The sequence below is a fragment of the Mastigoproctus giganteus genome, chromosome 14 (genome assembly GCF_048544385.1).
Source record: "Mastigoproctus giganteus isolate SK-2022 chromosome 14, ASM4854438v1, whole genome shotgun sequence".
Lineage (NCBI taxonomy): Eukaryota > Metazoa > Arthropoda > Arachnida > Uropygi > Thelyphonidae > Mastigoproctus > Mastigoproctus giganteus.
This window is the reverse complement of record NC_143588.1, coordinates 115,524,920-115,597,008: the sequence shown is the minus strand read 5'-3', so window position 1 is coordinate 115,597,008 and position 72,089 is coordinate 115,524,920. Positions and strand designations below refer to the sequence as shown.

The following is a 72,089-nucleotide window of genomic DNA, read 5'->3' as shown; positions in this document are numbered from 1 at the left end:
AGTTCTGAAAATTGCTGGGACTCGGGACCAGACTCCTCTGAGGAGATCTCATAGATGTGTTTGAAGCCTTGAATGAATTGAGTAAAGTGAATGTTAGTGGTTTTCTTCCAGTTGCTGAGACTACACACATCGGTGGGCATAAATTTAAGTTGGGAAAGGATGGTTGTAGGATAGATGTGCTGAAGTTTGTCTTCAACCAGTGGGTGGTTGATCGTTGGAACTGACTTTCATTTGTTGTGAAAGAGGAGTGATTGAATAAATTTAATTTTAGGAAGGATGTAGAGCTCTTGACGATCGTTCCATTTCGTGTAAAGGTTGGGCGCAATTAATAAAGTGGACACTCGTTTTAAATGTTTCTTCTACTCTTATGTACAGTCCTGTGCGCATTAAGATATTGAAATGCGTCGTCTTCATCATACTTACACTTTCGAAGTTTAGACCCTTCTTCACAGACAGCCTTGATTAGTGTGATCTGGCTCTCCAATTGAATCTGTGATATCTTGTCCGGTGTTTGCTCCAGCATTTCCGAAAAGCATAGCAAGTCCTCTTTTACGCTTCTGTAAAAGTAAAATGTCACTTTTATTTAAAATATACTCCTAACATTATTTGATCATTAAATTTATAATGACTGGGTTAAAGAAATAGCGATTCTGCGATTTTGGATAAATTTTGCAGAAGTGAAGTTGGTTTTCTCACACATCGATATTATTTTTTTTCGATTTTATTTAATTAACTTGTATTTAACACCCTGCACATCCCTGAACTCTACCAGAAACGTTACTTCTCCCATTTTCTCTCAAACCCACCCCTCTTCTTGGGCATGAGTAGTGAAGGGCATAATCGAGAGCTCATAATCGATCATTTTGATATCATTTGAATGATTCATTCGATGATGAAAATAAATCATTTGATTTTGGAAAATCATTCCAGTGATTCATGCATTGTGAAAATAATTCGATTATGATAAATCATTGGAATGATTCAGCCCATTATTTAAAATCATTCAGAGTTATTAGATATGACAAATCATTTTGGAACTTATTCGAACGATTCACTATGGAAAACCACTCAAATGGCTTATTCGATCATGGAAATCATTCAGTTATCACAAATTATTGGAATAATGCGATCATTGAAATCTCTCTCTCTCTCTCTCTCTCTCTCTATTATGAATCATTCGATTATGCCCTTCTTTTTGCCCTTATTGGTCAAGATGACCAGCTATCTCTGTCTGTGGTTTCTTTACTCTTGTTGCCCAGTCCCCCAATTTAGTTCTATTTAAATTTTATTCGCTGTGCACATAGAAATGAAAGTTTAGTTTAGGACTAACTGCAAGGATCAGAAATATTTCCATCTAGCATTACTTAACAGCAAACAACAAATGGATCTCTTTGAACTTACCCATCGCAATAGGTGTTTAAGTGCTCATCGCTTGAAATTTCAAAAATATCCGAACTGCATTGAGGAGCTTGCTCAGCTTGGATTCCTTTTAAAATAGAGTAACATGTTTTCTTTTACATTTCCACTGTTGTAAAAAAGCTTTCATGAATAAAAATAGAACTATAATGCAATTCAATATATTAAACAAGGACAAGAAAATGTCTAAGGATATTCACATTAGAGTATTACTGTACACGAGGCGAGAAGCCTTGGCAAGTTGGAATTAAGTTTCCCACGTCATTTAAAATAAAGGTATGTTCATATGGCACTCCAGTAATGCATAAAATAGAGGAGAATCCTCATGACTAATGGAATATTCAATGGTCAAGCAGCATATTGAAGTTCTTTAGCTACTTAGTCATGTGGAGTTTAATAAACCATCAACCATGGTTAAGCAATACAGCTTAAAATAAATAAATAAATATTGACATTAGTATTGGCAAATGATGCAAGAAAGCAAGCTCTTTAAAGCAAGAAAAAAAACTTCCCATTTCATCTATCTATTCCCTCCAACAGTTTCTCCAGTTCCTCCTTGAATTTACACAAGCTATCCACTGCCACGACAACCAATGGAAGTTTGTTCCAGCAATCAACCACTCAATAGCTAAAAGAAAACTTCCGCATTCTCCAACCGTCCTTCTTCAATTTGGTGGGATTTTTCCTGAAGGGGAAAAATCCCACCAGCATCCAGCTTTCTCAATCCATTCAAAGCCTTAAACGCTTCAATCAGATCACCTCGCAGATGTCTGGTCTCCAGACGCTGCAGTTTTTAGAACTTAAGACTTTCTTGGTGAAAAGACTCTTTTTCCCCTCACCAATCTCGTTTTCCATTCTCTGTACTTGTTCAAGCAGCTCTACATCCTTCCTGAAATGAGGCCCTCTGCGTTGTATGCAGTACTCAAGATATCACCTGACCATTGCCTTATACAATGGGATAATCACCTCCTTTTCCCTACTAACAAAATTCCTGTATATCATTGACTAAACCTAAATGAGCTGTCCTGCACACTGTCTGTATTGCTGAAAGAACTTCGTATCTAACTGTACAATTACCCCAGCTGTTTTTCATTTCCCACTACACTGGGTGTAGCACAACACAGTTCGTGCCTTACTGGAGGTTACTGCTAACCATACACAGTAGTTTTCATTTAGCAATATTAAACTTCAATTGCCATTTCTCGTCCATCTGCCTAACGTTTCTATATTCTGTTCCAGAAGTACAACTGCAGCCTTGTCTAGATGATCCTGATTCATTCTGCAACCATCTTTTCTCAATTTGAATTATTCCTCTATATGTGAAGTCTAAGTAAGAGAGAGGATTCCATTTGCATTAAGCTAACTCAATCTATTCCAAGCCTTAAACACTTTAGTCAGATGTGCACTGGTAAGAGTATCTTTTTTCCCACACTAATGTTGTTGCTCTTCTCTACACCTCTTCAGACGGATCCACATCCTCCCGGAAATGTGGATTCCAACATGTATCAGATCTCCTAAACGGTGCATAATCTGAAGCGTCTGGAGCCTATGCACCAGCGAGGAATTCTGATTGAGGTGTTTATGGCTTAGAATGTATTAAGTTAGCCTGAAGATATCAGGCACCTTGTATTTGTCAATATTAAATTTGAATTGCTACATCTCAGCCTACTTGTCCAATTTTTAAAGAGCTTTTCGGAGCAGTATGCCCTGATTATTGATATTACTGATACTAACCATCCTTGGTATCATCTGTAAACTTAAACCTTGATGCTGATATGCCTTCATAAATAAATATTGAATCAAGAAATATTTTCGATTTGGATGCATTTCTGCTACATCTGCAGTCCATAGGGATTCTCCTGAATCCAGGAATGTCCTCGTAATCATGATAAATATTTGCTTACCTCTTCCTCATTACAATTGATAGTTCTCAACCCGTCCAAGAGCTTTTTTTTATGTTTAGCTTCAATAATTTCTTTTTCATTTTTCCTTTGCAATCCTAGACGAAAATTTAACTTGGAGACTAGAAGAGTTACAGCAAGAGGAGGGTAAAAACCACATTAATCAGTCAGTGACAGCTTTTTGAGATGTTGCAATAACCCAGGACATACCTCAAGTATTGAAAGATCAAATTCAATGTTAAAACATTTTAAGAATATCGATGGTCTTGACACTCACCGTACACAAAGAGGACAAGGAAAATTAGAACTTTCATTTTTCTTCCTGGAGTTGATAAATATGAAGAAACTCTTCAAAGTAACCCTTCACTACAGATCTCAATCTTTTATAGAAGGAGTTCTAAACTTCTTACAATGCTAGCGTCAAAAGAAAGCAGATAAATGTGCTTCAGATCTTTCAGTTATCTCTCTATCTGGTAGTGTCACATATTGCCAGCTGTTCTTAAACATGAAAATCTCATAGCTTCAGTATCTTATCAGTATTTCCAGAGTTACATATATGTGTGCTGGTGTGTTATCTTGATTCAAGATTACTCCTTTGACCAATTTCTTTCACTAGTTGAACGTTGATTGCTTGTGGAAATGTCTCAGTAGGTTAGAATAATATTTGCAATTGATAATGGCATCTCGTTCCAGGAAATAAACCAGGGTCACTGCTTCTGCATCCCAGAAGATGGCTACAGTAGGAGTGGGGTCACTTTGAACAGAATTTCACAGCGGGTGGTCTGGCGACTTCCCCCCTTCTCCTACCCCTGAAACACTTTGAACAGATTTTGTCAGCGGGTGGTCTTCCTCCCTCCCTCTCCTCACATTCGCCGCCAGGTGGCGCTGCCATAGAAACACTTTTACCCTAGCTGACCAAGGGCATTATTCGGTCCTCCCCACCCCCGCACACAGATGTTGAATCTTTGATTGTGATGACATCACCAATCACGTGAATCCTTCCCATGATAATGTTATTTTTAGGCAATAAATTAATTAGTGCTATTTTGAATTGTTTTTATTTTAAAGTATTCATGAGAAAATCAAAGGTATTATTTGAAGTATTCATGAACAAATCAATGGTATTATTTGAACATAAAGTATTCATGAAGAAATCAATAGTATTTTGCCAGTTGAAAGTGATTTTAAATATAACTTTTAATGAAGACACAGAATTATAATGAACGAAGTCTTTTATTGAACACTGTTAACAAAATTATTTACAAAGGAATCATTATTCTGATAAAATCTTGACACAGCTCTCTTTTCAAGGCCAGTCCACAATTCTCCCATTACAAAAAGTATGAAAAGTACTATAAAGGTAAGTATCTTCTGTTCCAGAGTCATACCAAATTACCCAAACATACTGTGAAAGAATGGTTATCGGGACAGCCCACATATATGAGACACAGACAGCAACGAAGAAAATTTCCTTGTAACCAGATGAAAGTTCCTGGTCTTCACCATACATTTCAATGTGATTTAGCCAACATGTCAAATCTTGTTAAAGCAAATAATGGTGTTCATTTTCTTCTCGTGTGTATTGATTGCTTTTCACGATATGATTGGGTTAGACCATTAAAATCTAAACATTTACAAGAAGTGGTTAAAGCTTTCAAATCTATTTTTAAAGAAGAAGTACCATTTAATATTAATAGTGACCAAGGAAAGTAATTTACTAATAAACAAGTGCGTGCATTATTCAAATCTAAAAATATCCACTTTTACACCACTAGAAGTGAAAAGAAAGCTTCTATGGCAGAAAGATTTATTCGAACATTAAAAGAAAACATTTATAAATGGGTTACATATTAAAAAAATGATAAATATATTCATGTGCTGCAAAAATTAGTGAAAACTTATAATGAAACTGTACACAGATCTATTGGTATGGCCCCTGCATAATGAAGAATCCGTTTATGCTAAATTATATAGACCCCCATCCAAAAGTTTCGGAACCCAAGTTTAAAATCGGTGACCACGTTGTTCTTAGTGACGATAGCCATAATTTTCGAAAAGCGTTCAAAGGGAATTGGTCTGAGGAGGTGTTTTTCATAGCTCAGGTAATCAAAAGGCATCCTGTAGTATATAAGGTTGAAGGGAGAGATGGTGAGGTGATAGAAGGGACATTTTATGAACATCAGCTACAGAGAGTCAGTTTTGATAACGAGGTATCTGAAAACGTGTATCTCATTGAAAAAGTACTTGGGAAGCGTACAGTGCGTGGCCAGAGACAGTTACTTGTGAAGTGGCTTGGATACCCTGCATCCTACAATTCTTGGGTACGAAGCAAAGATGTTTTACCTAACCCTACCAAGTAATGCAAGTATGGACATGTATCCCGATAACACCCAATCACGTTTCAAAGTTCAATTACCCCGGGAAATTAATCTGAGTGGGAAGTGGGTGGTGGCACTTTCTGAAATCCATCTACCAGGAGTGTGGAACAATATCACAAAAGGATACGATGTATTTCATGTACTTCGCGATGATTATGACTCTGAACAAATTTTACTTGTGCTTTCTTTAAAGTATAAAGATTATCAACAACTTTTAGATGAGTTGAACAGTGTTCATCCCCTTATTTCATTTACAGTACACACAAAGACTGTTGCAAAATATCAATTTTCAGTGAATGTGCATGGAAAAGGTAAAATACAACTGCCCGAGAAACTAGTAAAATTATTTGGACTTCAAAAAGCAGGTGTACGGGGGAAAGGCTGCCGTGTATTTACAGATACATCTGTAGGTGAGAGTGTATTACCTATCAAAGGTCAAATTTCTTTTGCTCCAAGTGCAAGAGATGTTGTTTTTACTCTTGTTACTGGTGGCAGTTACCAGATGTGTGTGCTTCCACACGGAAACTATAAATCAATCTCTAGTATTCTTGATGCAATGTTGAGGGTTTGCCCGAGTTTAAGTGGAAATGTTAATTCAGACGATACCCTGACTTTACATATACCAGAAAACTTTTCATTAGTGTTTCCACAAGATTCCCCAGGTTTAGGTCTTATGCTTGGCTTTCACCAGATTGGCACTAAATTGAGTGGAGTTGTCAGCGAGAAGTACCCTGCAGATATAAAACGGGGTGTCTCAGCGTATTTTGTTTACTCCAACCTGATTCAGGACCAGATTGTAGGTGATACGTGTGCTCCATTGTTACGTGTTGTTCCCTGTATTAAACAGAACACATTTATATACGAAAACCCAGACTATTACCCCCTTTTGAGACACAGATTTCACACCGTGTCCATCAGTATTTGAACAGACAGTGGACAGTTTCTAGAGTTCAGAAGTGGGAAGACTTTAGTGAAGCTGCATTTTCGCAAAGATGAGTGAATACATTGATTACTACATGGTACAAGCAGGAGGTGGTAATGCATTTGCCGGACAACCTTTGCAGCGTGGGTACGGACTTGGTAGCATTTTTCGTTCAGCATTCTCTTTTCTAACACCACTTTTGAAACCCGCTGCCCGTTTTGTCGGCAAGCATGTTTTAAGAGCAGGTCAAAACGTGATTGGTGATGTTTTGGAGAGGGTGCCCCTCAAACGATCCTTTATAAGCAGAGCATCGGAAGTCGGTCGGTCCATTTCAAACAAAGTTCTGAACCAGAAAGGAAGAGGGAAGAAGAGGAAGCGCAGAGATATTTTTTAAACATGGAGCTTATGATGTCAGAACTAGACCTATTTCAAAAACCGGCTATTAACCTATCTATCGAACGTTCATCTTATGTGACTTTTCAACCACTAGGCAGTGTGGATAGTGGAGGCCCATTCGAATTTTTTATTCCCGGTACTTCCGAAGAATATTTAGATTTTGGAAAAACATTTTTACCTCTGAAAGTTCGTGTTACACATAGTGACGGGAAAGAGATAGATGCCACATCTGTGAGTGTGGTGAACAATTTTTTTCATTCCCTTTTCAGTCAGGTCGATCTGTTTTAACAAGATAAATTAATCAATGCATCAGCAGATACTTATCCCTACAGGGCATATTTGGAAAAACTTCTGAATTACGATCGCGGTGCCAAATGTACCCAATTAACAACAGAACTGTACGTGAAAGATGACGTTGCGGATGTCAGTGAAATGTTCACCAAGACAGAATGTGGGATGCGTAAACGGCAGGATTCAATTGCAAAATCAAGGAGTGTGGAACTTCTAGGGCGCCTACATCTGGATTTGTGTCACCAGGGAAGATATATCGTTAATAACATGTCACTACGTATTCGTCTAGTGCGAAGTAACCCTGAATTCTGTTTATTGGCCGTTACCACAGACATGAAATTCAGAGTTCATATTCAGGAAGCAACCCTCTTCGTGCACAAAGTAAGATTAAATCCTAAAGTTCTGTTAGTCCACTTGATTGTGCTTGAAAAAAATCCTATTCACTACCCCATAAACAGGGTGCAAGTCAGCTATTACTCGATTCCTAAAGATATGAGTGATTCTACAAGAGACAACATCTATCTGGGCGACATTCCTTCTCGATTAGTTATAGGTCTAGTTGCAAGTGAAGCATTCAATGGTTCGTACAGTCGTAATCCATTCAATTTTACCCACTTCAATTTATGTTATCTGGTAGTTTCAGCTGATGGTATTCAGCATCCAAGTCAACCTCTGACACCTAATTATAAAGAGGGTCATTACGCCTGATCATACCTCTCTCTTTTCACATCATTGAACAAGTGGACACGTGATGTGGGTAATGATATTTCCTATAAAGAATACCTAGAAGGTAATGTGTTGTATGGATTTGACCTCTCTCCTGACCATAATGCCGTAGGCGAACACATCAATACTCATAGACGAGGAAGTATACGTATCGAACTGAAATTTTCTGCTCACCTACCCGAGAACGTTACAGTGGTGTTGTTCGCAGAGTTTGAAAACATCCTTTTGATCACCGGGGATCGCTCGGTACTTCTGGATTATGAACACTGAACAGATTTTACAGATGAATGTCTACACACGGAAATTTCCATTGGGAGTGTGTGCATGTGATGAACTACCTACACAGATGCTACCAAAACCGTGTCTCCTTGTAGTCAATACAGATCTCTGACATCTAATCGGGCAGCACTGGGTTGCCTTATTTCTACAGGAACAATGTGGCAAAAAAGGACTTTGTGAAATTTTTAACTAAACAATGTAAAAAATGGACGTATAATGCTACTGTTATCCAACACAAGTTGTCTATAGCCTGTGGTTTGCACTCTATTTATTTCCTTACGCACAGGTGTAGTGGCTTAACCATGCACCAGATTGTTAAAGTGTGTTATTCTCCCAATTTGTGGATGAATGATGTTATTGTAACTGTTGACATAACAGAACATTTGTTTCTAAATAAAAATAATTTTAAATAAAAAAAAAATATGTTTTTTACTTACATTCGAACCCAATTCAGCTTTCGTGCTCTCAACCACCTTGGGGAGAATAGAAAAAAGATGATTTTTTTCTTTTCTTCACAGGAACATCTTCAACAGGTGGGGGTGGTGGCATTTCTTCCATGCATACTGATGGTGCAAGCTGTCTTTTTAGACCTAAATAATTCTGGAAAGTGGTTAAATATTCTCTAACTTTACTTTCAACATCCAAATCTTTCCTTTGAAGAACAGATGACATTTTGTCATCCAAACTTTCAATTTCTTTCTGCTCTGGGGTGTTTAGCAGTGTGAATTTTGTATACAGCTGATTCATTTCCTTATGAGGGATGTGAGCAATGGTACTATTATGCTACCAAGTAGGGGAAACAAAGGACCACCGTGCTGGTGAATAAGTTTTCGCATTTGTATGAATAGCACCTGTTTATTTCCTAATAATCTCAAGATTTTCTTTTTCTTGGAGAGCTGTGAATGCTGTTTGCTACTTAGAGGGATATTGCCACAAAGGAGATTTTTACAAATTTCACAAAGAGATGTGATTTGTGCTGGCATAGTGTGTTTTAAGACAGCTGTGGCTTGTTTTGGAGTGGCTTCAGAAATAAACTTGATGAGGTTTTTGTGCTTTTGGAGTCTAGAAGCCATATGGTTACATAAACAACGTTGGGGCCTCTTCTGGCAAAATATTACTTCGCAGTCGGAGCACCTCAGGTGTGTCCTGTTTAAAATCTAGGAGCAAATAAGAATGCGCTCGACTTGTTGCTTCTTTATAAATGTCAACCAGTACACCCGACCATCCAGGAAAAACTTGTGTGGCAAGATGAGAAAATTGCCGAGGAGTGGGTTTTTGAAAACTATCAGATAGTGTGAGTTAAGACTGATAGTTCTAAACTGAGTACCCTGACAAAATAAATTTTGTGTTAGCAGAATCACACTTAGACTCCTGTGATGTGACCCTTTTATAAAAATTTCAGCTATTTTGGTATTGTCTTTAGCCTGATGAATTAAATCATCGATAATTAGCAAATTTTCAATGCTTGGGTCAAACTGTGGTGGTTTTAACACGTTTACAAACTCTACTTCTAGGAAACTGCTGAATTTTTGCTGGTACTCTGAATAGCAGTACATGATTCTTTTGGGTGGTGGGGTTATTAACAGGTTTCTATTACGAATGAGGGATAATACAAATGTTGTTTTCCCTGACTGGGTGCCCCCAGAGACAATAGATGTAAACGGATGTACAAACATTTTAAAACTGGTTGTTGTTAGTGGGAGGATATATATATATATAAATACATATATATATATATAAATATGTATTTATATACACACACACATATATATATATATATATGTGTGTGTGTGTGTGTGGATACCGTTGTAGATATGAAATCTTTACACACAGAAATAACCATAAGGGTAGGTTCGAGTGTCTTCTCCTACCACACGTTTTGTAAATGTGTACCTAAATTTCTTGGTTATGGAAGTTTCCAAGAGGCAACAATTCCACTTGTCGCGATGAATAGCAAAGGGGACAGGCACAGAAATATCTGTTGGTTCTCCCATAGCCGCTGCATACATGGATTCTCTGTTAATCAACTTGTTAGCATAGGAGTTCAGCGTGATTCCCTTGCATTTTGTCACCATCTTATTCTTGTGGGATCTGTAGGAATACGATTTAGGGCCTGTTGTGACAAACTCGACAATATAATCACCACTGTCAAGTTCATTAGTGAGCTCTCCTAAAGAATGCCCAATTGGCGGAGAGTATTCACCCGGTTTTTGAGTGAATATTACACTGTCGGTGTCTGAGTACAAGACACGTTCACGGAGAGAGTCTAGAGCCTCATAAAGCTTTATCCTACCATAGGTAGCAACAAACGAAGCAATAACAGCATTACCTTTCCTGTATGCCGGTTCTTTTCCGGCAACAGGAGCAGATGCCACTAACGTTTTTTTCTTCTGTAACAAGTCTGGCATCGTGAATAACCTTTGTGTTGTCCAGAAAGAGTTCAACAAGATTCTCATAAGAGGAAACAACCTGTGTATTCACACGCAGTCCTCAAACCAAGTCTCCCCCAAAGAGAATTAAGGCAAAGTTTAGGTAATGAACGCTTTGCTGGATTTTTCTTAATTTGGTCTACTTCTAAAGTGACACATCTGTTTTTAAATACTTGAATATATTCATCCCGATTCTTACCCTCAGGCCAGCCTGAAGCTTCTTGTTTCACCTTGAGGAAAGTGTCCATGTACGGCCTGAATAAATTTACGAATTTTTCAGAAAAATGCCATACTTCATAAAATTGTAGCACTTTGTAACTGTGGGATACTGCAAGGTCAAGTTCAACTGTACACCGTGTTCCTGTGAATGATCGATCTGAATGAGAGCACTGGGGTAAACATTTATTAGCACACTGACCACATAGTGGAAAAACGAGCTTACCATTGCTATTGATGGGCAAAACAGGTAACAGAAGCTGATCAGGAGCAACAACACGGGCGTGGCAAATGCCAAAGTATGCCCCTGGTGTGTAATCAAAGTTTTCAAGTATTACTTTAGGGTGCCTGCGAGGAAAAACACCATATTTGCACACCCAAGGATAAAGGGAGCAGAAATCAAGATAGTGGATTTCTTCACCCTCTTCGACCTTGTGATAAAGTTTATAACAGTCTGTTCTTCCTCCTTTTAAGGCACTCCTAGGTGTCAGACCTTCGAAATGAATGGCCTCATCAGCATGTTATTTTAGCATTATATCAGTGTTAACCAATTGGTCAAACTGACACTCCCATATGGAGACCACCTGAAAACCTTGTGACTCTAAATATGCCTCTCTGTCTAATGTTGCTTCATAGAGACCACCCATTGCAATATTTTGGTGTGACTGTTGTGTGTAGGGCTTATAACATTTTGGACACCCGTGATAATAACATCCATTAAATTCATACACCATTTGTTTATACAAACCATCCACAAAGTATGGGCCAATTTTAACCTCTCAACCTAATCTGCGTGCGTGCTGAATTGTAACATTGTACTTTTTTCCTAAATAAGTGAGCCATATTAAAGCTTTACGACTCTGTATGTTTTTTCCTTTGTAACCTGCAGGTGGCAAGATGGCCATCGTGTTACGAGGAAGAAATTTTTGAAGGAATACCCTATTGCAAACACCTGCAATGGTAATGTCCTGGTGGAAAGGGTCAACACCTGTAGTTTCTAAAAAAAGAGAACAGAACTTATCACAGGCACCTTTCAGGACCCTTAAGTCATCTTGGCAGTAGCGAAGCAGTTCAGATTTGAGATTGCAGGGCTCGTGTGTCCGCTGTTTGTACCATGTTTCAAACTCAGCTAGGGTCTCTTTCCCCATATAGTCAGGTTGAAAATACTGCTTAGCAGGTAATGGGCCTTGGTAATCACCAGTCTGTTCGGTCTGAAATATGTAGGGGAAGAAACCTTTTCTGACCTCTGGAAGTTCAAACATGGCAGGTAATTTGCGAAGTGGGAATGCCAAATAAGAAAAACTGTCGAGAAAGACAATATTCAACTGGTCATGATAAATACCAAGGAACCGTCGTACACCACACGGGGTTCATAAGCCTGACCGTAAAGATACTCAAGGATGAAATAGCCATCGAACCCCTTAAAGTTGTGAGCTAGAACCCTGACATTAGTATATTTTGGTCCGATGGTGCGAATATTCCTACCATCACGTGCACGCTTAACCGTTTCCTTTACAGCAAATAATTCATTCATAAATTGTCTCGCACAGTCTTCTCCCCAGAAGACATGTTCCTGGCTCCCAAACACAACCACACAAAGAACATCCTGCTTTAGAATAGTCTCTGTGTCAAAGTATATAACTGAGATTTTGTCCTTTGGTGGTTCTGGTTTCAGGACAAAACAGTGTTCAGGTTCGTGTTCAACCTTACAGTAGTGGACAATAATCTTGTGATCTGCAAACATGCTCTTTGTTTGATGAAAAGCTGAGTAAACATTTGCTGCAGCGACGGAACTGAGAACATATATTGTTTGTCCTATGTGTTTCCAAACACTCGCGGCCTCGAAAATATCTATTACAAGACTCACACAAGAGAGAGCGCTCTCCACTATGATAGGCTTTTGCCCTACAGCGTGTACAAACCTTGGGACATATGTGTGTGGTTAACCTCTCAGCTGTTTTAAAAGTTTTCAAACAATCTGGGCAGTAGTATACACCACCGAATAATGCTTCAGGGGATCGCACCATGAAATGACTCAAAAATCAGCTGGGGATTGATATTCAAATGTTTCTAAATTCTCATGGAAATTATTTTATAAAGGATGTTGCATTTTTTGACGCCGAAAATTTATTTAGGAATGAAATGTACTCACCATGTGGGTGGAAATTACCAAACGCAATTAAGAGACAAAATATTTGGATTTTTTAAAATTGCCATAAATTACCATTGAATTCGGGTTTCATTCAACACAAAGATTTAAGATTGTGGTTGGATATGGTCACTACAAAGAGTAGTACAATTTATGTGAAAGGGGAAGAAAAGAAACACATTTTGTCAAAATATACCAATGCATCTGTAATTAATTTGAAAAAATGGTTGTCCACTCAGTTTGAAACGGTCCCTTATTTATACGATCACAATAGTTATTATTGCACTGATATAAACGTGCAATTATTTTTTATTGGCTACAAAAGAAATTAAAATAATGTAAAAAAATAAACTATTTAAAATCGGAATTGTGTTGTCCCCCAAAGGACTATGACGTCATAAGACTTGTAATACACTGTATGGGGAAGAAAACCTTTCTCTTTGAATTCCAAGAATTATCCCAATGGATTATGACGTCATAAGGCTTGTTACGCTGTGTTTGGGGAACATGTTAAAAATATTGGTCATGAATACTTTATGTTCAAATAATACCATTGATTTGTTCGTGAATAGCACTAATTAATTTATTGCCTAAAAATAACAAGTTTAAAATATTGGTCATGAATACTTAAATTATTAATCTATGGCCAATTTCATGAACAAATCAATGATATTAAGTATTGAATACTTAATATCATTGATTTGTTCATGAATACTTTAAAAAATACAATTGGTTAAAAATATCTGTCATGAGTACTTTATGTTCAAATAATACCCCTCATTTGTTCATGAATACTTTAATTATGTTCAAATAATACCATTGATTTGTTCACGAATACTTCAAATAATATCTTTGATTTGCTCATGAATACTTTAAAAAATACCATAGGTTAAACTACTTTAATTATGTTCAAATAATACCGCCGATTTGTTCATGAATACTTTAAAGTAAAAACAATTCAAAATAGCACTAATTAATTAATTAATTTATTGCCTAAAAATAACATTATCATGGGAAGGATTCACGTGATTGGTGATGTCATCACAATCAACATCTGTGTGCGGGGGTGGGGAGGGCCGAATAATGCCCTTCGTCAGCTAGGTTAAAAGTGTTTCTATGGCAGCGCCACCTGGCGGCGTATACGGGGAGAGGGAAGGTGGAAGAGCACCCGCTGACAAAATCGGTTCAAAATGTTTCGGGGGTAGGGGAGGGGGAGGGTCGCTAGACCATCCGCTGTGAAATTCTGTTCAAAGTATTTCGATGGCAGCGCCACCTAGTGGCAGGGGAGTGGCTCGATGGACCACCCTCTGACAAAATGTGTTCAAAGTGTTTCGGGGTAGGGGAGGAGGGGGAAGTCGACAGACCACCCGCTGTGAAATTCTGTTCAAAGTGTTTCAATGGCAGCACCACCTAGTGGCAGTGGGTGGCTCAATGGACCACCCGCTGACAAAATCTGTTCAAAGTGTTTCGGGGTAGGGGAGGGGGGAAGTCGACAGACCACCTGCTGTGAAATTCTGTTCAAAGTAACCCCACTCCTACTGGCTACCGTGACTTTTCCAGCTCTCTCAAAACATTTTCGGAGGGGAAGAAGAGATGGTTCCACTGTTTCCAGCTTTTTATTTCAGGGTTAAAGTGGTATTAGCATTAGCATTAGTAGAGGCATATGATACAACTAAGCAAGCTTATGCAGCATCAGCCAAAAAAAAAAAATCACTTCCATTTCACCCCTCCATTCGTTCGAAATATTTGTCTAGCTTAGCCTTAAATTTATTTAGGCTATCAACTTCCACAACAAGGGATGGAAATCTGTTCCGCCACCCAACTACCCACTGGCCAAAGGCAAATTTTTCCACATCTTTTCTACAACATTTTTTTTTGCTGACGCTATATAAACTTGCTTTCTTGCATCAGGGGCCTATGTTAATGCTAATCTGAAGGCAGAACTATACATAAATAATTTGTACCAGACATCTCTTTTCCTGCCAACAAGAAAAATTCCCCATGGTTCTCTTCAAACCTCTACACATCATTTATCATAACTGGACATGGCTCTTTCAACTCCAAACTCTATCAGTTCAGAATAAGCAATACCGATTCTTGCCTTTGCCTCCGACTGGAAGGTTGGATTTTTTTTTTTTTTTGATTTGGTAGTTGTTGGCGCATCGGCTTCTGTGGCCATATTGCACCGCCCAAGGTTTTTGCAGTATTTTAATCCAAACCCGAGGCGAGAATCTAACCCACGACCTTGGGGTTGCCGGGCAGGTACTTTACCCACTCGGGTAGCCCGGTCGGCTGGAAGGTTGGAACCACCCGATCTACCACTGCCCTCTTTATGCTGACCTACAGAAATTCCTACAAGACTGCATACCTCACCTGGCAATGAAAAACATCTAGTAGAATCGGCGTCACACCTTGCAATCCTACACCAATTTGCTTCTGATTTATTTGCTAGAAGAAAACTTCTGTTGGCCAATCCTGTTTCAGCTTCACCTCCTACGGTGCCTCCAGCACATTCAATAATGTCAGCCTCAACAGTGAGCGGTGTCTTGCAAAGTTAAAATATTGTCACCTTGAATAGCTCTTAGAAGATCACATAGATCCAGTTTTTTTTTACTTTTATCCCCTCAGGCCTGGGCAACCCGAGGATCGCTGGCTCTCACTGGTATTGCACTGCCTCCAGTGGGTGCGGGATTTGTCCAATCTTAGACGATTCACTTTTTTTTTTTTCTATTTTATTTATTTATTTATTATCATTATATTTTTCTTCTTACTTTTATTTATAATTTTATTTTTATTTTATATTTCAGTGTGCTTATGTCTTCTTTATTACCAAGTAGTGAATTAAAACTGATTGATTTTTAATCTCCTCTCTTTTATTAACGCGTATAAATAAAAAAGGGTTTACAATTTCTTTCAGATTATTTCATACGAAGAACATGAGAGGAACTAATCAATACACTTGTGTAGGACATCAGAGCATATCTCGGAAAAAGGATCCATCTCGATACTAAAGTAATCCATAGATACATCTGCCAGTTCCTTTCCACATTCATCAGCAATGGTTTTCTGAATACAATCCATAACCTGTGTATCCTTGAATCTGTATCCGTTGCTGGAAATTAAAAAAATATATATATTATTTTAGTGGCACATTGATTCTCCCAGTAGGAAGGAGCAAAGATTATACTAAACAACAAATAATGTTCCATTAAGTATAATTAATGTTACATCATTTTTGTTCCACACATTGACTTTTTGACAAATGCCCTTGAAAGAATGAAGTACCCTTAAATACTCACAAACAAGCATCTGCTGTGACGATATCAAATAATTACACATAATTATGAGTGAAGAAGTTGCGGTGCCATTAGGAGCCTCAGGCTGAATCCCCCCCATTTCTAATGTATGGTATGATATCGGGAAAGAGTATTAACTAACGTTAACATAGTAAAACGTGAATCTTTAAATATGCGTCTAGTTTGCGAGTAAAGTTTTCTAAGTTATCACTGAACCTTCAATACAAGAGGAGAGTATAACGACTTCAGATCGACATTTCATCTGTAGGGTAAGTTTATCTTCCAAGTGTTTAGTTATGGTTATATACCAATCTCCCTTTCTTTCGGCCTGCCTATATTTAAAAGTATACAGGGTGTTTCAAAAATATTGGTACAAACGCTTAGTGGAAGTAGGTAACATGTAAAGGAATGTGAATCGCATAGGAATCCGTAACCGGAAACATCACCGTAAATCGGTACACGGCACTGTTCATCAGTTTGCGAGAGGGAAAATTTCTGGTTTACTCATTTTAGCAGTAGTCGCGGCACGAAGAGGATGCATCGATATATAAACTTTGAGCTGGCAGATGTGCACCTAGTATATGGATTAGCAGAGGGCCCACATGGTGTGCACCCTCGGCACAACATCGCTTCGCAATAAATGTATGGGTAGGTACGGTGACTGCTTAGTCGGCCCATTCCTGTTACCATCCTGCATGAACTCTGCTAAATATCGGATCTTTCTTGAACAAGTTCCACCAGGGTTACTTGATGATGTTCCAGCAAATGTGAGATGCAACGTTTGGTTTCAACATGACGGGGCACCTGTCCATTATGGAAGGTGTGTTCATGAACAGGAGTTTTGGGCATCGATGGATTGACTGTGGTGGACCCGTTGCCTGGCCCCATGCTCACCTGAATTATCGTGCCTTGATTTCTTTCTGTGGGGGCCATCAAATCATTGTGTATGAATTGCCTGTGGAGAAGGAAATGGATCTCGTGTCGATACTCGTCTGCACTGCTGCTACTGTCAAAGAAACTCCAGGTGTGTTCAACTGTGTCCATCAATCCATGCTGCGTCGGTGTCATGCATGCATCGCGTCTCATGGTGGAATCTTGGAGCATCTGTTGTAACATCATGAAATGCATCCATCTCATACTCCATTGTTAATATTATGTCAAATAAATGTTTGCCACTAATTACTGTCTTGTGTCATTTCTGCTTCTTGTGCCTCTGCTTCTACTTTCCCATGGCATTTCAGTTATGGGTTCCTATGCAATTCACATTCCTTTAGATGTTACCTACTTCCCCAAAAACGTTTGTACCAATATTTTTGAGACACCCTGTATTAAACATCATAACAATCTTAACAAACAAAACTTAAAACATGAAACTCTATATCTAAATTATATCAAAAATCTTAACGAATGAAACTTAAAAGACAAAGCTGTATTTACTTGTTCATTGACTCTATTCTTGAGTTCTCCAAACATTTTTGGCTACAATACTGTTATTTTAAAAGCGACCTAGCACTTGAAATCTTAAGAGTAAAGATAGGGAATTATCTACCTTATCTTCCTTTAATTGAAAGGGCAATTAGCGACCTTCATTGATTCAAAGTGGAATAAAGTCAAACAAATGCAAGTAAATAGGACTAATTCGATATTAGTTGTCTAGACGTCCACACTGATAAAATCTTTTGCTGTAATGTTTTTAATGATAGTTTTGTATCAGTTACATAGCATTGCCTTATCGCACAAGTGTATCTACTTTCTTTACCTATTAAACTTGTTGCGTTTATAGTTACAGCTATTGTTTCTGTCTCCTTATTTAGAACAAAACTCAACTTGAATTGTTAATTTAAGATTGAAAGATTAATTTAAGATAGACCTTTAGATTGAAAGATAAGATTGAAGAAACCCAAATACATTGTTATATCACTCTAGACCATAGAAAATCGAAAACTTGTATAGTTAATCTGACCAGGAAGGTCCACGTTCCTAGACCTTGGAATTATCTGGGTTAATGCAGGGCTTATTTTAATGAAAGATAGGACAAACCCCTCATAGACATAATAAGGTAATAAACAGAAAACAAACTTTAGAATTGACCCCACAAGGAAAGGGCACACCACCTTTTGATAGGGAGCAAATATATCGTAAAATCCATTGCGAGTTAAAATCACTGTCTCCCTGCTACAGGTTCATTTTCCTCTTTTTAATCACGCCACCTCACCACGATGATTAACAAGACGAAAATAAATAAATAAGCTTTCCAATCCAAAACCCTAAACCTGCCAGCAACTGTATCTGCAGTTTTTTTAAGTTGCATGGATTTTTCTCCTGGAAACTTCGGTGTTTTGTCCAACAAACAGAAAATCGACCACAAAACAACACAATTTATGGACAATATACACAGAGCAATATGGCCTTAGTCGCTGATGCTCCTAAAATCTAACAACCACAACCCTACTTTGAATTCTTGTCTTCTGCTACTTGATGTAGATAGAGATAATCGCAACCACAACGTTCTACATAATTAAACAAAATTCTGTACAAGCAAAACTTCTCTCAATGAAGTCCATTTGAAAAGAGTAAGTCATTTCTGTTTAACAACCTGCTATTCGATCTATTCTAAATTCTGATTTACAACCTACCATGGAAATTATCCTCCTCAGCTCAAGCACGAAAATATAAGACAGGAACTTGAGAAATTTATTTGCAACAAATGTAACAGAGCTATTAAGGTTTTTAAGTAGCTGATGGATCCTAGGGGCACCCCTGAAACATGTAGACATGTAGACATGTGTAGTATCTCCTGCACAGGGGCTCCAGGAACATAAGCTCCTTTCTGCCATGTTACTCTGTGAGGATAGAATACCCTGTGCACAGAAATGTGTAGTGTTCTGTTTGTATAAATTATGTGTTGTTTAATTGTTTCTGGCCTCTTTGCCACCAGACAACCGATCTCCTGGAAAGCGTGCCCGATTCCCGTCTACACCACGAGGAGGTGGGCCACAACTAGATATATCCTTAGCCAAGTGGAGATAGACCATTACAATCTTTGTCTGCCCTGAAGAGGGCGAAGTCCCGCACTCAATGGAGATAGCACAATACCAGTGGATACAAGAAATTCTTGGGTTGCCCAGGCCTGAGGGGATAAAAGTAATAAAACAAAACTGGATCTATGTGAACTTCTCAGAACTATTCAAGGTGACAGTATTTTATATCTGCAAGACACCACTCACAGTGGAGTTTATTGAAGGTTCTGGAGGCACCGCAGGAGGTCAAGCTGAAGCGATATTGGCCAACAGAAGTTTTCTTCTAGCAAATAAATCAGAAGCAAATCGTTGCAGGATTCCAAGGTGTGAAGCAGATTCTACTAGATGTTTTTCATTGCCTGGTGAGAAGGTGTTCATTGTAGGGATTTCCCTAGGTCAGCATAAAGAGGGCACTGATAGAGCCAGTGGTTCCATTTGGAGACAAAGTCAAGAATCTGTATTCCATATTCTGAACTGAAAGAGCCATGTCCAGTTATGATAAATGATGTGTAGAAGTTTGAAGAGAACCATAGGGAATTTTTCTTATGGTATAAATTTATATGTAGTTCTGCCTTTAGGAGTTGTATTCCAACGATCTTGCCAAATTTGTGTTAAAACAGACCAAAAGAAAGTCAAAATTTCTGGGTTTTTTCAGCTTTGGTGTCTACAAGGCCATCATTCTGTATTCCATAGAATTCCATGCAGGTCTGATGTTTTTGAAAGAAGTAAAATGTGCAAGTCCAGAGGTAATACTCCAGCTATGAACTGCAGGGCATCAATTGAGACAGTTCTGCAGGAACGGAGCATTTTAAGAATCACGGATCTTTGCAAGGAGAGTAGTTTTGATTTCAGTTTGAAGTTTTGATTTCCTGTCATACCAAACCAGAGCAGCATAGGTTGCAATAGGTATGAATACTGCCTTGTAACATAAGAGTAGAACTCTGCATCCAAGCACCCAGTCAGTTCTTGTAATCCTAACAATAACCATAGTAAATTTCTTGATATTATCTATTAGGTGGTACACGGGGAGAGTAAAAATGAGCCTATCATCAATGATCACATCGAGATGTTTTAAGTGCTTGGCATATGGTATTTGTGTGTTAACTGTTTTCAAGATAGGAAGACAATGGATATTCAATTGACCTTTAATGATCACGTACCACGATTTGGATGGGGATATTTTAAGTTTGTTCGCAGATGCCCATCTAATGAGATCTTTTAAGACCGGAGAAGCTCTTCCTTGAATACGTTGCTTGGAGTTGCCTGAGAAGGCATAAGAAGGCCATCATCATATGCTAATGGAGTAGCAAAATCAAAATGTCTGGTTAGCCACGTATTTAGTATAATGTTCCAGAAGAGCGGCGCCAGAACAGAGCTCTGAGGACATCCTCTATTGACAGCTCATGTTGCCCTCCAGGTTTTGGAAGTAACCTGTTCATATCTGTGATCAAAGTAGGCTCGTATAGCTTGGTACAACTGAGAGGAGCATGAGATGTTCCAAAAGCTTGTGAGGCACTTTCCGAGGGAGGCAAAAGTACCTTCAAAGTTTATGAAGATGGCCATTTCATATTTTGTTGTGGAATTCTGGATGTATTTTTTTAACACAGGAAATGCATATTCACAACACTTGCCCTTAACGAATCCATACAGGTGAGGTGAAAAGATGTCTTCAGCTTGGAAAAGATCATAGATTCTTGGGGCGATTAGTTGTTCGTAGAGTTTCCCAAATTTGGTAGGAGAGAAATGGGATGGAAAGCTCTTGGGTCAGATAGGGGCTTATTGGGTTTTCTTAGTAGTTTGAGTAGTACATTCTTCCAGAGATGGGGAAAAGTACCACAGCGAAGACATTTGTTGAAGAGATTTAACAGGATGTTAGGATAAGTTTCTCAGAACTTTTTAATGACAGTATTTTCCAGAAAGTCTAGTCCAGGATATTTCTGGACATTGGTTTTATTTAAAGCTGTTTGAAGCTGTTGTTGAGTAAACAGGTCAGTATCCACAGTGGAGGAGTATTGAAGATTGAGGGTTCTTGTTATGGATTGAGTGGGAGAGTCTGTTGACTGATCATCCAGAGGGAACAGTTTATCCAGAATCATTGTGTCAGTATCATGATACTGTGGGCAATTAGACCCCACGGGGTCGAATTGCCCACAGTGAAGACGAAAGACTGCCAGGTAGCGATATTTTGCTTTGAGATTTCGAGATTATACTGATAATTTATGGTTCTGTATTCATTTCCGAATCTTTGTACTTCATTGGGAGGGCAAGGCGTTATCTTTGATAAAGTTTCCTTGCCATCTGAACACGTCTTCTTTAACCCGTCTGCTGGGGATTCCACGGGAACAGATGATTTCTTTGGAACCGTTCTCTTAGTCGATCATTCAGTTGCTCGTAGTAAGCCAGTTTGGATACAGAAGGCTTCTTCTTCGGCATTAAGTTGACTAAATGAATCTAAAATTTCATCACGGAAGCCATGTTTAACTGATTCCGAGAACAGTGGCTATTTTATATGCTTTATAGCAAAGATTCTGTTGAGGAGGGAACCTCCGATTTTTTAATTTGGGGTTAGTTTAAATGAAATTGCACGGTGGTCACTACATGTTAGATCATCAATCAGAGACCAGTTTGATATTTTCTTAGTATGTTTGCAGCTGTGAGAATCAACTCAATGTTAGACTCACCATTTATTGTAGAGAAAGTACTGGTTTGTCGGATTTATTTAGGATGTGCAGGTTATGGGCCAGTATGAAGTTCTCCATTTGTCGTCCTCTGTGGTCAGTGCAGGTACTAAGCCATAATGGAGACATGGCATTGGAGTCTGTAGCTATAATGATTACTGATGGGCATAGTTTTTCAATGACAGAATCTAGATAGTTCAGGGAGATTTGGATATCTTCAGATAGAGGACAGTAGAGTGATACCAAATACATAGAATGTATGAGAAAGTGAAGAGATTTGTACACATGTAGCATTTGGTCTACAAAGGGAAGAAATAGTTGTTATATCAAGTGAGGAATTAAATGCCACTATTGCAGATTCTGGACGTTCTGCGTCAGCATTTACGATCCGGGCAGAGATTGGGAAACCCATTAATTTTGAGTTGTGTACATGTAGACTTCTGGAAAAATAGGGTTTTTGTAAGTTGAGCAAATCATAGGAATTCTCAATGATAGCAACTCGTACTTCATCTATGACATTCCGGGAGCGATGAGCATTCAGTTGCAATATGGTAACATCCTCATGGTTAGAGAAACTTGCATTAAGGGCAGAGGTCTGGTCGATGTTACTCATTAATGGTTCTTGTTATAGCCTGTTTCAGTGCTCTAATGTATTCTGGACATTCTAGTGAAACAGCCGTTAATTCTGTAATCTTGGACAACCCTAGAACCAGAATGGAAAAGTGCAAAAATCAAAAATATCAGCACAGTTTGAAGAATCGCCATCTTCCACACACTGAGTAGAAAGGCTTGAGTTCGAGTCCCATCGATTACGTGAGGAATTTTTATAGAATCAAAACTTTATAGAATAATATTATTTTAGGAATAGTAATTGGTACAGGGAACGTTCGAAGAACACTTAATTGTAATTGGTCCAAGGAACGTTGAGCAGCTGTGGAATAGAGTTGCATGTGGTGAAGCCTCTGGGCCTGCGTACCAAACATCATATCAGAACCCTTGCAACTTCATCAGCATAATCTCGAACATACGCCCCTATTACCATGAACAGCAATTCGCAGAAATTTATGTGGTTATATGGGGGCATTGACTCATCTGATTGCATTATTATTAAGGAAAGTTTAATTTTAGCATTTAATGTTGACGTCCGATCACCTCTTCTGAAGTCCGATGAAGAATCATCAGTTAGAGTTCTGGACACATAGTATTTAGTATAGAGGAGCTGATCATTGGATTCAATTATGGTCAACTTATTCTCCTAAAAAGGAAGCCCTGACCTCGCCTGTATCTGCTTAAATGACTCTACAATAATCGACCAATCTCTTAAAAGAATGACAAAACCTTGAGCAACACAACACCTCTAACACGACTGCGTGCGAACGAGTGGGACGTTCAATGGACCTTGTAGAGAGAAGTCACGTGGAATTATGTTTTTAAAAATGATGTGTCGTTTAATCGATAAAGTAAAGGAGAAAGACAAACATTGCTCTCGATACTTACCAGCATATCGCTTCGAGAATGTCATCATAATAATGAATTTCTGGTTCACAGGCCTTTAGTGAATCCGATATTGAATTTGAACACTCCTTTAATCGTATATAATCTGAAAACGAAGAAGAACAGGTTGTATTCATTTCATTTTAATGGTGTCACAAGATAAATTGCCTCCTTCAGTTTCTCCAAAATAAATAATAAGCCTGAAGAAAATGATTCCAATTATTCAGAACCACAATGGAAATCAAAGAACAGTTTACAGCATGATTTATTTATTTTATATGATATATTACTATAAAATATACACTGAGTGGCCACTTTATTAAGAATTCCGATCGAATAGCGAGCGGTTCCTCCTTTATTTCTATGATCTACATGGCTTCTTCATGGAATGAAATCAAAGTAATGTTAAATCGCCAACTACAGATATGCTGATATTCGGAAATGCGTGTTCCCGAGTTATTAACTGGAATGTCTTATCTCCCGCTGGTGATTTCCTTCATCACAAGGTACTGAAAGAATCTGATGATTTTCCATTCCGACCATGTACTCAAATCAGGAGCAAGCGGATATACACTTTATGTACGGTTTGGCGGACGACAATGCTCTGGAGGCTCGTCGTTTGTACCACGAAATGTTCCCAGAATGAAGATGTCCAGACAGGAAAATGTTTGAAGGTATTCATTGCCGCCTTTGTGAACATGGGACCTTTACACCTCGTCTGGCCAACAGAGGATGACCAAGATCTACGACTCCTGAGGTAGAGGAGTGGACCAACTGCCTGGCCTGCACACTCAGTTGATTTAAACCCACTAGATTTCTTCTTCTTGTGGGACCATTTAAAGTCAATGGTGCATTCGACTCTCTGGTAGCTGATGTGGAAATTCTTCGTAATCGAATTGTGGCAGGTTGTGAGACAATACAAAACATGCTGATATGGCCTCGTCTTCGCAAGTCCAGGAGACGTCGATGTCAGCCATGTAATCCGGCAGAAGGTGGACATTTTGAACAATTACTACAAGGTAATGTGAACTATTAAGTGTCATAAACAGACCTTCAAAACTCGGAAACCAAGCATTTCCAGAACTATGTTGATATAAAATATATTTATCGTCTATATATGAGGAACTCATTCCTGAAGTTGTGTCGCGTATTTTTGAGACACCCTGTATATAAGTAGAAAGGAGACAAAAAAGGGGGGGACACACAGGAGGACAGAGAGTGTGAACGGAGAAAGACACAGAGAGAGACACGGAGTAAACCAGAAGGAGACAAAGAGACAAAGAGAGTCTTAACCTGAGAGAAGCACTTCTTTTTCTTGAGGCTATCTCGTCAAAAATGTCTTCAGAATCTTTTGCTGCTGGATCCTATTCCTAGACGTTGGATCCTGTTCCAATTGCTGAATATTGCAAAGTTTATTCTGGTAAGTTACACCCTATATTTACAACAGGATAGTTAATAGAATTGAAGTGTCGGACGTTAATACACAACTCTTTATTTAATAGAATCGAATAAGAAACAACCCTCCTCATAGGAACACTCACTAAGGTAGCGTCTATCTTACAACACCTACAAATTAGAGTTTAAGATTCGCAAGATCCATTTGTATTAATGGAATACCGTAAATTATGACTGTTAAACGTGTTTAGCACACTTATATACATTTTGAATAATATTAAGAGTCAAATATTTTAATCTCCATTTGATGAATGATGTCCAGACGAACCCCTGTGGAACACTGATATCATTGGATGTTATAGTGTCATAGGAACTGGATGAAAAAAAAAATAACTTGATATCATTTGCTTGGATTTTAGGAAAGCTTTTGACACTATTTCACATAAAAGACTGCTGTGCAAACTAGAGCAATAGGACATTAGGGTCAAGATGCCTGCTGTTCTTGGACCAATGTCAAAGAACAAGGAATGCAGGAATTTGGTAGAGAGAATAAGGTGATTGTCCTTAGGTGATTGATTGAGAATAAGGGGATATTATATAAGGCAGTGGTGAACCCATATCTAGTGGTTCTGCATACAGGTCTGGGGACTCATTTTAGGAAGGATGTAGAGCTCCTGAAAAGGGTACAGGGAAGCCCAAAAGGAAATTCTTTGATAGAGAATAAAAGGGTGCTTTTACCAAGAAACGTTTTAGTTCCTCAAATTTGAAGCATCTGCAAACTAAGCAACTGCGAGGAGATTTAATTCGAGCAAGGTTAATGCTAATGGCATTCTTTCTCCTGATCAGGGGACAAAAATTCAACTTGAGGAAGTATGGTTCAGTTTTTTTTTTTTTTTTAAGTAAACCCCAAACATGAGAGGTATTAGAACCTATAGTACTTAGTACTGTGGTTGGGTTGGAGGTTGAGAAGACGAAAGAAGATATTTGTTGACATTGGACTTAAACTTCTGTAGACTGTAATTTTCAGGAAATACGTATGAAGGAAGGCTGTTCCAGAAAACGGCAGTTGAATGAATAAACGAGGAAGATGAAAAGTTGGTTCTGTGGGTTTGAACTTGGACAGTAAATGGATGTTGGCTGGTGGCGGCACGTGTTCGGAGTGTTTTAATGAGAGAGCAGGAATTATAGAAGCCAATTCAGAAGAACAGTGCCCATGGAAGTATCTGTAGAAGAGGCATGCAGCAGAAACAGTGCGTCTATGAGACAGCGAGTGGAGAGACTCTGTTAGAGATGAATCATTGATTACCCTAACTGCCCTCTTCTGAATGGAATCAAGAAGCGTGAGAGAGGTTTTGGGGGCACCACCCCAGATATGGGAACAATATTCCATGGCAGGGCGAATTTGTGATTTATACAGAGTGAGCAGTTGTTTGGAAGAAACGTAACGCCGAGAGCGAAAGAGAAAACCAAGTTTTTTAGATGCAGAGGAAGCAATATTTGTAATGCGCTTGTGCCAAGAGAGATTAGAAGTCAGGGTAACCCCCAAAAGAGATTTATCATCATGCCAAGAAATTGGAGTGTCACCAAAGATAAGCATAGGAGCAGAAGAATCCTTTTTGCGAGATATAAGACAAGGCTGAGTTTCAGAAGGGTTGAAATGAACTATACAGAGTCTTTGCCCCACTGGAAAATTACCTGAAGATGGCATTTAAGGAATTGGTAGCAGATTTTCGAGAAGTTGAAGCTGATTGAGCAGGATAAGGTTTCTCAAAATGGAAAGTGGAATGCAATGTACTATCATCGGCAAAACTATGGATAGGATTTCCAGTCAATGGAACAAGGTCATTAATATAAAAGAGGAAAAGAGTGGGAGAAAGAACAGAACCTTGGGGGACACCGGCATTAGTGGAGAAGTTAGAAGACAGCGAGCCATCTACCATCACCCTCAGTGAGCGATCAGAGAGAAAACTGGATAACCAATTACTAAAAACAGTTGGCAAACCATAAGATGGAAGCTTGTTTAGAAGACCTTTTTGCCAAACACGATCGAAAGACTTTGAGATGTCAAGAGCAACTGCTTGTGTTTCACCGAAAATTTCCATTGAATTAGTCCATAAATGGGTAACATAAGCCAGAATATCACCAGTGGATCGACACTGACGGAACCATACTGGCGATCGTTGATCAGACGGAAGGTTTCTAGGTAGTTTAAGAGTTGGCGGTTAATTGATTTCTCCTTTACTTTAGAAAGAGTAGAAGTAATTGCAATGGGACGATAATTGGATGGGAGGGATTTGTCACCCTTTTTAAGGAACTGGCTGGATATGAACAAATTTCCAATCGGAAGGAAAAACACCTTTGGAATAAGAAAGTGAAAAAAGGCGGCAAAAAACAGGAGTAAATTCAGTAGCACAGGTTTTGAGAACAAGTGGAGAAATACCATCAGGACCTGGAGCTTTCTTAGCATCAAGATTCATCAAAATCCTTCTGATATCCTTTTGATGGAAGACCACAGGAGGCATTGAATGGAGCGTGTTGGGAATGGGGGGAGGTGTTTTACGAAGATCATTAATACATGAGTGGAAGAAAAATGGGATGCTAGCCGGTCATCTTTATCCTTCGCTAAAGTGGCAACAGAATAATCTTTTTTGTACAGAGTTGGAAGCAAAGAAACGCAAATTTTGCGGCCAATATCTTTGGCAAGAGACCAGAATGCTCGGCTAAAATTAGGGGAAGAAGCAAGTTTTCTACTCTTAGCCTGTTCAAACTCTAGTTTGGACTGATTATTAACTGCTTTACAATTGTTGCGAGCATTGATGTTGGTAGAAAACGAAACTGAAGAATTAGAAACAATCCAATTACGATATGCAACATTCTTCTCTTGAACAGCCTTAGCACATTTATTGGAAAACCAACGTTTAGATAAAGGACGAGATTTTAAAGTGGAGTGTTGGATTCCATTCCTGCAAGAATAATTGCACTGAAACCATTTGAGCAAACATTAACATCAATAGTTTTGAAACATTAATCCGACCAAAGAAAAGAAATGTCGCAGGTCATCCCATTTTGCATGCCAAACAATACGATGTTGGGAATAGCCATGAGATAAAGGCTCCATTGGAGAAGTGACAATCACCAAGTTGTGATCTGAGGTGCCTAAAGGACCACTCACTTCGGCCGTGCATTTAGAAGGGTTGTTTGTGAGAAAAGGTCAAGCGTGTTGGCTGTATGGTTAGGATTGTCCGATATTCTTGTAGGTAATTGCAAAAGCCTCAGCACCTCAACCATCTGGGTCAATGCAACTAGAAAACGGAAGCCAGCTGGAGTTGAGAACGTTAAATTCACCAAGGAAAATTACCTCACTGTTAGGAAAGTTGGACTGGAGAAAGTCAAGTTGCAAAGAGAGGAAGTCAAAGAGCTCCAAGTGATTAGCGGAGGTGGGGGAACGGTAGAGACAACAGATGAATTTGACACAATGTGGTAGAGAGATTTTAAGCCAGAGAAGATAGAAAAGAGAAGATTCCAAATTGCCAAGTCTCTGACAGGGAATATCAGAACAGACAAATGCGCAAGTACCACCTTTGAGGCGAAAGGAATCATACAGCGAATAATTCGGACATTGAGATGAGCAGTGGTTGAATCAACCGATAACTGAGGTTCTGTCAGATAAACTACTTGGGGGTTGGCAGATTGGAAACCGAAATGGACATCTTTAAGATTAGAATTCAGACCATGTATATTTTTAAAATGAATTAGGAAGTGAACAAGGAAGAAATGAACAAACTATTGGAGGGGATGGATTGATGAAATGGAATTTTTTGCACTGATACTCAAGCTAGTTTTCTGGCATCAATTGCCATTGATACTAATACTCATCCGCACGTATGGCGTTGATGATCATGGCACTATGAAGGTCATTTGAATCTTTTTCCTTGCTCATTCTGTTCCTGAATTGCACACGTAGATACGAGCATCTGACGATCGTTCCATTTCGTGAAAAGATTGAGGGCAATTAATAAAGTGGACACTCATTTTAAATGTTTCTTCTACTCTTATGTACGGTCCTGTGCGCATTAAGATATCGAAATGCGTCGTCTTCATCATACTTACACTTTCGAAGTTTAGACCCTTCTTCACAGACAGCCTTGATTAATCTGATTTGGCTCTCCAATTGGAGCTGTGATAACTCGTCCGCTTTTTGCTCCAGCATTTCCGAAAAGCATAGCAAGTCCTCTTTTACGTTTCTGTAAAAGTAAAATGTCACTTTTATTTAAAATATACTCCTAACATTATTTGATCATTAAATTTATGATGACTGAGTTAAAGAAACAGGGATTCTGCAATATTTTGGATAAATATTGCAGAATTTCGGTTGATTTTCTCACTCATTGATATTAATTTCTTTAGATTTGATTTAATTAACTTGTATTTAACACCTTGCCCATTCCTGATCTCTACCAGAAACTTTACTTCTCCCATTTTCTGTCACACCCACCCCTCTTCTAGGGCATGAGTAGTGAAGGGCATAATCGAGAGCTCATAATCGATCATTTTGATATAATTTGAATCACTCGATGATGAAAATAAATCATTTGATATTGGAAAATCATTCCAGTGATTCATGCATTGTGAAAATAATTCGATTATGATAAATCATTGGAATGATTCAGCCCATTTTTTAAAATCATTCAGAGTTATTAGATATGACAAATCATTCTGGAAATTATTTGAACGATTCATGGAAATCATTCAATTGTGACAAATTATTCGAGTAATTCGATCATTAAAATCTCTCTATTATGAATCATTCGATTATGCCCTTCTTTTTGCTTTTATCGGTCAAGATGACCAGCTATCTTTGTCTGTGGTTTCTTTACTCTTGTTGCCCAGTCCCCCAATTTAGTTCTATTTAAATTTTATTCGCTGTGCACATCGAAATGAAAGTTTAGTTTAGGACTAACTGCAAGGATCAGAAATATTTCCATCTGGCATTACTTAACAGCAAACAACAAATGGATCTCTTAGGACTTACCCATCGCAATAGCTGTTTAAATGCTCATCGCTTGAAATTTGAAAAAATTCCGAACCGCACTGAGGATCTTGCTGAGCTTGGATTCCTTTTAAAATAGAGTAACATATTTTCTTTTACATTCCCACAATTGTACTAAAGCTTTCATGAATAAAATAGAACTATAATTCAATTCAATATATTAAACAAGGACAAGAAAATGTCTAAGAATATTCACATTAGAGTATTACTGCGTACGACGAGGCAAGAAGCCTTGGCAAGTTGGAATTAAGTTTCCCACGTCATTTAAAATAAAGGTATGTTCATATGGCACTCCACTTCTGCAAAAAATAGAGAAGAATGCTCATGATATCAATGGTCAAGCAGCATATTGAAGTTCTTTAGCTATTTAGTCATGTGGAGTTTAATGAACCACCAACCCTGGTTAAGCAATACAGCTTAAAATAAATAAAGAAATATTAACATTAGTAGTTGATTAACATTAGCAAATGATGCAAGAAAGCAAGCTTATTTAAGCAAGAAAAACTTCCCATTTCATCTATCTATTCCCTCCAACAGTTTGTCCAGTTCCTCCTTGAATTTACGCAAGCTATCCACTTCGACGACAACAGATGGAAGTTTGTTCCAGCAATCAACCACTCAATAGCTAAAAGAAAACTTCGGCATATCTATTCTCCAACCGTCCTTCTTCAATTTGGTGGGATTTTTCCTGAATGGAAAAAATCCCACCAAATTGAATTTTTCCTGAAGGGAAAAAATCCCACCAGCATCCAGCTTTCTCAATCCATTCAAAGCCTTAAACGCTTCAATATGATCACCTCACAGATGCCTGGTCTCCAGACACGGCAGTTTTTAGAACTTTCTTGGTGAAAAAACTCTTCTGTTCCCCTCACCAATCTCGTTTTCCATTCTCTGTACTTGTTCCAGCAGCTCTACATACTTCCTAAATGAGGCCCTCAACCTTGTATGCAGTACTCAAGCTATCACCTGACCATTGCCTTATACAATGGGATAATCACCTCCATTTCCCTACTAGCAAAATTCCTATATATCTTTGACTAAACCCCATGAGCTGTCCTGGCACACTGTCTGTATTACTGAAAGAACTTTCTATCTAACTGTACAATTACTCGAGGTATTTTTCATTTCCCACTACCCTGGGTTTAGCACAGCAGTGTTCGTGCCTTACTGTGGATTCCTGCTAACCATACGCAGTAGTTTTCATTTATCATTTTTAAACTTCAATTGCCATTTCTCGTCCATCTGTCTAACGTTTCTATATCCTGTTGCAGAAGCATACTGTCATTGTCCACCCTGCTAACCGTTGCATCATCTGCAAAATTGACATTAATCTTGATAAACTTTCAATATCATTGAAAAGTACACGAAACAACAATGGGCCCAACACCAAACCTTGCACGTCTTAATTAATAACACTAGTCCACGAAGAGCAGTGTCCATTGATTACCTCCCTCTGTCTTCTCCCACTCAACTATCTCTTTATCCACAGCAACAACTTGCCCTTAATGTCTCACTGCTCCAATTTGTACAGCAGTCTTTTATTTCCAATAGTATGAAAAGCTTTCCAGAGGTACAAATATATGATATCAATATTATTTTTTATTCCTTTGTGATCACATGGTAGTATCCAATGAATCGGCGAGACAAGACAAGACCCTTAACAAACCTTGCTCTGTGTGAAGTACAACAGCAGCCTTGTCTATGTGATCCTGATCTATTCTGCAACCATCTTTTCTCAATTTTAATTATACCTCTCTAGGTGTAGTCTGAGCAAGAGAGAGGATTCCATTTCCATTAAGCTTACTCAATCTATTTCAAGACAAACTCTTTAGTCACATCTGTACTGGTAAGGGTATCTTTTTTCCCACACTAATCTTGTTGCTCTTCTCTACACCTGTTCTGAAGGATCCACATCCTCCCGCAAATGTGGATTCCAACCTGAATCAGATCTCCTAGCCAGTGCGTAGGCTCAAGCGTCTGAAGTCTACGCACCAGCGAAGAGTTCTCATTGAGGTGTTTATGGCTTAGAATGTGTTAAGTTAGCCTGAAGATTAGGTGGAAGTTTGCTGAAGACAGAGTATATGCATCACCTGGCATTTGTCAATGTTAAATTTCAATTGCAACATCTCAACCTACATGTCAAACTTTTAAAGAGCTTTTTGGAGCAGTATGCCCTGATTATTGATAATTAACTAGTATTAACGTCCTGCCCTCCTTGGTATAATCTGTAAACTTAAACCGTAATGCTGATATGCCTTCATAAATAAATATTGAATCAAGAAATATTGTCAAATTTGGATGCATTTCTGCTACTTCTCCAGTCCATAGGGCTTCTACTGAATCCAGGAATGTCTTTCTAATCATGATAAATGTTTGCTTACCTCTTTGAGTGCCTTCCTCATTATAATTGGAAAGATCTCATCCCCTCCAAGTGCTTTTTTATGTTTAGCTTCAATAACTTCTTTTTCATTTTTCCTTTGCAATCCTAGAAGAAAATTTAACTTGCAGACTAGAACAGCAACAGCAAGAAGAGTGGAAAAACCTCAGTATTAAAGCAGTCACATTAATCAGTCAGTGACAGCTTTTTGAGATGTTGCAATAACCCAGGACATACCTTAAGTATTGAAAGATCAAATTCAATGTTAAAACAGTGTTAAGAATACCGATGATCTTGAAACTCACCGTACACAAACAGGACAAGGAAAATTAGGGCTTTCATTATTCTTCCTGGAGTTGATAAATATGAAGAAACTCTTCAAAGTAACCCTTCACTACAGATCTCAATCTTTTATAGAAGGAGTTCTAAACTTCTTACAATGCCAGCGTCAAAAGAAAGCAGTTAAATGTGCTTCAGATCTTTCAGTTATCTCTCTGTCTGGTAGTCTCACCTGTTGCCAGCTGTTTTCAAACATGAAAAATCTCATAGATTCAGTATCTTATCAGTGTTTCCGGAGATAAAAATGTGTCTGCTGGTGCGTCATTTTGAGGCAAGATTACTCCTTTGACCAATTTCTTTCGCTAGTTGAACTTTGATTTATTGTGGAAATGTCTCAGTAGGTTAGAATAATATTTGGAATTGATAGTGGCATCTCGTTCCAGGAAATAAACCAGGATCACTGCTTCTGCATCCCACAAGATGCTCCCATGGCTTTCCCAGCTCACTCGAAACATTTTAGGAGGGGATGAAGGGACGGTTCCACTGTTTCCAACTTTTTATTTCATTGTTGAAGTGGCACAGCATTAGCATTAGCATAAGTGGAGGCATTTGATGCAAGAAATCAAGCTTATGTAGCATCAGCCAAAAAAAAAAAAAAACACTTCCACTTCACCCCTCCGTTCGTTCGAAATAGCTGTCCAGCTGAGCTTTAAATTTATTTAGGCTATCAACTTCCACGACAAAGGATAGAAGTCTGTTCCACCAACCAACTACCCGCTGGCTAAAGGCAAATTTCCGCACGGCTATCCTACATCTGTGTTTCCTCAATTTGAATTTAGGCCCTCTCAGGTGATTGTTTTGAGCAAGAGGAAGAATCCCATCAGCATTGAGCATGCCCAAACCATTCAAAGCCTTATACACCACAATCAGATTACCTCTCAGGCCCCTAGTCTCCAGACACTGCAATTTGCAAAACGTAAGCTTTTCTTCGTAAGAGCAACCCTTTGTTCCATTCACTAATCTTGTTGCCCTTCTCTGTTCTCGTTCCACCAGCTCTACATCCTTCTTGAAATGAGGCCTCCAGACCTGCATGCAGTACTCTCTAGGTGTGGAATGAGCATTGCCTTATACAAGGGAATAATCACCTCCTTATCCCTGCTAGAAAAATTTCCGTATATCATTGACAAGACACCATGAGCTACTCTTGCAGCCCGTCTGCACAGCTCAGATAAATTCATATCTGCCTGCACAATTGCCACCAGGTCCTTTTCATTCTCTACCACTGTCAGTGTAGTACCACAGAGTTGATACGTTGCTCTGGGGTTGCTGTTTCCCATGTGTAGTACTTTACATTTGTCACCTCTCAGCCCATCTGCTCAACCTTTCCAGATCCTGTTGCAGCAGCATAGTGTCAGTACTGTCCTTGACAACCCTGCCAACCTTCGTATCGTCTGCAAACGTGGATATTAAGCTTGATATACCATCATCAATATCATTTATAAATACAGAAAACAATAAAGGACCCAATACTGAACCCTGAGGTACACCCCTAATACCATTAGTCCACGATGGGCATTGTCCATTGGTTACCACTCCCTGTCTTCTCCCCCTTAACCACCCCTTTATCCACAGCAGCAATTTGCCTCCAATGCCACACTGCTCCAATTTGTGCAGCAGTCTTCCGTGTGCAACAGTATCAAAAGCCTTTCTAAGATCCAAGTATATAATATCAAAGTTATTCCCTGCATCCAGTTCTTTTGTGACTGCATCATAGTATCCAATCAAATTGGTCAGGCAAGACTTCCCCTTAACAAAACCATGCTGTGTCCGAGCTCTAACTGAAGTCTTGTCTAGATGATCCTGCAGTGCTTCTTTAACCAGGGCCTCCATTAATTTTCCTGGAACAGAAGTTAAACTCACAGGTCTATAATTACTTGTGTCAGCCTTTGATCCTCCTTTGTGAATTGGGGTCACATTTGCACATCTCCAGTCCATGGGTACTTCCCCTGAGTCTAAAAAAGTTCTCATAATTATGGCTTAGGGTTTGCTTACTCCCTTTGTTGCTTCCTTTAATATAACTGGATAGATCCCATCCACCCCGGATGCCTTTTCTACGTTTATCCTCAACAATTTCTTCTCTACTTTCCTCTCACTTATGACAAAATCATCGAGCTCACTGCCAGAGTTTAATACATTTTTGGCATTTCCATCCCTGAATAACTCCTCATGTGTGAATGTAGGTGCAGAATACTCGTTTAGTTTGTTAGCCACCTCAGCAGGATAATCAACAGTTGAACCATTAATATCCAGTGGACCGATCTGAATCATCCCTTTCCTTCTAGAGTATACATAAGTAAAGAACTCTTTGCTGTTTTTCTTTGCATCCTTTGCCAAGGATTTCTCATAATCTGCCTTCGCTTGCCTAATCTCCTTTGTGACTTGGTTACAGACCAACTTATATCTATCATAGGTTTCCATGTCACCCATTAATTTGTATGTATCCCATGCATTTTTCTTCTCTGCCACATGTCTCATTAGTTCATCTGACAACCATTTTGGCCTAAACCTTGAACAATATTTCTTAGTTGGTATGTAAAGCCTAGTAGCTTCCAAGATAAGTTCTTTGAATGCTTCCCATTTTGAATTTGCTGTTGGTAACATCATCAGTTGGTCCCACTGTATAGAATTTAAATACTGTCTCAGTCCATCGTAATCGCCTTTACGAAAGCAAAAACCGTTCCCTTTACCCCTAATGGTAGTTACCTATTTCAGTAAATCCCACTTCAGCACACTGTGATCACTGCCACTTAGTGGTTCATTTATCTGCAGATTCCTAATGCATGAAGAATCACTACTGATAATCAGATAAAGAGTATTACTCCTTCTAGTTGTCTCCCGAACATGCTGATGTAGAAAACAATCATCCAATAAATCCACAAAAGCCTTGCTAGTGTGCGAGTGACCAACCCACAAATTCCAGTCAATATCTGGGAAATTAAAATCCCCCATTATAAGACTGTCTGATTTACTGGCCCACTCTATTTCTCTGTACAGTTTCTTATTATACTCATCAGAGTCATTAGGCCTATAGCACACCCCTACTCTCAAATTTGATCTCCCAATGTTTATGTCACACCAAACTGACTCGACACTGCACTGTCCAGCGATGTCGACTGGCTTCAGCTCCTTGGATTTTGTGTGTTTCTTAACTAATAGCATAACCGCTCCTCCTTCCCTTCCTATCCTTTCTGTACACATTGTACTCCCCAAATTCAAGTTCTGCATTCCTTATATCTGTGTGATACCACGTCTCAGAAATCCCCACAATATCTGCCTTCGAAAAACTAAGTTTTATTAGCTTCAAAACGCTGTGATCTCATGATAAAACGTCACTCTTTGCAATGTGCATGATTGCACATTGCTTGATTCTCTCAACAGTTGCCATCTTCATTCACCTTCCACATTTTATCTCTGTAATGGAGCCGAACATAATTACAAACCCGAATTCCTGTGAACAAACCAGTAAAGTCACATTACAGATTGGCAATATTGCCTTTCACAAAAACCTTTGCGATGTATATTGGACTTAAAAAGCTTTTTGACCTGCTCCCCCATATAAGCCATCTGTGCTGTGATATATTTGTTACTTTAATCTTTATTTAAACTTATGCTCATTGGTCAAAAAATTAGAAACCTCTTTTTTCAGTTGGTAAGATAAGAGCTGGATTAAGGCCCTCCAGGACCCTATGCACTCGTTGGTAAATAATGTTTGCAGAATTTGTCAATCAGCATTTCATCAACTTCATCCCATGCTGAAACCCATAATGCGATAGACTGTAGACTGCTTGCCAGCGTCAGGTCGCATGCTTGTGTGCTCCCAGTTTAGGTACAATGATCTTGTATTAGCTTCACCAAACTGATCCATATTTGGGATCTGCGGAATCCATGAAGCTGTACGTCAATCCTTTTCATTTCATTCCACAAGTAACAGGTACAGTGCGATTTTCAATTTTAAAATTAATATTAAGCGGTCGATAATGTTACTGGAGTGCCAGAATTCTGGAACAATAGGCTTCCAAGGTCAAAAGTGCTAGTATTGACCCTGCTGTTGGGATAATCCAACAATTCCCTTAGGAATTTTCCCCGAATTCAAATTCTTACTACGTCCAAGTATAGATCTACCCTTCAAGTATCCTTAGAGCTTGTCTGGAAATTTCCATTTGGCCTAACAATGAAGAAATCTAAATCTTCTACCTGCCCACGAAAGGAATGTGGTCAATTAAGATGTCTAAGTGACAGGCCAATACGTGCCTCCGGTGTTGACCCAACTAAATGTAGCTCTAGCGTTTCTAGGAATAACCTTACAATTATTGGACCGCCTGATTCGGACAGCATACCTGAACCGTGGCCCCCGGAGCAGTAACCCACAAGGAAGACCATAAACCAAAATCTGTTGCGATGTTTGAACCCGGTAGCGAAAACAGAGATATAAATAGAAAAAATTCAGTATTGAATGCCACTTGTATTAGCCAGATAAATAATTTAAAAAAATATATCTCGGCCAATGGGAAAAAACTAGAAAACTGGGTACAACTTCTCGAGAAAATTGAGGATTTGATATTGCGCAGAGAAGGGCAGGAAACAAATGGCTTTGACATGATACTTGAAGGCATTAACAGAATAGCCGATACTCTTGAAACATACCTAAGAACCCCGAGTAGCTCAACTAAAGAAAAGGAAGGCCATACTCAAAACAGAAGTGGGTACTCAAACATCAGATCCTGTCTCTTCCGCGCCTATTGAGACTGTGCCGCAGCAACCTAAGGTGCCGATTAACAATAATAATAATAAACCTGCTCTTGAGGTCTCTAGTCCTCTTGAAGAAATGCTAAGCAATTCTGACTACAGTATACCTGCCTGGTACTTAGCGTAAACTCTACTTTCTAAGTCTCTGCCTAGTTTTTCGAATCCTAACATCTGACCGAGCCCTGTTTTTGGGAAGCGAAGGTAAACTGAAGGACACACACACAAAAACAATAATAAAAATATGAGAAGATATACAATAATAAAAGGTTCTATTAAAAATGTATTTTCAGATTGAATCTCTAAGGAAACGAACCTATAAAAACGTTTACACGCACACAAGAAAAAAGACTCTGCTGGATTAGTTAATAAATATTATGACAAGACAAGGAACTTTCTTTTTATCAAAGGATCAATAAAGGATTAAAAACTATAAGAAGACACACGCCGAAGAAAATATACAATAATACTCACTGAACTATGAGATGACATGGTGTTTGATAAGCACGTGGCGCCATCTAAGGTACGAAATAAGAACTAAATATAATTTTCTCACCAGCGCTCGTGGCACAGTATGCAAATGTGTTTAAATCCCTCCAGACTTTACGCAAATGTGTTTACACCCCCAACTTATCTACTACTGGTACATAATGTCGTCTAAAATTGCTCAGAAGAAGCCAACAAGTAAGATTCAGCTGCGGGAGAACTTTGTAAGGGTGTGGTACCACAAAATTGGGCAACCGTATATTCAGAAGTTGATTCTATTAACGTGTTAAGACCATCCCATTTTTTGGTGTAAAGAGAAAAAGATATAATTACATATTTTGGGAGATTATTCACATGGTATACCTCTCAGCCAATTAGAATCCATGTTGTCCAAATCCATCGGGTCATTGACAGCACTGATTGGTGTCATTTTGCGATAACCCTGTACATTCTTAAGAACTAAAAGGTCAGAGTGTTAAAGTATTTTAACGATATTAATGATCTTGAAACTTACCATGCACAAAGAGGACAAGAAGAATTACAGCTTTCATTTTGCAGGTTGTTGACACCAACGTAAAGCAGTTGTTCAATTACAGCTTTCAGTCTTTTATAGAAAAATTCTTAATCACGTTGCTGATACCTAGGAGATAAGCATGCACCAACTCTTCAGGCTATCTATAGTGAGTTCGCTTTCTCTCCCTCTGCTGGGTTCACGCGTTGCCAGCTGTTTAGTTCCCAGAAAAATCTGATGATAATTTTTTTAATGCTGAACTTCTAAACACTATTTTGTTTGTGACTTTGATTCTTTCTTCTCTTTTTTCTGGGCCATGGGGTGGGAAAGTAAAGCTAAACGAATTGATACGTTCCCAAACAAGTAAACATACGTTCCCAAACAAGTAAACATAAACAGTTCTGACCTAAAATTTAGCTATAAATATAAATTATTTTATAAATTAATACAGTATATACTTCCACACATTTAGCTTAAAAGAAATAAATAAAAAACGCTTTGTATCTGGATTAGTGTGATCCATATTTGGTTAAAAAATTGCTTCAAGAAAACAACAGCCCCCCCTCCCTAAAAATCACGTGTGAAATCCACGGGGAAGCGCACTTCACACTTTGTGAATCTCTGACCTAATGTGTGAGGTTATCCGATTAGAAACCGATATCAGTTACTTTACGTTGCCTACATATGCATATATAGTCTTTTCTAAAAGAACCTGGGCCTGAGCGCGGTTATCTTCACTGGAAGGACAATATTGGAGGGATATTTTGTTAACCCATTCGTTCCCGCTAAGAATTTGTCTAGTTCTTCCTTCAATTTATTTAACCCAACCACTTCCATAACAACAGAGGGAAGCCTATTCCAACGATCAACCACCCACTTGTTGAAGGCACATCTACCCTGCAGCCATTCTTCTTCGACTTGAATTTTAGCTCCCCCATGTGTGTAGTCTCAGCAAGTGGAAGAATTCCATTAACATTCAGATTACTCAATCCATCCAAGGCTTTACACACTTCAATCAAATGTCCCAAGCAGCAGCCCCTTATTTTCACTCATAGAATCATTAAAAAAATCTGTCCTCATGAGAGTTTCATAATACTAATAAGCTCATCTATGCCTTCTTGATCAAGTCCATCCGTTTCCGAATACTTTTTCTCTAAACGTTCAACATGTGTGCTTAACTTATCTGTCTGTTTACTCAAAGAGGCTGAAACTCAGAGAAAAATATCTTACCCCATCGCCATGGCTAGAGGAGAATCATGGACTTTGAAAACTTTCCGCAGTTTAATAAGCTTAGTCCAGCATTCAAGAAATGTATCTAACTGGAAATAACGACTTTGAATCTATCAGTTCGAAGAAGGACAAAGTAGAGACAGAGAATCAAAATTGCCCAACTATTTTAATATTTCACTCCTTCACCCTCGAGTCACTAAGTAGAATCTCTCCATTTGTTATCCAGCGATACCTGGAGAATGGTGCAGGTTCACCAGGAATGGTAAGGCGACTTAAATCCGAAGATCTCTTGGTAGAAACACTCAATAAGAAACATGCAGTCACATTTCTGAAACTCTCATCTTTCTGTGGATTAAGCGTACCAATTACACGAATGCGATGGTCATTAGCTCTAAAGGTGTCATTGCACAATGGAACACATGAATGTCACAGAAGAAAAAGGAGTTTTCAAGAATTAAATGATCAGGAGGCAACGCAAGCTAAGCACATTCTCATTGAGAAAGATGGCATTCTAGTACTCACAGGAAACATTATCCTTACCTAATACGCACTTCTCACTTCCAAACCTTATTCTGTATCTCTTCAGAGGAAGCAGGCTCTTTCAACACAGACAAAAAGAATCCATGAAGCATGCAAACGCATCTCAAGCTAGTAACACAATCATATCAGTTCCTCCATGAAGCGGGTCTTCAACAAATGCAAAACCTGAACTGAAAAAAGCAATTCGGCAGAACTATAGACGTCAGACAATCACAAATGGATAAAGATCACCAATTTCAGCAAGAAGAACCATTATTTGAGACACGTACGGAAATTGGTATGAATTTGTACCCTTTTATCGAAAGAAAAGAGCAAAAACTGAGAAACGCAAGTAGAATACTAGCAAACAGTCACACTCAACCTTCTTCCCCAAGAAGAATTAATGACGAACTTCATTCAATAGAATTGTAGAGGATTCCCAAGCAGTACCAATGATATTTACTATTTAATAAACAAATAGAATCCTGATGGCATCTGTTCACGAGAAATTTACCTTACTCTCTTAGTCAGTGCTCCAATAAATACTTTGAATGGAAGAGACAGAAAGAATTCATAAACTGCTCATGGTGGCCTTGTGAATTCCAACTTCCATCTAAAGCAGTTGCAATACGTGTTATGGTTTGAATAACTTTAACTTTAACTTCAATTTACCTCCGTCGAATAATTCTTTCTTTTATAGACTTTGGTGATTTTCTGAGACGCTTGCTATCCCCAATTTGCCAATTAGAATATTTTAATGGCGATCCTTTGTGGGGTTCTTTCAGAAATAGACGGACGAGGTAGATTAATTGAAAGATTTTTAGATTTCCACCTTGATAAATACAGACAGCAGCATATACACCTACCTAGTGGGTCATTCTCAGCAATTGACTTGTCCATCTTCTCTCCCTCACTATATCCAACCTTTGAATGACCAGTTTAATACAGTCCCCTGAACAGTAACCATTTCCCAATAAACTTCAAGTTACTAATAGAAAAAACACTCAAAAGATCGACCTTGCAGGAAGTGGTAGTTAACAAACCCAAACTGGTCACCCTTTAGTTCTCATGTGAAATTAGATCAGAATTTTCGCCAGACTCAACCTATCGATGTAGTAAATGACTACATAGCAAAGCAAATAATAGATGCAGAAAGGTTCTACATTCCACAAAGATCATCGTGCCGAAGACGGAAAAAGCACTGCTGGAATCAAAAAGGTAATTGAGCTAAGTAGGAGAAAAACAAAGCATGGAACCGATGGTCAAACCCATAAACAACTAAGAGCAAAAGCTCGATATAAGTTATCAGAAAAGGAAAGAAAGATTCCTGGATCAGATTCACTTCATCAGTTAATAAAGACATCGACATCAGAGCAATTTGGAAGATCAGACTGCTCAATAACAAGTTTCCACCAGCTTACTCACCAATCATCTACTGGAATGGGAATGAATTATCCTTCGCATAAGGTGTCGCGAAAATCCCTGGAGAAAGATTTGCTTATGAATCAGCAGTGGCAACATATAACTCAACCTTTAAGAGAATTAAAGAAATTAGCGTTATCCCAATTTCCATACAAATATATCTTTACCCTATAATCAGCCTTTTGGGTTACCAGAACTGAAACAGTCCATAGCCAAATCTCACGATTATGCAGCTGCTCTGGACAGAATTTATTTCCAACTCAATCTTGAATGAAGCAGATTTAGAAAGCCTACTAAACTCCTACAACCGTATATTTCTAGAAAATGTTTATTGAAGGTCTTGTGCCATTCAACAATTGTAGCCTTTTTAAAACCAGGGAAAGGCCCATCAAGTTCTTCAAGCTGTCTTGCGAAAACTCTTGAAAGAATGATTCATAACCGCTTAACTTGGCTGTTAGAAACCCAACATTTGCTAAATGCTAATCCATTTGGCTTTTGCAAGGAGATCTCTCTTGATCTTTTGATCAAAACAGAATCTCATGTTCGCTATGAATTCATTAAAATAGAACATATGGCTATGGTGAGTCTGGATATAGAAAAAGCATTTGACATTACTTGGCGCTGTGGAATCCAGCAGGGTCTTTATCATCCAGTACTTCGAGACAACCCATGCTGTCCTTGCATGAGACCCAATCTCATTATGTAGCAAGAATATAAAGACAATTGATAATCACTGGAACACTGAATGGGCAAACTGCAGTGGATAGCGTCTATCAAAACAAAAGAGAGTAGCCCATACATTTCTGTAAAAATCGAAATCCACACCCGGACTCTCAACAGTTCCTTGAGGCTGTGAAACACGTTTTACCAAGAATAACAAGATGGGCTTGCTACTTGGGTCTAAAACACTGATGGAGCTGATAGTTGGGTAGGGTATGTCTGCCAGGGGCAAAGGTTGAGGACGCTGTAGAGCAGTTATCATCTTTTAAGAGCACAAAAGGGTGATATTGTTGTACACGTTGGCACTAATGATATTAAGAGTAGGAGACCGACAGGATTGCTTAACAAGTACAGGTCACTGTTGAAAAAAAGCCGTGAATTAGGGTTGAATTTGAAAGTGTCTGCAATTCTGCCCAGACACGATAGGAGGGAGTATATGATGAGAGCCTTGTCGATCAATTCGGCCCTGGAAAGAATTGTGCAAGGCTCAAGGGGTAGAATTTTTCTCAGCCTGGTCTGTACTTGTTAACAGGAGAGATTGCTTCTACAGGGATGGGATACACTTAAATAGAAAGGGTGCAAGAATGTTTGCTGATGCTATCGAGCAGTGTTAGGTGGGTCGGAAACTGCTAGCTTGGGCGGGGATACAAGGACTAATTGATTAACAGTAGCCACTGGCAGAAGTGAAAGTGATTCTTGCACTGCTTCTATTGAAATACAATTGAGCAGCAGCCTGGAAAGCTAGGCAATGGGAATTTCCAGGATTGCTGGGAGTCATAGTGAACAAGTAAATACATGGGCTGTGTTAGGGTAACTAAGAGTAGAAACACGTGCATGTATACTTGCAAGTACACCAATGCTAGGAGTATAGTTAATAAATTCGATGAGCTTGAAGTGCTAGTCAAGACATCAAAGGTAGATATTGTTCGGATATCAGAGACATGGTGTCACACAGCTATAAGGAATGCAGAACAGGAATTTGGGGAGTACAAATGTCTACAGAAAGGATAGACAGGACAGGAATGGAGGAGGGGCTATGCTTTTAGTTAAGAAACACAAAATCCAAGGAAGTGAAGCCAGTCGACATCGCTGGACAGTGCAGTGTTGAGTCAGTTTGGTGTGACATAAGCACTGGGAGATCAAAATTGAGAGTAGGAGTGTGCTATAGGCCTAATGACTCTGATGAGTATAATAAGAAATTGTACAGGGAAATAGAGTGGGCCAGTAAATCAGAGAATCTTATAATGGGGGATTTTAATTTCCCAGATATTGACCAGAATTTGGGGGCTGGTCACTCACACACTAGCAGGGCTTTTGTGGATTTATTGTATGATTGTTTTCTACATCAGCATGTTCGGGAGGCAACTAGAGGGAGTAATATTCTTGATTTGATTATCAGTAGTGATTCTTCATGCAGTAAGAATCTGCAGATAAAGGAACCACCAGGTGGCAGTGATCACAGTATGCTGAAGTGGGATTTACTCAAAGAGGTAACTACCATTAGGGGTAAAGGGAAGGGTTATTGCTTCCATAAAGGCGACTACGATGGACTGAGACAGTATTTAAATTCTATACGGTGGGACCAACTGATGATGTTACCAACAGCAAATGCAAGATGGGAAGCATTCAAAGAACTTATCTTGGAAGCTACTAGGCTTTACATACCAACTAAGAAATATTGTTCAAGGTTTAGGCCAAAATGGATGTCAGATGAACTAATGAGGCATATGGCAGAGAAGAAAAATGCATGGGATACATACAAATTAACACGTGACACAGAAGCCTATGATAGATACCAGTTGATCTGTTTGTTTGTTTGTTTGATTGAGTTTTATTGGCGCATCAGCAACTATGGCTATAATGCGCCAAAACCTTGTCATAAAAAAGTAAAAACTTAGTTGATCTGTAACCAAGTTACAAAGGAGGTTAGGCAGGCGAAGGCAGATTACGAGAAATGTTTGGCAAACGATGCAAAGAAAAACAACAAAGAGTTCTTTACTTATGTAAACTCTAGAAGGAAGGGGATGAATCAGATTGGTCCTCTTGATATCGATCGGTCAACTGATGATGATCCTGCTCAGGTAGCTAACAAACTAAATGAATATTTTGCATCGACATTCACACATGAGAAGTTATTCAGCGAGGGGATTGCCAGAGGTGTATCCAACTCTGGCAGTAAGCTAGAGAATCTTGTAATAACTGAGAGTAAAGTGGAGGAGAAATTGTTGAAGATAAACACAAGAAAGGCACCTGGGGTGGATGGGATCTATCTGTTTTATTAAAGGAGGCAGCAAAGGAAGTAAGCCCTTAGCCATAATTATGAGAGCTTCCTTGGACACATGGGAGGAACCTACAGACTGGAGATGTGAAATGTGACCCCAATTCATAAAGGAGGATCAAAGGCTGACACAAGTAATTATAGACCTGTGAGTTTAACTTCTGTTCCAGGAAAATTAATGGAGGCACTGGTTAAAGAAGCACTGCAGGATCATCTTGACAAGACTTCACTTATAGCTGGGACACAGCATGGTTTTGTTAAGGGGAAGTCTTGTCTGACTAATTCGATTGGATACTATGATGTAGTCGCAAAGGAACTGGATGCAGGGAATAACTTTGATATTATATATTTGGATCTTAGAAAGGCTTTTGACACTGTTGCACATGGAAGTCTGCTGCACAAATTGGAGCAGTGTGGCGTTGGAGGCAAATTGCTGCTATGGATCAAGGGGTGGTTGAGGGGGAGAAGACAGAGAGTGGTAATCAATGGACACTGCTCTTTGGGGAATAATGTTACTAGTGGAGTTACGAGGGGTTCAGTGTTGTTTTCTGTATTTATATATGATATTGATGATGGTATATCAGGCTTAATGTCCAAGTTTGCAGACGATACGAAAGTTGGTAGGGTTGTTAATGACACTAATGACAGTACACTGCTGCACCACGATCTAGAAAAGTTGAGCAGATGGACTGAGAGGTGGCAAATGAAGTTTAACCTTGACAAATGCAAAATACTGCATATGGGAAGCAATAATCCCAGAGTAACTTATCAACACTGTGGTACTATACTGACAGTGGTAGATAATGAAAATAATGAAAAAGACCTGGGGGTATTTTTGTACAGGCAGATATGAAGTTTACTGGGCAGTACCGACAGTCTGCAAAGGTGTCATGGTGTCTTGTCAATGATATACAGGAATTTTTCTAGCAGGGATAAGGAGGTGATTATTCCCTTGTATAAGGCAATGGTCAGGCCACACCTAGAGTACTGTATACAGGCCTGGAGGCCTCATTTTAAGAAGGATGTAGAGCTGCTGGAACGAGACAGAGAAGGGCAACAAGGTTAGTGAACGGAACGAAGGGTTGCTCTTACGAAGAAAGGCTTAAGTTTTTCAAATTACAGTGTCTGCAGACTAGGCACCGGCGAGGTGATCTGATAGAGGTGTATAAAGCCTTGAATTGTTTGAGCATGCTTAATGCCGATGGGATTCTGCCTCTTGCTCAGAATAATCACCTGAGAGGGCATAAATTCAAATTAAGAAAGGACAGATGTAGAATAGATGTGCGAAAATTTGCCTTTAGCCAGCGGGTGGTTGATTGCTGGAACAAACTTCCATCTGTCGTTGTAGAAGTTGATAGCCCATGTATAAATATAGTGCAAGCGCATCAGAAATATATAGTCTAGACTCTTGTATAGCTTGAGGCGTATGCCCTAAACGCTTTAGAGAATTTGATAGCTGAAACAGATTGAAGGCAGAACTTGACAAATATTTGGAGCGAGTGGATGGGTGAAATAAAGGTTTTTTTTTTTTTTTTGGCTGCTGCCATATAAGCTTGCCTTTTTGCCTCATGTGCCTTTGCTAATGACAATGCTAATTTCCACTTACGGTTGGTAAACCACATGTAATCACTCTGATTAAATCTCAATTATAAGTTCATTCAACCACTGTCCATCACAGTTGTCTAAATTATTCACTGCTGATTCCTTTCGCTTCGAAGGTGATGTTTGTGCACATGTCCGCTCTGATATTCCCTGTCAGAGACTTGGCAATTTGGAATCTCCTCTCTTCGATCTTCTCTGGCTTAAAATCTCTCTATCACATTCTGTCAAATTCACCTGTTGCTTTTATAGTTCTCCCAACTGCACTAATCACTTGGAACTCTTCGACGTTCTCTCTTAGAAAGTTCACTTCCTCTTCCAACTTTCCTAATAGTAAGGTAATTTTCTTTGGTGATCTTAATATATCGACAACAGAAGCTGGCTTCCGTTTTCTGGTCACACGGAGCCAGCTAGACGAGCTGCTGAGGCTTTTCCAGTTACTAATGACCTTGCACAGTTCATTTTCCTACCAGAAAACCAGATAACCCTAACGATACAGCAAACACACTTGATCTTGTATTTATGACCAACACACTCATGTATTGATGATCTTGGTAAACCACCTCCCACCATTCCCAGTGCGCTCCATTTAATGCCTCCTGTGGTCTTACGTTTAAAGGATGTCGGAAGGTACATCAATCTTGATGCTAAGAAAGCTCCAGATCCTGATGGTGTTTCTACACTTTTTTTCGAAATCTGTTCTCTTGAACTTACTTCTCTTTTGTCTTTTTTAAATTTCTTGTTCCAAAGGTGGTTTTCCTTCCGTTTAGAAATTTGCTGATATCCAACCAGTTCCTAAAAAGGGTGACAAATCCCTTCCATCTAATTATCGTCCATTGCAATTACTTCTACTCTTTCTAAAGCAATGGAGAAGTCAATTAACGGCGAAATCGACGACGGTCAACCTTCCATCTGAACAACGATTGCCAATATGAATTCCATCAGTGTCGATCCACTGGTGATACTCCGGCTTATTTTACCCATCTACGGACAAATTCAGTTTGGTGAAATTCAAGAAGTTGCTCTTGACATTTCAAAGGCTTTCGATCATGTTTGTCATAATGGTCTTCTAAATTAGCTTCCATCTTATGGTTGACAGCTGTTTCTTGTAATTATGTACCCAATTCTCTCTTTCTCTCTCTGACTGGTTACTGAAGAAATAGTAGATGGTTCTCTGTCTTCTAACTGCTCCGCTAATGCTGGTGTTAACCGTGTTCGGTTCTTTCTCCAGCTGTTTTCCTCTTGTATATTAATGACCTTCTTCCATTGACTGGAAATCCTATCCATAGTTTTGCTGATGATAACACATTGCATTCCACCTTCCAGTTTAAGAAACCTGCTCAAACAGCTTCAACTTCTCGAATATCCACTACGAATTCCTTAAATGCTGATCGCCTGGTAATTCTCCAGTAGGATAAAGATAACTTAGTTGAATTCAATCGTTCTAAAACTCAGTCCTGTCTTATATCTCCAAAAACGATTCTTCTACTCCTATGCTTATCATCGATGATTATCCGATTCTAGGCAAGACCATATCTACATTGGGGATTACCGAGACTTGTAAGTTTTTAGTGAGGTCTAAGGGCATTTAGATTAATTAATGACTCATCTCTAACAGAGTCTGTCCACTGTCTCGCAGACGTTCTGTTTCTGCTGCATACCTCTTCTATAGATACCGCCATAGCCACTGTTCTTCTGAATTGGTTTTTATAATTCTCTCTCTATCTCTTTTCTAAAGCAGTCCGAACTTTAAACACACAGAACCAACTTTTCTTCTTCCTCCTTTGTTCATTCAACTTCAGTTTACTGGAACAACCATCCTTCTTACAAGTTCAAGTAGAATGTCAACAAATAGCTTCTTTCATCCTCTCGTATATATATAAGAAATTACTGGGTCACCATAATATTGTACGTTCTGAGGTCGATCTTCTGTTTGCTGGAAGAAAAACCCCAGTAAAATGGAGAAAACACCACGTTAACTCACCCACTTTGTGAAAAAGACCCATCAAAATTCCTCCTATCATCGACTGGATTCGAACTCAAGTCTTTTCCACCTGGTGTGGGGAGGACGGCGATTCTACCAACTGTGCTAGTATGTTGGACCGGATTTAAGTCTAATGATCGTGCTGCCCATGGCAGTCGTAGGATGTCTTCAGTTTCAAGATATTCCTCCACCACTTGGGCTCTATGCGCAGTGGCGTTGTTGTGCATGAAAAGAAAATTTGGACCAACACTCTCCCCTAAAAAGTTGCACATTATGTTCCTAGATCTGTTCCAGGTTCTTCTGCGCAGTTACAGCGCTCCAATCAAAAATGTGATGATGGGTGCGGCCTTTTTTCATTATTCCGCGTCCGTTTCTCTGATGTTGGAGAGATGGACCGCATTTCTTCGTGTCTCCAGAAGAAATAACGTCTAGAGTCTGTTGTGGGCTACAAATGAGATTCATTAGAGATGAGTACTGTAACTAATTTGGCGTGATGTTTTCAACCGCGGTCGCAGAAACCTCAAGAGACAGTTGATGACAGGACTTGTAGGGTTCCACCTTGCTGTTTGAGTTAGATAGCGGTCAGTTCTAGATGACGTATCCCTCGGGTGATCTTGGCAAGCACTTCTTATGGTTCTTATCTCCTGAAACTGCTTCCATATTGCTGAGGGCCTCACTGCGTGACACATTAAATCAACGTGCCACATCCACTTGCCCCACGTCAATTGAGGGAAGTGGAGGTGGCACATTGCCCACCATTTCAAAGAATCATCTAAATTGGGGATGTTACTGTCCCACTAAGCAAGACAAAAAAGGGAATGAAGTAATGTTGTGGCAACCCGTGTTTTTATAGGTATGAATAATTTGCATAACGTGTGGCTCTTTAAGGTGGTATCTCGATATCTATTGGATACTCGGAATCACCTGAACTTCTTTACAGAAGACCTTGGAGTAAATCACAGGTAAGAAATTGTGTTTATACAATACAATTTTCGTGGTCCCTGAACAGAAGTTGTTTGAGCTGTGATCTGAATTATGTTGAACTTTTATTGAGTTTGAGGTGATGTCTTTTTTATTACTAAGCAGTGAATTAGAACTGATTGATTTTTAACCTTCTCTCTTTTATTAACGCATATAAATCAGGGCTTACAATTTCTTTCAGATGATTTCATACGAAGAACATGAGAGAAACTAATCAATACACTTGTGTAGGACATCAGGGCATATCTCGAAAAGAGGATCCATCTCGATACTAAAGTAATCCATAGATACATCTGTCAGTTCCTTTCCACACTCATCAGCAATGGCCTTATGCATACAATCCTTATCCTGCCTCATAACGTTGCTGGAAATTAAAAAAACAAATAATGTTCCATTGAAAAATATAATTTTAACTGTATCTGAAGTTTTTTGTGATCCTTGTTTTAAATTAGTTGGACCTTACTCTCTTTGGTTAGTTAGTTGTTGGATTTTAGGCGCATCAGCGACACTTAGGCTGGCTGTTGTTGTAATAGTGGTGGTAAGAGGGTTTTAGGAGTGTCAGCGATTAGGGCCATTGGTAAAATTGCCGTCCACCCCACACCGGGTGGAAAAGACCTAAATTGGTCCAAGGAACGTTCCAGGTAATTGGTCCAAGGAACGTTCCACGAACAGCTAATCGTAATTGGTCCAGGAAATGTTGAGCAGCTGTGCAATGGAGTTGCATATGGTGAAGGCTCTGGGCTGGTGTACCAAACATCATATCAGAACCCTTGCAACTACATCAGAATGTTCATGGACATACGCCCCTCTTGCCAGTTACCAGATGGCAAGAGGGGCGTATGTCCATTCCAATAATTGAATTATTGGATTCAATTATGGTCAACTTATTCTCCTAAAAAGGAGGCCCTAACCTCGCCTGTATCTGCTCAAATTAGCTTACAATAATCGACCAATCTCTTAAAAGAATGACAAAACTTTGAGCAACACAACAACTCTAACACGACTGCTCCTGAACGATTAGGACCTTCAATGGACCTTGAAGAGAGAAGTCATAGGGAATTATTATTATGTTTTGAAAATGATATGTTGTTTAATCGATACAGTAAAGGAGAAAGACAAACATTACTCCCGATACTTACCAGCACATCTGTTCGAGCAAGTCATCATAAAAACGAAATTGTGGGTTACAGTCCAATAGTAAATGCGATGTTGACTTTAGACACTCCAGGAATCGTACATGATCTGAAAACGAGGAAGAACAGGTTGTATTTATTTCATTTTAAAGATTCTAATTATTCAGAACCACAATGGAAATCAAACAACAGTTTACAGCATGATTTATTTACTTTATATGATATATTACTAGGAAATATATACTGAGTGGCCACTTTATTATGAATACCTACTGAATAGCGAATAGTTCCACCTTTATTTAGATGATCAGCCTGGATTCTTCGTCTCATGACATCAAGTGATGTTAAATCGCCTCCTACAGATATGTTGATCCGTGTTTATTGACCTCACAGTGGTTATGAAATGGGATGGTTGCACATCTGTACTCTGAACAGTTCATCCTATTCATCCCCAGAGATCAGCGATGGGTCTTGATGCAAAAGTTTCCAGGGTTGTTAATAACATTCATCAGCGTGAGCTACTGAAACAAGATCTGGGAAAATTGGGTCGATGGGCTGAGAAATGGCAGTTGAAATTTAACATTGACAAATGCAAGTTACTGCATGTGGACAGCAGTACCTCCAGAGTAACTTTCCAACTGTGGGGACTACACTCATGGTAGTGGAGAATAAGAAAGACCTGGGTGTAATTGTGCAGACTTGAAATTGTCTGAGCAGTGCAGACATCCTTCCACGAGAGATCACGGCGTTTTGTCAATGATATACAGAAAATCTGCAAGCATGGATAAGGAAGTGATTATCTCTTTGTATAAGACAGTGGTTAGGCCGCATCTTGTGTACTGAATACACGTGTGGGTTCTCAGTTTAGGAAGGATGTAGACCTGCAGAGAAGAAACCACATTGTTGAAGTAAAAAAAAAAGGGTGCACTTACTTGTAAAGGCTTCAGTTCTGAAAATTGCTGGGACTCGGGACCAGACTCCTCTGAGGAGATCTCATAGATGTGTTTGAAGCCTTGAATGAATTGAGTAAAGTGAATGTTAGTGGTTTTCTTCCAGTTGCTGAGACTACACACATCGGTGGGCATAAATTTAAGTTGGGAAAGGATGGTTGTAGGATAGATGTGCTGAAGTTTGTCTTCAACCAGTGGGTGGTTGATCGTTGGAACTGACTTTCATTTGTTGTGAAAGAGGAGTGATTGAATAAATTTAATTTTAGGAAGGATGTAGAGCTCTTGACGATCGTTCCATTTCGTGTAAAGGTTGGGCGCAATTAATAAAGTGGACACTCGTTTTAAATGTTTCTTCTACTCTTATGTACAGTCCTGTGCGCATTAAGATATTGAAATGCGTCGTCTTCATCATACTTACACTTTCGAAGTTTAGAACTTCTTCACAGACAGCCTTGATTAGTGTGATCTGGCTCTCCAATTGAAGCTGTGATATCTTGTCCGGTGTTTGCTCCAGCATTTCCGAAAAGCATAGCAATTCCTCTTTTACGCTTCTGTAAAAGTAAAATGTCACTTTTATTTAAAATATACTCCTAACATTATTTGATCATTAAATTTATAATGACTGGGTTAAAGAAATAGCGATTCTGCGATTTTGGATAAATTTTGCAGAAGTGAAGTTGGTTTTCTCACACATCGATATTATTTTTTTTCGATTTTATTTAATTAACTTGTATTTAACACCCTGCACATCCCTGAACTCTACCAGAAACTTTACTTCTCCCATTTTCTCTCAAACCCACCCCTCTTCTTGGGCATGAGTAGTGAAGGGCATAATCGAGAGCTCATAATCGATCATTTTGATATCATTTGAATGATTCATTCGATGATGAAAATAAATCATTTGATTTTGGAAAATCATTCCAGTGATTCATGCATTGTGAAAATAATTCGATTATGATAAATCATTGGAATGATTCAGCCCATTATTTAAAATCATTCAGAGTTATTAGATATGACAAATCATTTTGGAACTTATTCGAACGATTCACTATGGAAAACCACTCAAATGGCTTATTCGATCATGGAAATCATTCAGTTATCACAAATTATTGGAATAATGCGATCATTGAAATCTCTCTCTCTCTCTCTCTCTATTATGAATCATTCGATTATGCCCTTCTTTTTGCCCTTATTGGTCAAGATGACCAGCTATCTCTGTCTGTGGTTTCTTTACTCTTGTTGCCCAGTCCCCCAATTTAGTTCTATTTAAATTTTATTCGCTGTGCACATAGAAATGAAAGTTTAGTTTAGGACTAACTGCAAGGATCAGAAATATTTCCATCTGGCATTACTTAACAGCAAACAACAAATGGATCTCTTTGAACTTACCCATCGCAATAGGTGTTTAAGTGCTCATCGCTCGAAATTTCAAAAATATCCGAACTGCATTGAGGAGCTTGCTCAGCTTGGATTCCTTTTAAAATAGAGTAACATGTTTTCTTTTACATTTCCTCCGTTGTAAAAAAGCTTTAATGAATATAAATAGAACTATAATGCAATTCAATATATTAAACAAGGACAAGAAAATGTCTAAGGATATTCACATTAGAGTATTACTGTACACGAGGCGAGAAGCCTTGGCAAGTTGGAATTAAGTTTCCCACGTCATTTAAAATAAAGGTATGTTCATATGGCACTCCAGTAATGCATAAAATAGAGGAGAATCCTCATGACTAATGGAATTATTCAATGGTCAAGCAGCATATTGAAGTTCTTTAGCTACTTAGTCATGTGGAGTTTAATAAACCATCAACCATGGTTAAGCAATACAGCTTAAAATAAATAAATAAATATTGACATTAGTATTGGCAAATGATGCAAGAAAGCAAGCTCTTTAAAGCAAGAAAAAAAACTTCCCATTTCATCTATCTATTCCCTCCAACAGTTTCTCCAGTTCCTCCTTGAATTTACACAAGCTATCCACTGCCACGACAACCAATGGAAGTTTGTTCCAGCAATCAACCACTCAATAGCTAAAAGAAAACTTCCGCATTCTCCAACCGTCCTTCTTCAATTTGGTGGGATTTTTCCTGAAGGGGAAAAATCCCACCAGTATCCAGCTTTCTCAATCCATTCAAAGCCTTAAACGCTTCAATCAGATCACCTCGCAGATGTCTGGTCTCCAGACGCTGCAGTTTTTAGAACTTAAGACTTTCTTGGTGAAAAGACTCTTTTTTCCCCTCACCAATCTCGTTTTCCATTCTCTGTACTTGTTCAAGCAGCTCTACATCCTTCCTGAAATGAGGCCCTCAGCGTTGTATGCAGTACTCAAGATATCACCTGACCATTGCCTTATACAATGGGATAATCACCTCCTTTTCCCTACTAACAAAATTCCTGTATATCATTGACTAAACCTAAATGAGCTGTCCTGCACACTGTCTGTATTGCTGAAAGAACTTCGTATCTAACTGTACAATTACCCCAGCTGTTTTTCATTTCCCACTACACTGGGTGTAGCACAACACAGTTCGTGCCTTACTGGAGGTTACTGCTAACCATACACAGTAGTTTTCATTTAGCAATATTAAACTTCAATTGCCATTTCTCGTCCATCTGCCTAACGTTTCTATATTCTGTTCCAGAAGTACAACTGCAGCCTTGTCTAGATGATCCTGATTCATTCTGCAACCATCTTTTCTCAATTTGAATTATTCCTCTATATGTGAAGTCTAAGTAAGAGAGAGGATTCCATTTGCATTAAGCTAACTCAATCTATTCCAAGCCTTAAACACTTTAGTCAGATGTGCACTGGTAAGAGTATCTTTTTTCCCACACTAATGTTGTTGCTCTTCTCTACACCTCTTCAGACGGATCCACATCCTCCCGGAAATGTGGATTCCAACATGTATCAGATCTCCTAAACGGTGCATAATCTGAAGCGTCTGGATATTCATATGCACCAGCGAGGAATTCTGATTGAGGTGTTTATGGCTTAGAATGTATTAAGTTAGCCTGAAGATATCAGGCACCTTGTATTTGTCAATATTAAATTTGAATTGCTACATCTCAGCCTACTTGTCCAATTTTTAAAGAGCTTTTCGGAGCAGTATGCCCTGATTATTGATATTACTGATACTAACCATCCTTGGTATCATCTGTAAACTTAAACCTTGATGCTGATATGCCTTCATAAATAAATATTGAATCAAGAAATATTTTCGATTTGGATGCATTTCTGCTACATCTGCAGTCCATAGGGATTCTCCTGAATCCAGGAATGTCCTCGTAATCATGATAAATATTTGCTTACCTCTTCCTCATTACAATTGATAGTTCTCAACCCGTCCAAGAGGTTTTTTTTTATGTTTAGCTTCAATAATTTCTTTTTCATTTTTCCTTTGCAATCCTAGACGAAAATTTAACTTGGAGACTAGAAGAGTTACAGCAAGAGGAGGGTAAAAACCACATTAATCAGTCAGTGACAGCTTTTTGAGATGTTGCAATAACCCAGGACATACCTCAAGTATTGAAAGATCAAATTCAATGTTAAAACATTTTAAGAATATCGATGGTCTTGACACTCACCGTACACAAAGAGGACAAGGAAAATTAGAGCTTTCATTTTTCTTCCTGGAGTTGATAAATATGAAGAAACTCTTCAAAGTAACCCTTCACTACAGATCTCAATCTTTTATAGAAGGAGTTCTAAACTTCTTACAATGCTAGCGTCAAAAGAAAGCAGATAAATGTGCTTCAGATCTTTCAGTTATCTCTCTATCTGGTAGTGTCACATATTGCCAGCTGTTCTTAAACATGAAAATCTCATAGCTTCAGTATCTTATCAGTATTTCCAGAGTTACATATATGTGTGCTGGTGTGTTATCTTGATTCAAGATTACTCCTTTGACCAATTTCTTTCACTAGTTGAACGTTGATTGCTTGTGGAAACGTCTCAGTAGGTTAGAATAATATTTGGAATTGATAGTGGCATCTCGTTCCAGGAAATAAACCAGGATCACTGCTTCTGCATCCCAGAAGATGGCTACAGTAGGAGTGGGGTCACTTTGAACAGAATTTCACAGCGGGTGGTCTGGCGACTTCCCCCCATCCCCTACCCCTGAAACACTTTGAACAGATTTTGTCAGCGGGTGGTCTTCCTCCCTCCCTCTCCTCACATTCGCCGCCAGGTGGCGCTGCCATAGAAACACTTTTACCCTAGCTGACCAAGGGCATTATTCGGTCCTCCCCACCCCCGCACACAGATGTTGAATCTTTGATTGTGATGACATCACCAATCACGTGAATCCTTCCCATGATAATGTTATTTTTAGGCAATAAATTAATTAGTGCTATTTTGAATTGTTTTTATTTTAAAGTATTCATGAGAAAATCAAAGGTATTATTTGAAGTATTCATGAACAAATCAATGGTATTATTTGAACATAAAGTATTCATGAAGAAATCAATAGTATTTTGCCAGTTGAAAGTGATTTTAAATATAACTTTTAATGAAGACACAGAATTATAATGAACGAAGTCTTTTATTGAACACTGTTAACAAAATTATTTACAAAGGAATCATTATTCTGATAAAATCTTGACACAGCTCTCTTTTCAAGGCCAGTCCACAATTCTCCCATTACAAAAAGTATGAAAAGTACTATAAAGGTAAGTATCTTCTGTTCCAGAGTCATACCAAATTACCCAAACATACTGTGAAAGAATGGTTATCGGGACAGCCCACATATGTGAGACACAGACAGCAACGAAGAAATTTTCCTCGTAACCAGATGAAAGTTCCTGGTCTTCACCATATATTTCAATGTGATTTAGCCAACATGTCAAATCTTGCTAAAGCAAATAACGGTGTTCATTTTCTTCTCGTGTGTATTGATTACTTTTCACAATATGATTGGGTTAGACCATTAAAATCTAAACATTCACAAGAAGTAGTTAAAGCTTTCAAATCTATTTTTAAAGAAGAAGTACCATTTAATATTAATAGTGACCAAGGAAAGAAATTTACTAATAAACAAGTGCGTGCATTATTCAAATCTAAAAATATCCACTTTTACACCACTAGAAGTGAAAAGAAAGCTTCTATGGCAGAAAGATTTATTCGAACATTAAAAGAAAACATTTATAAATGGGTTACATATTAAAAAAATGATAAATATATTCATGTGCTGCAAAAATTAGTGAAAACTTATAATGAAACTGTACACAGATCTATTGGTATGGCCCCTGCAGATGTCACCATGCATAATGAAGAAGCAGTTTATGCTAAATTATATAGACCCCCATCCAAAAGTTTCGGAACCCAAGTTTAAAATCGGTGACCACGTTGTTCTTAGTGATGATAGCCATAATTTTCGAAAAGCGTTCAGCGGGAATTGGTCTGAGGAGGTGTTTTTCATAGCTCAGGTAATCAAAAGGCATCCTGTAGTATATAAGGTTGAAGGGAGAGATGGTGAGGTGATAGAAGGGACATTTTATGAACATCAGCTACAGAGAGTCAGTTTTGATAACGAGGTATCTGAAAACGTGTATCTCATTGAAAAAGTACTTGGGAAGCGTACAGTGCGTGGCCAGAGACAGTTACTTGTGAAGTGGCTTGGATACCCTGCATCCTACAATTCTTGGGTACGAAGCAAAGATGTTTTACCTAACCCTACCAAGTAATGCAAGTATGGACATGTATCCCGATAACACCCAATCACGTTTCAAAGTTCAATTACCCCGGGAAATTAATCTGAGTGGGAAGTGGGTGGTGGCACTTTCTGAAATCCATCTACCAGGAGTGTGGAACAATATCACAAAAGGATACGATGTATTTCATGTACTTCGCGATGATTATGACTCTGAACAAATTTTACTTGTGCTTTCTTTAAAGTATAAAGATTATCAACAACTTTTAGATGAGTTGAACAGTGTTCATCCCCTTATTTCATTTACAGTACACACAAAGACTGTTGCAAAATATCAATTTTCAGTGAATGTGCATGGAAAAGGTAAAATACAACTGCCCGAGAAACTAGTAAAATTATTTGGACTTCAAAAAGCAGGTGTACGGGGGAAAGGCTGCCGTGTATTTACAGATACATCTGTAGGTGAGAGTGTATTACCTATCAAAGGTCAAATTTCTTTTGCTCCAAGTGCAAGAGATGTTGTTTTTACTCTTGTTACTGGTGGCAGTTACCAGATGTGTGTGCTTCCACACGGAAACTATAAATCAATCTCTAGTATTCTTGATGCAATGTTGAGGGTTTGCCCGAGTTTAAGTGGAAATGTTAATTCAGACGATACCCTGACTTTACATATACCAGAAAACTTTTCATTAGTGTTTCCACAAGATTCCCCAGGTTTAGGTCTTATGCTTGGCTTTCACCAGATTGGCACTAAATTGAGTGGAGTTGTCAGCGAGAAGTACCCTGCAGATATAAAACGGGGTGTCTCAGCGTATTTTGTTTACTCCAACCTGATTCAGGACCAGATTGTAGGTGATACGTGTGCTCCATTGTTACGTGTTGTTCCCTGTATTGAACAGAACACATTTATATACGAAAACCCAGACTATTACCCCCTTTTGAGACACAGATTTCACACCGTGTCCATCAGTATTTGAACAGACAGTGGACAGTTTCTAGAGTTCAGAAGTGGGAAGACTTTAGTGAAGCTGCATTTTCGCAAAGATGAGTGAATACATTGATTACTACATGGTACAAGCAGGAGGTGGTAATGCATTTGCCGGACAACCTTTGCAGCGTGGGTACGGACTTGGTAGCATTTTTCGTTCAGCATTCTCTTTTCTAACACCACTTTTGAAACCCGCTGCCCGTTTTGTCGGCAAGCATGTTTTAAGAGCAGGTCAAAACGTGATTGGTGATGTTTTGGAGAGGGTGCCCCTCAAACGATCCTTTATAAGCAGAGCATCGGAAGTCGGTCGGTCCATTTCAAACAAAGTTCTGAACCAGAAAGGAAGAGGGAAGAAGAGGAAGCGCAGAGATATTTTTTAAACATGGAGCTTATGATGTCAGAACTAGACCTATTTCAAAAACCGGCTATTAACCTATCTATCGAACGTTCATCTTATGTGACTTTTCAACCACTAGGCAGTGTGGATAGTGGAGGCCCCATCGAATTTTTTATTCCCGGTACTTCCGAAGAATATTTAGATTTTGGAAAAACATTTTTACCTCTGAAAGTTCGTGTTACACATAGTGACGGGAAAGAGATAGATGCCATATCTGTGAGTGTGGTGAACAATTTTTTTCATTCCCTTTTCAGTCAGGTCGATCTGTTTTAACAAGATAAATTAATCAATGCATCAGCAGATACTTATCCCTACAGGGCATATTTGGAAAAACTTCTGAATTACGATCGCGGTGCCAAATGTACCCAATTAACAACAGAACTGTACGTGAAAGATGACGTTGCGGATGTCAGTGAAATGTTCACCAAGACAGAATGTGGGATGCGTAAACGGCAGGATTCAATTGCAAAATCAAGGAGTGTGGAACTTCTAGGGCGCCTACATCTGGATTTGTGTCACCAGGCAAGATATATTGTTAATAATGTGTCACTACGTATTCGTCTAGTGCGAAGTAACCCTGAATTCTGTTTATTGGCCGTCACCACAGACATGAAATGCAGAGTTCATATTCAGGAAGCAACCCTCTTCGTGCACAAAGTAAGATTAAATCCTAAAGTTCTGTTAGTCTACTTGATTGCACTTGAAAAAAATCCTATTCACTACCCCATAAACAGGGTGCAAGTCAGCTATTACTCGATTCCTAAAGATATGAGTGATTCTACAAGAGACAACATCTATCTGGGTGACATTCCTTCTCGATTAGTTATAGGTCTAGTTGCAAGTGAAGCATTCAATGGTTCATACAGTCGCAATCCATTCAATTTTGCCCACTTCAATTTATGTTATCTGGTTGTGTCAGCTGATGGTATTCAGCATCCAAGTCAACCTCTGACACCTAATTATAAAGAGGGTCATTACACCAGATCATACCTCTCTCTTTTCACATCACTGAACAAGTGGACACGTGATGTGGGTAATGATATTTCCTATAAAGAATACCTAGAAGGTAATGTGTTGTATGGATTTTACCTCTCTCCTGACCATAATGCCGTAGGCGAACACATCAATACTCATAGACGAGGAAGTATACGTATCGAACTGAAATTTTCTGCTCACCTACCCGAGAACGTTACAGTGGTGTTGTTTGCAGAGTTTGAAAACATCCTTTCGATCACCAGGGATAGCTCGGTACTCTGGATTATGAACACTGAACTGATATTACAGATGGGTGTCTACACACGGAAATTTCCATTGGGAGTGTATGCACGTGATGAACTACCTACACAGATGCTACCAAAACCGTGTCTCCTTGTAGTCGGTACAGATCCCTGACATCTACCTGGGCAGCACTGGGTTGCCTTATTTCTACAGGAACAATGTGGCGAATACGTTGACAGCTATGGTTGCAAACCAAAAAAGGACTTTGTGAAATTTTTAACTAAACAATGTAAAAAATGGACGTATAATGCTACTGTTATCCAACACAAGTTGTCTATAGCCTGTGGTTTACACTGTATTTATTTCCTTATGAGGGATGTGAGCAATGGTACTATTATGCTACCAAGTAGGGGAAACAAAGTGCCACTGTGCTGGTGAATAAGTTTTCATCTTTGTATGAATGGCACCTGTTTATTTCCTAATAATCTCAAGATTTTCTTTTTCTTGGAGAGATGTGAATGCTGTTTGCTACTTAGAGGGATATTGCCGCAAAGGAGATTTTTACAAATTTCACAAAGAGATGTGATTTGTGCTGGCGTAATGTGTTTTAAGACAGCTGTGGCTTGTTTTGGAGTGGCTTCAGAAATAAACTTGATGAGGTTTTTGTGCTTTCGGAGTCTAGAAGCTATATGGTTACATAAACAACGTTGGGGGCCTCTTCTGGCAAAATATTACTTCACAGACGGAGCACCTCAGATGTGTTCTGTTTAAAATCTAGGAGCAAATAAGAATGTGCTCGACTTGTTGCTTCTTTATAAATGTCAATCAGTACACCCGACCGTCCAGGAAAAACGTGTGTGGCAAGATGAGAAAATTGCCGAGAGTCACGTGGGTTTTTGAAAACCATCAGATAGTGTGCATTAAGACTGATAGTTCTAAACTGAGTACCCTGACAAAATAAATTTTGTGTTAGCAGAATCACACTTAGACTCCTGTGATGTGACCCTTTTATAAAAATTTCGGCTACTTCGGTATTGTCTTTAGCCTGATGAATTTTGGGTGGTGGGGTTATTAACAGGTTTCTATTACGAATGAGGGATAATACAAATGTTGTTTTCCCTGACTGGGTGCCCCCAGAGACAATAGATGTAAACGGATGTACAAACATTTTAAAACTGGTTGTTGTTAGTGGGAGGATATATATATATATATATGCGTGTGTGGATACCGTTGTAGGTGTGAAATCTTTACACACGGAAATAACCATAAGGGTAGGTTCGAGTGTCTTCCCCTACCACACGTTTTGTAAATGTGTACCTAAATTTCTTGGTTAATGAAGTTTCCAAGAGGCGACAATTCCACGTGTCACGACGAATAGCAAAGGGGACAGGCGCAGAAATATCTGTTGGTTCTCCCATAGCCGCTGCATACATGGATTCTATGTTAATCAACTTGTTAGCATAGGAGTTCAGCGTGATTCCCTTGCATTTTGTCACCATCTTATTCTTGTGGGTTCTGTAGGAATATGATTTAGGGCCTGTTGTGACAAACTCGACAATGTAATCACCACTGTCAGGTTCATTAGTGAGCTCTCCTAAAGAATGCCCAATTGGCGGAGAGTATTCACCCGGTTTTTGAGTGAATATTCCACTGTCGGTGTCTGAGTACAAGACACGTTCACGGAGAGGGTCTAGAGCCTCATAAAGCTTTATCCTACCATAGGTGGCAACAAACGAAGCAATAACAGCATTACCTTTCCTGTATGACGGTTCTTTTCCGACAACAGGAGCAGATGCCACTGACATTTTTTCTTCTGTAACAAGTCTGGCATCGTGAATAACCTTTGTGTTGTCCAGAAAGAATTCAACAAGATTCTCATAAGAGGGAATAACCTGTGTATTCACACGCAGTGTCCTCATACCAAGTCTTCCCCAAAGAGAATTAAGGCAAACTTAGCTAATGAACGCTTTGCTGGATTTTTCTTTATTTGGTCTACAACTAAAGTGACACCTTCTCTGTTTTTAAATTCTTGAATATATTCATCCCGATTCTTACCCTCAGGCCAGCCTGAAGCTTCTTGTTTCACCTTGAGGAAAGTGTCCATGTACGGCCCGAATAAATTTTCGAATTTTTCAGAAAAATGCCATACTTCATAAAATTGTAGCACTTTGTAACCGTGGGATACTGCAAGGTCAAGTTCAACTGTACACCATGTTCCTGTGAATGATCGATCTGAATGAGAGCACTGGGGTAAACATTCATTAGCACACTGACCACATAGTGGAAAAACGAGCTTACCATTGCTATTGATGGGCAAAACAGGTAACAGAAGCTGATCAGGAGCAACAACACGGGCATGGCAAATGCCAAAGTATGCCCCTGGTGTGTAATCAAAGTTTTCAAGTATTACTTTAGGGTGCCCACGAGGAAAAACGAACTTGTGATGAAGTTTATAACAGTCTGTTCTTCCTCCTTTTAAGGCACTCCTAGGTGTCAGACCTTCGAAATGAATGGCCTCATCTGCATGTTATTTTAGCGTTATATCAGTGTTAACCAATTGGTCAAACTGACACTCCCATATGGAGATCACCTGAAAACCTTGTGACTCTAAATATGCCTCTCTGTCTAATGTTGCTTCATAGAGACCACCCATTGCAATATTTTGGTGTGACTGTTGTGTGTAGGGCTTATAACATTTTGGACACCCGTGATAATAACATCCATTAAATTCGTACACCATTCGTTTATACAAACCATCCACAAAGTATGGGCCAATTTTAACCTCTCCACCTACTCTGCGTGCGTGCTGAATTGTAACATTGTACTTTTTTTCTAAATAAGTGAGCCATATTAAAGCTTTACGACTCTGTATGTTTTTTCCTTTGTAACCTGCAGGTGGCAAGATGGCCATCTTGTTACGAGGAAGAAATTTTTGAAGGAATACCCTATTGCAAACACCTGCAATGGTAATGTCCTGGTGGAAAGGGTCAACACCCGTAGTTTCTAAAAAAAGAGAACAAAACTTATCACAGGCACCTTTCAGGACCCTTAAGTCATCTTGGCAGTAGCGAAGCAGTTCAGATTTGAGATTGTAGGGCTCGTGTGTCCGCTGTTTGTACCATGTTTCAAACTCATCTAGGGTCTCTTTCCCCATATAGTCAGGTTGAAAATACTGCTTAGCAGGTAAATGGGCCTTGGTAATCACCAGTCTGTTCGGTCTGAAATATGTAGGGGAAGAAACCTTTTCTGACCTCTGGAAGTTCAAACATGGCAGGTAATTTGCGAAGTGGGAATGCCAAATAAGAAAAACTGTCGAGAAAGACAATATTCAACTGGTCATGATAACAAATATTCAACTGGTCATGATAAATACCAAGGATTTTGGAACCGTCGTACACCATACGAGGTTCATAAGCCTGGCCGTAAAGATACTCAAGGATGAAATAGCCATCGAACCCCTTAAACTTGTGAGCTAGAACCCTGACATTAGTATATTTTGGTCCGATGGTGCGAATATTCCTACCATCACGTGCAAGCTTAACCATTTCCTTTACAGCAAATAATTCATTCATAAATTGTCTGACAGTCTTCTCCCCAGAAGACATGTTCCTGGCTCCCAAACACAGCCACACAAAGAATAGCCACGTGTTGACCCTGCTTTAGAATAGTCTCTGTGTCAAAGTATATAACTGAGATTTTGTCCTTTGGTGGTTCTGGTTTCAGGACAAAACAGTGTTCAGGTTCGTGTTCAACCTTACAGTAGTGGACAATAATCTTGTGATCTGCAAACATGCTCTTTGTTTGATGAAAAGGTGAGTATACATTTGCTGCAGCGACGGAACTGAGAAAATATATTGTTTGTCCTATGTGTTTCCAAACACTCGCGGCCTCGAAAATATCTATTACAAGACTCACACAAGAGAGAGCGCTCTGCACTATGATATTCTTTCACCCTACAGCGTGTAGAAACCTTGGGACATATGTGTGTGGTTAACCTCTCAACTGTTTTAAAAGTTTTCAAACAATCCGGACAGTAGTATACACCACCGAATAATGCTTTAGGGGATCGCACCAGGAAATGACTCAAAAATCAGCTGGGGATTGATATTCAAATGTTTCTAAATTCTCATGGAAATTATTTTATAAAGGATGTTGCATTTTTTGACGGCGAAAATTTATTTAGCAATGAAATGTACTCACCATGTGGGTGGAAATTACCAAACGCAATCAAGAGACAAAATATTTGGATTTTTTAAAATTGCCACGAATTACCATTGAATTCGGGTTTCATTCAACATAAAGATTTAAGATTGTGGTTGGATATGGTCACTGCAAAGTGTAGTATAATTTATGTGAAAGGGGAAGAAAAGAAACACATTTTGTCAAAATATACCAATGCATCTGTAATTAATTTGAAAAAATGGTTGTCCACTCAGTTTGAAACGGTCCCTTATTTATACGATCACAATAGTTATTATTGCACTGATATAAACGTGCAATTATTTTTTATTGGCTACAAAAGAAATTAAAATAATGTAAAAAATAAACTATTTAAAATCGGAATTGTGTTGTCCCCCAAAGGACTATGACGTCATAAGACTTGTAATACACTGTATGGGGAAGAAAACCTTTCTCTTTGAATGCCAAGAATTATCCCAATGGATTATGACGTCATAAGGCTTGTTACGCTGTGTTTGGGGAACATGTTAAAAATATTGGTCATGAATACTTTATGTTCAAATAATACCATTGATTTGTTCGTGAATAGCACTAATTAATTTATTGCCTAAAAATAACAAGTTTAAAATATTGGTCATGAATACTTAAATTATTAATCTATGGCCAATTTCATGAACAAATCAATGATATTAAGTATTGAATACTTAATATCATTGATTTGTTCATGAATACTTTAAAAAATACAATTGGTTAAAAATATCTGTCATGAGTACTTTATGTTCAAATAATACCCCTCATTTGTTCATGAATACTTTAATTATGTTCAAATAATACCATTGATTTGTTCACGAATACTTCAAATAATATCTTTGATTTGCTCATGAATACTTTAAAAAATACCATAGGTTAAACTACTTTAATTATGTTCAAATAATACCACCGATTTGTTCATGAATACTTTAAAGTAAAAACAATTCAAAATAGCACTAATTAATTAATTAATTTATTGCCTAAAAATAACATTATCATGGGAAGGATTCACGTGATTGGTGATGTCATCACAATCAACATCTGTGTGCGGGGGTGGGGAGGGCCGAATAATGCCCTTCGTCAGCTAGGTTAAAAGTGTTTCTATGGCAGCGCCACCTGGCGGCGTATACGGGGAGAGGGAAGGTGGAAGAGCACCCGCTGACAAAATCGGTTCAAAATGTTTCGGGGGTAGGGGAGGGGGAGGGTCGCTAGACCATCCGCTGTGAAATTCTGTTCAAAGTATTTCGATGGCAGCGCCACCTAGTGGCAGGGGAGTGGCTCGATGGACCACCCTCTGACAAAATGTGTTCAAAGTGTTTCGGGGTAGGGGAGGAGGGGGAAGTCGACAGACCACCCGCTGTGAAATTCTGTTCAAAGTGTTTCAATGGCAGCACCACCTAGTGGCAGTGGGTGGCTCAATGGACCACCCGCTGACAAAATCTGTTCAAAGTGTTTCGGGGTAGGGGAGGGGGGAAGTCGACAGACCACCTGCTGTGAAATTCTGTTCAAAGTAACCCCACTCCTACTGGCTACCGTGACTTTTCCAGCTCTCTCAAAACATTTTCGGAGGGGAAGAAGAGATGGTTCCACTGTTTCCAGCTTTTTATTTCAGGGTTAAAGTGGTATTAGCATTAGCATTAGTAGAGGCATATGATACAACTAAGCAAGCTTATGCAGCATCAGCCAAAAAAAAAAAATCACTTCCATTTCACCCCTCCATTCGTTCGAAATATTTGTCTAGCTTAGCCTTAAATTTATTTAGGCTATCAACTTCCACAACAAGGGATGGAAATCTGTTCCGCCACCCAACTACCCACTGGCCAAAGGCAAATTTTTCCACATCTTTTCTACAACATTTTTTTTGCTGACGCTATATAAACTTGCTTTCTTGCATCAGGGGCCTATGTTAATGCTAATCTGAAGGCAGAACTATACATAAATAATTTGTACCAGACATCTCTTTTCCTGCCAACAAGAAAAATTCCCCATGGTTCTCTTCAAACCTCTACACATCATTTATCATAACTGGACATGGCTCTTTCAACTCCAAACTCTATCAGTTCAGAATAAGCAATACCGATTCTTGCCTTTGCCTCCGACTGGAAGGTTGGATTTTTTTTTTTTTTGATTTGGTAGTTGTTGGCGCATCGGCTTCTGTGGCCATATTGCACCGCCCAAGGTTTTTGCAGTATTTTAATCCAAACCCGAGGCGAGAATCTAACCCACGACCTTGGGGTTGCCGGGCAGGTACTTTACCCACTCGGGTAGCCCGGTCGGCTGGAAGGTTGGAACCACCCGATCTACCACTGCCCTCTTTATGCTGACCTACGGAAATTCCTACAAGACTGCATACCTCACCTGGCAATGAAAAACATCTAGTAGAATCGGCGTCACACCTTGCAATCCTACACCAATTTGCTTCTGATTTATTTGCTAGAAGAAAACTTCTGTTGGCCAATCCTGTTTCAGCTTCACCTCCTACGGTGCCTCCAGCACATTCAATAATGTCAGCCTCAACAGTGAGCGGTGTCTTGCAAAGTTAAAATATTGTCACCTTGAATAGCTCTTAGAAGATCACATAGATCCAGTTTTTTTTTACTTTTATCCCCTCAGGCCTGGGCAACCCGAGGATCGCTGGCTCTCACTGGTATTGCACTGCCTCCAGTGGGTGCGGGATTTGTCCAATCTTAGACGATTCACTTTTTTTTTTTTCTATTTTATTTATTTATTTATTATCATTATATTTTTCTTCTTACTTTTATTTATAATTTTATTTTTATTTTATATTTCAGTGTGCTTATGTCTTCTTTATTACCAAGTAGTGAATTAAAACTGATTGATTTTTAATCTCCTCTCTTTTATTAACGCGTATAAATAAAAAAGGGTTTACAATTTCTTTCAGATTATTTCATACGAAGAACATGAGAGGAACTAATCAATACACTTGTGTAGGACATCAGAGCATATCTCGGAAAAAGGATCCATCTCGATACTAAAGTAATCCATAGATACATCTGCCAGTTCCTTTCCACATTCATCAGCAATGGTTTTCTGAATACAATCCATAACCTGTGTATCCTTGAATCTGTATCCGTTGCTGGAAATTAAAAAAATATATATATTATTTTAGTGGCACATTGATTCTCCCAGTAGGAAGGAGCAAAGATTATACTAAACAACAAATAATGTTCCATTAAGTATAATTAATGTTACATCATTTTTGTTCCACACATTGACTTTTTGACAAATGCCCTTGAAAGAATGAAGTACCCTTAAATACTCACAAACAAGCATCTGCTGTGACGATATCAAATAATTACACATAATTATGAGTGAAGAAGTTGCGGTGCCATTAGGAGCCTCAGGCTGAATCCCCCCCATTTCTAATGTATGGTATGATATCGGGAAAGAGTATTAACTAACGTTAACATAGTAAAACGTGAATCTTTAAATATGCGTCTAGTTTGCGAGTAAAGTTTTCTAAGTTATCACTGAACCTTCAATACAAGAGGAGAGTATAACGACTTCAGATCGACATTTCATCTGTAGGGTAAGTTTATCTTCCAAGTGTTTAGTTATGGTTATATACCAATCTCCCTTTCTTTCGGCCTGCCTATATTTAAAAGTATACAGGGTGTTTCAAAAATATTGGTACAAACGCTTAGTGGAAGTAGGTAACATGTAAAGGAATGTGAATCGCATAGGAATCCGTAACCGGAAACATCACCGTAAATCGGTACACGGCACTGTTCATCAGTTTGCGAGAGGGAAAATTTCTGGTTTACTCATTTTAGCAGTAGTCGCGGCACGAAGAGGATGCATCGATATATAAACTTTGAGCTGGCAGATGTGCACCTAGTATATGGATTAGCAGAGGGCCCACATGGTGTGCACCCTCGGCACAACATCGCTTCGCAATAAATGTATCGGTAGGTACGGTGACTGCTTAGTCGGCCCATTCCTGTTACCATCCTGCATGAACTCTGCTAAATATCGGATCTTTCTTGAACAAGTTCCACCAGGGTTACTTGATGATGTTCCAGCAAATGTGAGATGCAACGTTTGGTTTCAACATGACGGGGCACCTGTCCATTATGGAAGGTGTGTTCATGAACAGGAGTTTTGGGCATCGATGGATTGACTGTGGTGGACCCGTTGCCTGGCCCCATGCTCACCTGAATTATCGTGCCTTGATTTCTTTCTGTGGGGGCCATCAAATCATTGTGTATGAATTGCCTGTGGAGAAGGAAATGGATCTCGTGTCGATACTCGTCTGCACTGCTGCTACTGTCAAAGAAACTCCAGGTGTGTTCAACTGTGTCCATCAATCCATGCTGCGTCGGTGTCATGCATGCATCGCGTCTCATGGTGGAATCTTGGAGCATCTGTTGTAACATCATGAAATGCATCCATCTCATACTCCATTGTTAATATTATGTCAAATAAATGTTTGCCACTAATTACTGTCTTGTGTCATTTCTGCTTCTTGTGCCTCTGCTTCTACTTTCCCATGGCATTTCAGTTATGGGTTCCTATGCAATTCACATTCCTTTAGATGTTACCTACTTCCCCAAAAACGTTTGTACCAATATTTTTGAGACACCCTGTATTAAACATCATAACAATCTTAACAAACAAAACTTAAAACATGAAACTCTATATCTAAATTATATCAAAAATCTTAACGAATGAAACTTAAAAGACAAAGCTGTATTTACTTGTTCATTGACTCTATTCTTGAGTTCTCCAAACATTTTTGGCTACAATACTGTTATTTTAAAAGCGACCTAGCACTTGAAATCTTAAGAGTAAAGATAGGGAATTATCTACCTTATCTTCCTTTAATTGAAAGGGCAATTAGCGACCTTCATTGATTCAAAGTGGAATAAAGTCAAACAAATGCAAGTAAATAGGACTAATTCGATATTAGTTGTCTAGACGTCCACACTGATAAAATCTTTTGCTGTAATGTTTTTAATGATAGTTTTGTATCAGTTACATAGCATTGCCTTATCGCACAAGTGTATCTACTTTCTTTACCTATTAAACTTGTTGCGTTTATAGTTACAGCTATTGTTTCTGTCTCCTTATTTAGAACAAAACTCAACTTGAATTATTAATTTAAGATTGAAAGATTAATTTAAGATAGACCTTTAGATTGAAAGATAAGATTGAAGAAACCCAAATACATTGTTATATCACTCTAGACCATAGAAAATCGAAAACTTGTATAGTTAATCTGACCAGGAAGGTCCACGTTCCTAGACCTTGGAATTATCTGGGTTAATGCGGGGCTTATTTTAATGAAAGATAGGACAAACCCCTCATAGACATAATAAGGTAATAAACAGAAAACAAACTTTAGATTTGACCCCACAAGGAAAGGGCACACCACCTTTTGATAGGGAGCAAATATATCGTAAAATCCATTGCGAGTTAAAATCACTGTCTCCCTGCTACAGGTTCATTTTCCTCTTTTTAATCACGCCACCTCACCACGATGATTAACAAGACGAAAATAAATAAATAAGCTTTCCAATCCAAAACCCTAAACCTGCCACCAACTGTATCTGCAGTTTTTTTAAGTTGCATGGATTTTTCTCCTGGAAACTTCGGTGTTTTGTCCAACAAACAGAAAATCGACCACAAAACAACACAATTTATGGACAATATACACAGAGCAATATGGCCTTAGTCGCTGATGCTCCTAAAATCTAACAACCACAACCCTACTTTGAATTCTTGTCTTCTGCTACTTGATGTAGATAGAGATAATCGCAACCACAACGTTCTACATAATTAAACAAAATTCTGTACAAGCAAAACTTCTCTCAATGAAGTCCATTTGAAAAGAGTAAGTCATTTCTGTTTAACAACCTGCTATTCGATCTATTCTAAATTCTGATTTACAACCTACCATGGAAATTATCCTCCTCAGCTCAAGCACGAAAATATAAGACAGGAACTTGAGAAATTTATTTGCAACAGATGTAACAGAGCTATTAAGGTTTTTAAGTAGCTGATGGATCCTAGGGGCACCCCTGAAACATGTAGACATGTAGACATGTGTAGTATCTCCTGCACAGGGGCTCCAGGAACATAAGCTCCTTTCTGCCATGTTACTCTGTGAGGATAGAATACCCTGTGCACAGAAATGTGTAGTGTTCTGTTTGTATAAATTATGTGTTGTTTAATTGTTTCTGGCCTCTTTGCCACCAGACAACCGATCTCCTGGAAAGCGTGCCCGATTCCCGTCTACACCACGAGGAGGTGGGCCACAACTAGATATATCCTTAGCCAAGTGGAGATAGACCATTACAATCTTTGTCTGCCCTGAAGAGGGCGAAGTCCCGCACTCAATGGAGATAGCACAATACCAGTGGATACAAGAAATTCTTGGGTTGCCCAGGCCTGAGGGGATAAAAGTAATAATAAGACAAAACTGGATCTATGTGAACTTCTCAGAACTATTCAAGGTGACAGTATTTTATTTCTGCAAGACACCACTCACAGTGGAGTTTATTGAAGGTTCTGGAGGCACCGCAGGAGGTCAAGCTGAAGCGATATTGGCCAACAGAAGTTTTCTTCTAGCAAATAAATCAGAAGCAAATCGTTGCAGGATTCCAAGGTGTGAAGCAGATTCTACTAGATGTTTTTCATTGCCTGGTGAGAAGGTGCTCATTGTAGGGATTTCCCTAGGTCAGCATAAAGAGGGCACTGATAGAGCCAGTGGTTCCAGTTGGAGACAAAGTCAAGAATCTGTAATCCATATTCTGAACTGAAAGAGCCATGTCCAGTTATGATAAATGATGTGTAGAAGTTTGAAGAGAACCATAGGGAATTTTTCTTATGGTATAAATTTATATGTAGTTCTGCCTTTAGGAGTTGTATTCCAACGATCTTGCCAAATTTGTGTTAAAACAGACCAAAAGAAAGTCAAAATTTCTGGGTTTTTTCAGCTTTGGTGTCTACAAGGCCATCATTCTGTATTCCATAGAATTCCATGCAGGTCTGATGTTTTTGAAAGAAGTAAAATGTGCAAGTCCAGAGGTAATACTCCAGCTATGAACTGCAGGGCATCAATTGAGACAGTTCTGCAGGAACGGAGCATTTTAAGAATCACGGATCTTTGCAAGGAGAGTAGTTTTGATTTCAGTTTGAAGTTTTGATTTCCTGTCATACCAAACCAGAGCAGCATAGGTTGCAATAGGTATGAATACTGCCTTGTAACATAAGAGTAGAACTCTGCATCCAAGCACCCAGTCAGTTCTTGTAATCCTAACAATAACCATAGTAAATTTCTTGATATTATCTATTAGGTGGTACACGGGGAGAGTAAAAATGAGCCTATCATCAATGATCACATCGAGATGTTTTAAGTGCTTGGCATATGGTATTTGTGTGTTAACTGTTTTCAAGATAGGAAGACAATGGATATTCAATTGACCTTTAATGATCACGTACCACGATTTGGATGGGGATATTTTAAGTTTGTTCGCAGATGCCCATCTAATGAGATCTTTTAAGACCGGAGAAGCTCTTCCTTGAATACGTTGCTTGGAGTTGCCTGAGAAGGCATAAGAAGGCCATCATCATATGCTAATGGAGTAGCAAAATCAAAATGTCTGGTTAGCCACGTATTTAGTATAATGTTCCAGAAGAGCGGCGCCAGAACAGAGCTCTGAGGACATCCTCTATTGACAGCTCATGTTGCCCTCCAGGTTTTGGAAGTAACCTGTTCATATCTGTGATCAAAGTAGGCTCGTATAGCTTGGTACAACTGAGAGGAGCATGAGATGTTCCAAAAGCTTGTGAGGCACTTTCCGAGGGAGGCAAAAGTACCTTCAAAGTTTATGAAGATGGCCATTTCATATTTTGTTGTGGAATTCTGGATGTATTTTTTTAACACAGGAAATGCATATTCACAACACTTGCCCTTAACGAATCCATACAGGTGAGGTGAAAAGATGTCTTCAGCTTGGAAAAGATCATAGATTCTTGGGGCGATTAGTTGTTCGTAGAGTTTCCCAAATTTGGTAGGAGAGAAATGGGATGGAAAGCTCTTGGGTCAGATAGGGGCTTATTGGGTTTTCTTAGTAGTTTGAGTAGTACATTCTTCCAGAGATGGGGAAAAGTACCACAGCGAAGACATTTGTTGAAGAGATTTAACAGGATGTTAGGATAAGTTTCTCAGAACTTTTTAATGACAGTATTTTCCAGAAAGTCTAGTCCAGGATATTTCTGGACATTGGTTTTATTTAAAGCTGTTTGAAGCTGTTGTTGAGTAAACAGGTCAGTATCCACAGTGGAGGAGTATT

At 38.9% G+C, this 72,089-nt stretch overlaps 5 protein-coding genes across 5 annotated transcripts; 4 read left to right on the top strand and 1 right to left on the bottom strand.

Annotated features, from left to right (window-relative positions):
- The first annotated feature begins 5,260 nt into the window (after positions 1 to 5,260).
- On the top strand, positions 5,261 to 5,677 carry LOC150075606 (uncharacterized). The gene has a single exon (XM_090388580.1). It carries the CDS (start codon positions 5,261 to 5,263, stop codon positions 5,675 to 5,677), a length of 417 nt encoding a protein of 138 aa, XP_090244706.1.
- A 1,768-nt stretch (positions 5,678 to 7,445) lies between these two features.
- LOC150075605 (uncharacterized protein F54H12.2-like) lies at positions 7,446 to 8,012 on the top strand. Its single transcript, XM_090388579.1, has one exon. It carries the CDS (start codon positions 7,446 to 7,448, stop codon positions 8,010 to 8,012), a length of 567 nt encoding a protein of 188 aa, XP_090244705.1.
- Positions 8,013 to 16,049: 8,037 nt separating this feature from the next.
- Positions 16,050 to 39,733, bottom strand: LOC150075604 (uncharacterized). The gene is made up of 4 exons (XM_090388578.1): positions 39,723 to 39,733; positions 29,097 to 29,230; positions 23,595 to 23,697; positions 16,050 to 16,215 (listed from the first exon to the last, which is right to left on the bottom strand). The coding sequence occupies exons 1-4, from the start codon at positions 39,731 to 39,733 to the stop codon at positions 16,050 to 16,052; spliced, it is 414 nt and encodes a 137-aa protein (XP_090244704.1).
- A 16,843-nt stretch (positions 39,734 to 56,576) lies between these two features.
- On the top strand, positions 56,577 to 56,993 carry LOC150075603 (uncharacterized). Its single transcript, XM_090388577.1, has one exon. The coding sequence runs from the start codon at positions 56,577 to 56,579 to the stop codon at positions 56,991 to 56,993; it is 417 nt and encodes a 138-aa protein (XP_090244703.1).
- Positions 56,994 to 58,761: 1,768 nt separating this feature from the next.
- On the top strand, positions 58,762 to 59,736 carry LOC150075602 (uncharacterized protein F54H12.2-like). Its single transcript, XM_090388576.1, has one exon. It carries the CDS (start codon positions 58,762 to 58,764, stop codon positions 59,734 to 59,736), a length of 975 nt encoding a protein of 324 aa, XP_090244702.1.
- The last annotated feature ends 12,353 nt before the right edge of the window (positions 59,737 to 72,089 follow it).

Excerpts from the sequence above, each read along its gene's own strand:
- LOC150075606 (XM_090388580.1), top strand. The coding sequence starts at position 5,261 with ATGAAGAATCCGTTTATGCTAAATTATATAGACCCCCATCCAAAAGTT.
- LOC150075603 (XM_090388577.1), top strand. The coding sequence starts at position 56,577 with ATGAAGAAGCAGTTTATGCTAAATTATATAGACCCCCATCCAAAAGTT.
- LOC150075602 (XM_090388576.1), top strand. The coding sequence starts at position 58,762 with ATGTTCACCAAGACAGAATGTGGGATGCGTAAACGGCAGGATTCAATT.
- LOC150075605 (XM_090388579.1), top strand. The coding sequence starts at position 7,446 with ATGTTCACCAAGACAGAATGTGGGATGCGTAAACGGCAGGATTCAATT.
- LOC150075604 (XM_090388578.1), bottom strand. Across the intron at positions 23,698-29,096 it reads AGGGTCTAAACTTCGAAAGT|ATTATATACGATTAAAGGAG; the intron begins GTAAGTATGATG and ends CTTCGTTTTCAG. Across the intron at positions 16,216-23,594 it reads ATTCTCGAAGCGATATGCTG|CAACGGATACAGATTCAAGG; the intron begins GTAAGTATCGAG and ends TTTAATTTCCAG.